The following is a 72,089-nucleotide window of genomic DNA, read 5'->3' as shown; positions in this document are numbered from 1 at the left end:
CCTAACATATCAATAGGTTGGTAGATAGCTCAACATGCCACCACTTTTCTGTCACACCTAATCATAGTATGACAAATGGTGGATGTTGACGTGTCCACTACCATGTGGCACTGCTGAAGTGTGCCACGTGTTACTGGCATGCAAAAAAAACCAAATCTGAAGGACATATGTCCTCCACCTAGCACTACCATGTCATCCTTAGTGAGAGTCATCATGACATCACTTTTCGATGCTTTTGATACTACAATGTCCAATGCCATTAGCTAACGCACCCATTTAATAGAGATTTCCCTCTCAAATAAATTTTGTCAACTGAAGCTGCACCATATTAGGACTTATCCAAAATGCATTCCTTTCATTCTCCTGATGTTTTGGTATTTTGGTAAGCCCCCTTCCGACTAGCTCTAGGTCACAGCGCTTGTGTCAGCCATGTGAATAGGGGTTAAGGCCAAAGCCTACAAACTCTAAATTTTCATAGAAGGTTATGTGAAGGACTCTATCCCAAATTAATCTTCAACCAAAAAATAAGAATCAAACCCACACTTTTCTCTCTCCTAGAACAAGGACCTCACAACTAATTTAAACCCTAAACTTGTGTGCATTACAGTTTTTTTTAACCTTTAGTTAGCCTCCAAACTAGAGTCATTTAGTGAACCCTTTAATGTTTTTCATCATATGTTCTAAGAATAATATTTCTTTTGATTCTCCCCTTTTGAAATCAAGGTTTATGTTCATGCTTCTGATATCGATATTATTAACAAGAGCATTTGATTACTAGTTGGCTTGGGGTTTCTCTAGTTTGTCTAGGAACAACCATGGACACTAGCCATGACTAGGACCAAAAGTCCTCCAATCCCATTCTTAAGGTGTTATTTACTTCCTGTCTATGATATGAAAGGTATGACACATTATTACATTAAAGATTGATTATGGGGCACATGAACATTACATATTCATTTCAACTTGATCTGTTACTTCACATCATAAATAGACATTATATAGACCATATTGCCCACTAATCAAACATGCACATAATCACAATAAATTTTAGCAATAATCCTTTATTTCTCATCAACATCGTTTACATTACAGAAATGAATTCCATAAGGGTACTTATCTAATTAATATCCTATGTTGCCTGTAACTAATGAAGGGTGGGCCACATTCCACCTCACCATAGGCTCAACTTCACTACCTCCTTTCTTATAGCTAGCCACCCCTACGTAGACTAAGAAGCCACGAGGGAAGTTATACTTAGCATTATAGGGTGGAGTCTGTTAGGTTCCTATACCAATAGGAGTCATAATTTTGAATGGCTAAGGTTAAGCCTTGTAATATGAACATACCTTTTCTTTCTACAAATGTTTTCCATATTGAAAAAATGAAAAATGAAAAGAGGGTATGTCCTAAAAGAAAAATCAAAGGACAAAAAGAATAAGAAAAGGTCCAAAAAAGTGAAAAATATGAACCCCAAAAACAAAAGACCATGAAAGTGTGCAAGTCAAAATGCCACTACTATTTACTATTATGCATAATAATGATTATGTGCAGCTTGTTATTCATGCCACAATCCATGGTAATCAAACTATTTAATCTTGATTATGCCTTGCTTTAAGTTTCATGTTGATAGTTAGAGAATAAAATCTGACCAAACTGTTTAATCTTAGCAGATCATTACATAGGTAGAGTAAATAAAAGGAGCTCATCAGTTTAATCTGAGCCCTTGGATGATATAAGGTTAGAATTAGATAGTTTCCTACTTTAAAAGAAAATGGATAAGGGTTTGCTAGCCTAAATGCACCCAAATAAAATGAAGAAAAAATGGTAGGATACTTAGATGGGTAAGTAGAAGAAATGTTGCAGAAGTATGATGATTGATTAGACAAAAGCACATTTATCATCTTTCAACATGTATTTCAAATGTGAATGGGCAATCAAGCATGCATAAGGTTTACAAAGTCAATTAATTAACTTCCCCCATTCATTTCACCCCTTTACTAATTTCCCATAAATAAATTCTAAGTGTTTAAATCCTTTAAGTCAAATAGGCTTAGAGCATTTCTCTGACTTCTGGAGGGACCGAACCCTTGGCTTAATGACTCAAGGACAACAAGTACTAGATTCCCCCCATAAAAAATTCATCTCCCTTCATTCCCCCTCATTTCCCTAATAAAACCCCTTTTCCTAAGGTTAAAACACTATTTGCCTAGGGAAAGTAATCACCCCCATGTAAAACCCCTTTTTCCCAAAAACCCACTAAAACACTTTAGCCTAAGTTATAATGCATATATGCGAAAAGCAAACAAATCACAGAAAATACATTATTCTTAGCGCAATTCATTTTCACCGTTTTCATATTAACTTCTAACTTTTATATATTAATTCCCATTAATACCCTTTCCCGTATGTATATATTAAATCCCTTACATTAATCTCCCTAGACCTAGTTTAACTATAAAACTACAAATTTCACCCAAACCTCAACAAAGTACATTAACTAATCGATTTGTGATTATGTTAAGTAAAACTCCGCAAATCACCCCCGCCGCCTAAGTTTGTCATTAACCCATGCTTAATCACCATACCGCCGCAATTAACCCATTCCCCCCCCCCAACTTTACCCTCTGCGCTCGTTCACAGTGCGATCACTGTCTGATCTAAAGGCCCACATCCAATGCTCATAAGCCATTTCGGGTGGGATCATTCGCTGAACAATACCCACCCGAAAAAGTGATTTTCTGCCTAGCCCCTGATGCTACATGTCATTTAATGAATGGAATCGGGCGACCCCTCCTGAATACCATGAAGCCCACAAAAGTAGTGCGAAATAAACTGCTTACCGCCCTCTCACTAAATGACAAAACCATCTACTGTTCACTTTGCGCCGAAATTCAAAAAAAATCAAACCTTTACCCATTTAAACACGAAAATCCTAGTTTTTCTCGTTTTCCTCTATTTGTGCAGTAAAACCCTGTGTAACCCTTATATGCCACCTAAAGCCTCTACTAACCAATTCAAGCATGGTTTACCACCCAAAAGCACTTTGGACTCACTCCATAGACTTATAAAGCTTGATAAAGCCATTAATGACCCTCCCTGTTGATCTGAATTGGATCCATAGAAAGACTATCAAGAACCATGACTGGATCAGGTCGAACAAATCTCTAATGAAATCAAAAACACCCTGAACCAGTGGCCATGGCAGCCGACGTGGAACGATGAAGACCTCGGTCAAAGCACGCTGACCGAGGCCCATGGAGATCACGCAAGAGGCCAAAGTAGCCCTTGGGAGCCCTGGAATGGGAAAAGGGCGAGATTTTTGATGTGCGATTAGCGCAATTGCACCTCACTAAGCGAACAGGGCCAAAATGGGAAAGCCCAAGCACCCAGTCACGTGGGGGAACCAAAGGACCGTAGGCAGGAAAAGGTAAAAGTGCTAAAGTACAAAGGCGGGACCCACACTCTAGAAACCGGTAGTTTTGATTGGGGCGCCCTTGAATGATAAGAGGTTTTGGACAGGAGCGGAGCGATTCCATACACCAATCGACATGTGGCAGGCGGAGGAGAGAGAAAACCGGCATTGATCGTGCTCTTTCAGTCGAGCAAGTCAACCGCGTGAAATGTGCGTATGGTGTCAGATCTGGAGGGTCCAGATCGGATGACTAAGATTACACCTAATGGAAAGAAGTAGAATCAATAGGGAATTAAGCTGCATTCTAAAGGGATTTGGAATCCGTTTGACCGCCATGGTGGAGGAAGAACGCATCCACGGTGTAACTGAAGAAACGAACGAACGAAGCATGCTGGAACCATTTAGAGGAGGACAAGTGGCCACTCCTTGAGCGTTCATGATGACATTGAACGCAGATAACTCCAAACGCAGTTGCAGAAGGTGAATCAACGTAGGTAGAAGAGGAACCGAATAGGCATAGGGATCGAATGGCTAAAGCCATGAATAGAGACAGTCGAACCAAGAAGAGTTGATTTGGAATCTGAATTGAGGAGAGTCCAAGTGACCAAGAGAGACAGTGATCAGTGAACCCTGAGAGGAGGACTGAACACAGAGAATAGTAAAGCCAAGCAGAAGAGACAGAGGTTCGAGCTGACCACAGGCATCGTCCAGCACCAGAGAGCTTGAAGATTCAAGCCCTCCCATAGAGGAATCTTTCCGGACTAAGCATCACATTTGGCTCTTTCCACTGTAGACCAAGGGTCACAGAGCTGGTAGGAAGAAGAAGAGTCTGTGTACTTTGAGTGGCTTGGGGAATCCAAGAACCACCCTGCCAAGCAAAATCTACTTCAGGATAACTCATATTGAGTCCCTGTATTGTAATTTCTCTGCTGAAAGACACAATAAAACAAGGCCACCACTGAAGCTGGACCAGAGATGTAGCCCTGGAGAATAGGGTGAACTCCTTATTAAAACTGTTTATGTCTTTGTGTTGCTTACTGTATTTATCTGTTGTCTTTCCATTTCATTTTTTGCATATTGGTAATATAATCGATTCGTTGTTTCAATAACACAGAACACACACACACCAGCACATGAGTCTGTAATACCTTTAGTTTAATAAATTCTTTAACTGATGACACTCATAGGGTGAATATCAGATCAAGTGGTATCAAAGCTTAAGGTTGTAAGGTTAGACAAGCTTGTGTTGGTATAGTTGTGAATGCTCACAAGATCAAAGCTAAAATTAGGAGAAAGAGAGTTGGTGGAAACTAATCCTGAAATTGGGAGAATCTATCCTCGAAGGACCATGTCAGAAGAAAATTCTATGGGGCCAGACCCTCAATTCATAGAGAGTTTCCTAGCTATGAAGTCCATGGTTGAAGAAATGGACCGGGACTTTAGAAAGCAAAAGGTGGAAGATGCAGCAGGCTCTAAGCAAGAGAAAGAAGAAGATGAGTCTCACTTCCATGACAAATCCAAAGAAAAAGGGAAAGAGGAAAACTTTCTCGCACCTCCTAATAGCCCCATACATAATAAGAAAGCATATTTGATTAAGTTAGAAGTTAAATTTTATTTGCCTATATATGATGGAGTGCTAAATGCTAAAAAATTGGACAATTGGATTAGACAAATTGATGTGTATTGAAGGGTACAGAACATAAACTCAGACAAGATTTCAGCTGGCAAAGCCTATGCCTAGGAGGCACTGCCTTGGTTTAGTGGGTTTGTAGAACCCAAGCTGATATGAAAATCCATGGTAAGACCATCTCTGTCTGGAGTGATTTCGTTTCTGCAATCAGGAAACAGTTCTATCCATTGGCCTACATGTAGCAGGCCATGATGAGTTGGCAAACTCTTCGGCAGTTGAAGGAGCAAAGTTTACAAGTGTATATTCAAGAGTTCAAAAAGAGAGCATTGATGTTAGGTATCTCACTAGACTCACCAGAGACTATTTTGAAGTACATTGGTGGTCTACACATCTACATGAGGCATACCATCCTCATGTTTAATCCCACTAGTATAAATGAGGTGTCTGTACAAGCTACTCATCTAGAGGCTAGAGGAAAGAATGGAAATCCAGGAGTTGGGGGACCATCCAAACCCACTGTAAGTAAGAGCAAGGAGAAAAGAAAACAGAAGTGGAAATCAAGGAAGGCTAACACTACACAAAAATCCAAAGCTTCATGCACTCACTGGAAAAAGGAGGGGCATGATGATGAGCATTGTTGGATTCTGCATCAGGAGCTGAGACCTAAGAAGTCCGAGGGCAAGAAGAAGAAGAAGACAGTTGTAGCTATTTAGAGAGATTTGGGGTCAGACTCGGGAGATGAAACAACCATAGCAGCCACAGGTATAAAAGGTAAGAATTCTGAAGCATCTACTAGTAATTCTGCTCAATCTATTATTGATGAAGAAAATGAGAGAAAAAGACATGAGCTTTTCCATATTCAAGTTATTTCCAAAAATCAAAAGATTGATACTTTGTTTGATAGTGGCTCTCAAGTAAATTTGATTTCTGAAGCAATTGTAAAGAAATTGGGATTAGCAACTACACCTCACAAGAAACCATACCCATTAGGATGGTTGAATGATAAAGCACAACTACAAGTGACTAGATAGTGCAAACTCAAGTTTCCTTTTGGGTCAGCGTTTGTAGACGAGGTTGAGTTAGACATAATTCCTTTAGATATATGTGGAATTGTTTTAGGAAGTCCTTACTTGTACGATAGAAAGGCTATTTTCTATAGAGCTAAGAACAAGTATCTACTGGTTAAAGATGGAATCGAATACTTTGTAAGAGCTCATAAGCTCAATAATAACTATACTCTCATAAACTCATGGCAGATGAAAAGAATGATTAATTCATGCAAACAATTCTTACTGATGGTTGTAAAGGAAAAGAAACCTAATAAAAGCAATGTATTTGAGGGTTGTAATGTTGAATAGCAAGCTGATATAGAAAAGGTTGTTTCAGAGTATGATGTCTTGTTTCAAGAACCTAAAGGTCTGCCACCCAAAAAGGGAATAGTACATAATATAATTTTGCAGCAAGATGTTCCATTGCCGAACATTGGGATGTACAGGTTGTTCGCTTTAGAGAATGCTGAAATCAAGAAGCAGGTGCAGGAGTTGCTCGAGAAGGGCTTCATCAGGCCTAGCACATCACCATGTGGGTCACCAATCATTTTGGTGAGAAAGAAAGATGCCTCGTGGAGAATGTTCATTGATTACCGAGCACTGAATAAGATAACAATCAAGAATCATTATCCCCTTCCTCGCATAGATGATCTCTTAGATCAATTAAAAGAAGTTGTTTATTTCACCAAGTTGGATCTACATAGTGGATACCATTAGGTCAGAGTTGCAGAGAAAGATGCATGGAAGACTGCTTTCAAAGCAAAGCAGGGATTGTATGAATGGCTAGTTATGCCTTTTGGCTTAACTAATGCTCCTGCTACTTTCATGAGATTAATGAATGATGTACTCAGACCTTTTATTGATGACTTTGTTATTGTGTATCTGGATGACATTCTAATTTTTAGTAAAATGTGGGAAGAACATTTAAAGCATGTTAAGTAGACATTAGATGTTTTCAAAAGAGAAAAACTTTATGTTAAACTCTCAAAATGTGAATTTGGAAAAAAATCTCTAAACTACTTGGGTCACATAGTAGGGGGAGGTGAATTGAAAATAGATCCCTCTAAAGTGGCAGTCATTGTAAACTGGTCTAAACCCAGGTCTACTACAGAAGTGAGAATCTTCTTAGGAGCAGCACAATATTGGAGGAAGTTCATCTCTAACTTCTCCACGATTGCAACTCCCTTACATGCTTTAACAAGATTGAATAAGGTGTTTCAGTGGGGAGGCAAACATCAGACAGCCTTCGACACCTTGAAAGACAAAATAATACAACACTTGTACTAGCACTACCAAATTTGCAAAGACTATTTGAGATCCAAACTGATGCCAGTGACTATGCCATGGGAGCAGTGTTGACACAGCATGACAAACCCATATGTTATCATTCTGAGACTTTTAATCCTGTAGTAGTTAACTATCCTACATATGATAAAGAATTGTATGCATTAGTTCAGAGTGTGAAAAAATGGAAACATTACTTAATGGGCAAAGAGACAATAATACATATTGATCATCAACCACTTCAATATCTACACTCCCAAACTAAGTTGCAACAATCAAGACATTACAGGTGGATGGGTTTTCTACAACAGTTTCACTTAGTCATCAGATATAAAAAGGGCATACATAACAAGGTTGTAGACATGTTATCTAGACCCATTATAAATGCATCTACCATACTTAAGCATAATTCTATACTACATGAAAGCTACATAGAAAAATATGCTCAGGATATGGATTTTAAAGATGTATATGTAACTTTGAGTCAAGGCAAAAGAGTAGAAGAATTGGATTATCATATAAAGGACCAACTCTTATACCATTGTGGGAAACTCTGCATTCCACAAATTGAGAGGATAAAGATAATTAGGGAAGCACACACTTCTCTGATATCAGGTCACTTTGGGGTAAGAAAAATAGTTGCACAGCTGCAAAGATTCTGCTATTGGTCGAAAATGAATGAGGCAGTTTCTAGATATGTAAGAGGGTGTGCTATGTGTGCTAAAAGCAAGCCCAGCAATAGAAAACTAGGCTTGTACACTCCATTGCTAGTTTCTTCTCACCCTTGGGAAAGCGTTTCCATGGATTTTGTAGGAGGATTGCTTAAATCTAGGAAAGGTCATGATTATCTATATGTTGTTGTGGATAGGTTCAACAAAATGTGCATTTTGATACCTTGTAGTAAATAGGTCACAACTAAACAAACTGTAAAATTGTTCTTTGAACATGTATGGGTTCATTTCAGATTACCCACTTCCATTGTATCTGATCGAGACACCCGATTTGTGGGGAAGTTTTGGTCTAGCCTTGTCGTGGCAGAAAAAGTCGTTTGTGCGGACACAACTGACCTCCCTAGGAGTCTAAACTCTCTAGCGACAAACAAGACAAAATGGAGTGATCTTTCTCTAAATATACCTTTTAAAACATGAAAACTACAAGTGTTTAGGCTTACCTTATTCCAAAACGCTGTTGTTGTAGTTCATCCTTGCCGATCCGGATGAGCTCCTCCTTCAAGTCAATTCCTGCAACCACAAACAATCAAACAATTACCAAGCACTTGCATTTCATATAACAAAACATATATTCAACATGCAGACCAAGGAACACATGAAATAACTCATTAACACAAGCTATTGAGAAAAATAAACCAGTTTGTATTAATAACGAAACAAAGAAACTCTTACAACCTGGCCTTGGTGTTGTGCAAGTTCCTCCCAGGGTCCATCAAGGGTTTTCCTCTACTTTGACAAAGCTCACCCACTTCCAAGTAGAATCAAGCAAAGACAATCTCTCCTCACAAGGTTCTAAATGGGAGTCCTAATTCCTGCAGCATTTACCCAAAGAAAATGTATAGCTCCAACCTCCTTTCCCTCTGGCTCAATGCCTTTAATTATAGTGCTGTAAAGAGGTTATTCAGGTCCACCATCAATGGGATAATCCCCCTCTTTGGGTGGGATAGCTCCCTTATTGATGGGATAAGTTCCTCCTTAATAGGGATACATGAACCAACTGGAGGCGCATCCATTTCATCAAACCGACCTCTAGAAAGTTCTAGAAGTAACCACAAGTAACTTTTTTAAGATGAAACTTGCGCATTTTTCCTTTTACAGAAGGACGCACCTGTCCCTTAACATACAGAGCGTCCAAGGACGCAGCCTTTGTGAACATTGTGAGCATCCCCGCAGGTAAGGCTTGAGAGAACCTGCGTCCCCAGAGATAAACACATTTTTTACAAGACTTTCTCTCTTCTTTGAGTTTGAGATGGATAACAGAGGCATAAGACTTGCCTAAGAGGGTAGCATGACTGTTGATTGAGCCATACTAACTGTAAATAGTCATGGTGACATTTTTTAGTGTAACAGATTGCCCCCTAAAGTGCGAAGCCTGGAATAGATTAGGGTTTTGTAATTCTAGGAAGGGTGAAGCGCTTTATCATTTCAAGGATTTTCTTGTGGATGACCTGGTTGGAACCTGCAATTTTCAACACAAAATACATGTATAAGATTATATCATCACTGAGGTAGGCATTCCCATACTCAGATTCAAAACTTTAACTAATGGACTAACTACTCTGATACAGGAATGATCTTGCAGTACATCATTTTTATAGACTTTTGTAAACACAGTATGGACGCAGCCATCTGTTTATGATTAGTCTACATAGATAATGAATACAAAACTCCTCGCAGCCTGGATGGTAGAAACTAGATCCAGGGTCTTCACTTGTACTTCCCGAATTGGTACGATTCTAGCCATGTGATTAAATGATTTGATGTCGAACATGTTAGAAACCACTTGATTACCAGTCGATGATGTAAACTGTTAACAAGCGTGAGAGAGACCACCAGTAATGTCAATGGTTCTCAAAGTACCAAGCACAACCCGTGAAATGTGAATAGATGTTTTGATGTCGAACACTTCACGGAATCCTTTGATCGAAAGTCAATGATGTAAACTGACGTCAAAGGCGAGAAACCTGCCATTGATGCATGCAGACTTCAAGGTACTGTCGATTCCTAAGTCATCTTTCTAGATAATGTGCTGATGTCGATAGAAAGCGACCCGTTGCAGGCAAGCCCGCAACACGAAATCATTGTTCAAGTTGAAGAAATGTCGCTGTAAGTACTGACTCAGGGATGGTCAAATGGATGACAAGTATTTTGCAGATGAAAGTTTTGCTTGCAGACCTCTTGAACACATAACGACACGACAGATGGCTTGGTGACGAATAACTCAAAGTTAATCCCCAGAACTCGGTTAAAGACTTTCAAAGTGGTTTGATCAACTGTGAGGTAAAAGATTTCCCAACTCAGGTGAATGAAAAGTGTCGTGTTCAAGAGTGGTAATAAAGTTTCTTTTGAGACAAAGGTAACAAACAGGTTCATTCTTCTCTCTTTTCCCCCACCATTTCTGGCAAGTACCTCTTTATTTTTAACAAGCTTGAGGAGGATAACATATGCTTGATTATAAGCTCATCCTTCGGACGAGTCCAACCTAGTTTAAATTCGAACCCTAGGAAGGAGTGGTTCGTTCCTGTTTGTAATTGAACAGGTCCTCTACTGTAAAAGTTTAACGAGCCCAGTATAAGAGAAACTCGGCGTTTTTCAATTTTAGAGAGTCTGAAAAACTTAAGAGGACTCCAAGTTGAACTTTTTCGTAGATTTGTGTCCCCCAAGCCCGAAAAAGTATAAAATAATACCTGGGAGAACCGCTTGATCTTGCGACCAAGGAGTACTTTCATGATTAGTGTCTCTGACCTGAAAAGTAAAAAGCGATCAAGGACACGTCGTTTTATTTCCGTATCGAGTTTGAAACGACAAAAACCCGGCAATCTTTTCCTGATTTTACGGTCAGAAAAGAGCTATAAGGGGACCGTCTTCTAATTCCGTTTTAACGAGCGTAAAAGAAACGCTCGGCAATCTTTTCATGTTTTAGGAGTCAGAAAAGGGCTTAAAAGATGACTCTGCGGTTTCACTTTTTCGTAAGTTTTAACGAGTTCGAAAAAGGGATAAAAATGTACTCATGGTTTTCACTTTTTCGTAAATTTTAATGAGTTCGAAAAAGGGATAAAAATGTACTCATATGGCCGACTTTCAATTTAATTTACGAGCAGGAAAAGACGGAAAGAACTCGGCATTTTCATTTGTTTTACGAGAATGAAAGATAGCAAAATAATCTCGGGATTTTCATGAGTTTAACGAGTCTTGAAAATAACTGAAACTGACTCGAGATAGGTTTCATTTTTACAAAAGCTTGAAACAGATAAAAACTATGCTTCAAAGTAGTTTCATTTTTACACAAGCTTGAAACAGAGAGAAAACTGTGCTTGATGCCCCCTAAGCGTAACTGCTAGAGCGCATGCCCCCCAACTTCATTTCATTCAACTAAGTACAAGCTGGATGGAATGAAGATTCATGAACGAGATCGTTTAAAAGACTTTGACCTAAAACTGTAAGAAAATTATGCAAAACACCGAAACAACTAACCTAAATATACAACTTAACATTTACGAGATCTAGTCAATCTCTCAACTCAAGTAGAGGAGGATTTGTTTCATTTTTTAACGAGCTTGACACAGGAAAAGAACTATGCTCGGATTCGGTTTCATGTTTACACAAGCTTGAAACGAAAAACTATGCTTGTTACAAGTTCACATGCCCCCGGCATAATGATGCAAATCAAGGTACATGCCCCCCAAGCTTCATTGCATTCAATGAGGTGGATGGAATGAAGCTTTACTTTCAAAATCTTGGAAAGACTCGTGGGAGTTGTTTCATTTTTTAGTGAGCTTGACACAAGACAAGGAACTATGCTCATAACTACTTGCTACAATCTACCTAACAAAAAACTATACTCTAAAAAACCTTGATTCATTTTTTAACGAGCTTGACACAAGACAAGGAACTGTGCTCTAAAAACCTTGATTCATTTTTTAATGAGCTTGACACAAGACAAGGAACTATGCTCTAAAATCCTTGTTTCATTTTTTAACGAGCTTGACACAAGACAAAGAACTATGCTCATGACTACTCTCTACAATCTACCTACTTAACCTACCCTTGTTTCATGTTTTAACGAGCTTGACACAAGACAAGGAACTATGCTCAAAAAGTTCGCATGCCCCCAGCATAATGATGCGAAATGAGGTACATGCCCCCCAGGCTTCATTGCATTCAATGAGGTGGATGGAATGAAGGTTTACTTTCAATATTTAACTTGAAAAGGGAGTTGTTTCATTTTTAAAGAGGTTGACACAAGAAAAGAACTATCCTCATACCTGATTCATTTTTTAACGAGGTTGACTCAGTAACAGGAACTATCCTCAAAACCCTACTTTCTACAATCTACCTACATATCCTAAAATCTAGCTGATTCATTTTTTAATGAGGTTGACTCAGTAAAAGAACTGTCCTCATGCTAGCCTATTTCATTTTTTAACGAGGTTGATACAGGAAAAAACTATCCTCGTAACTCCTTGTTTCATTTTTTAATGAGCTTGACACAAGACAAGGAACTATGCTCATGACGTCCAGTTTCATTTTTTAACGAGGTTGAGACTAGAAGAAACTATCCTCACCCACACTGATTCATTTTTTAACGAGGTCGACACAGTAAAAGGAACTTTCCTCGTACTATCCAATTTCATTTTTTAACGAGGTTGAGAGAGGAATAAACTATCCTCGTACTCACTGATTCATTTTTTAACGAGGTCGACACAGTAAAAGGAACTTTCCTCGTACCATCCAATTTCATTTTTTAACGAGGTTGAGAGAGGAACAAACTATCCTCGTAACTCCTTGATCATGGCTTCCAACTGGAAGAAAGACATGTCAATGGACATACCTTGATCATGGCTTCCATGAGATCTTCATCAGAAGGAAGAATAGTTCTCTGGAAGGAACGCATGTCAAGGGACTCAAAAGGGATAAGAACATCGTGTTCAAATAATCCCATAGAGTTTTCCATGTCAATTACCAGATCTAAATCAACAGTGAGAGGCTCACTTACATCGGTAACTGAAAACATGGGACCGGTTGCCACATAGTTAACCCGTGGCAGGGTAGATACCACTTTAGAATCAGGAACATTTGGGGGTGTCATATTATTGGTAGTCGAAACAAGACTAGGGAACGAAAGCTGGTCTACAGTCACAATACTGCCATTGTGAGGGAAAGACATCACGCGAAAGAGTGTCGATACGACAACTTTCATTGCATAAACATAGTCTCGCCCAAGGAGTAAATTGAAATCCAAAGGACCTCGAACTACCATAAGATCAACACAAACAGTTTTACCTTCCAAGGTAATAGAAAACTTAGGAAGGATCCCTAAAGGTTCACTAATTGTTCTGTTAAAAGCTTTCAGATTCTGCGTAATAGGCGCAAGCTGAGGGGAACCCAAAGCTTTCCAAACAGTTGAGGATAAAATACTAACAGAAGCACCTTCATCTACCTGAGTACGATGTATGTCCCTACCACCAGCCTTGACAATGATTTGGAAAGGGATGGAGGAAGGAAGACGAGGTTCTGTCAGTCTATTCCAATCAAAGGAAAAGACCTCAGTACTTGGAGGGGGTTCTGTAGAAACAGGTGAAATGCCCCCCGGCATAGAAGAATCCGATGTAACAAGAAGAACATCAGCGGTATGAAATTTACTCTCGAAAAGGAGAGTGTGATCGACCAAATGTGAAATTGAATCGACCACTTGATCAACTAATGGATCATCAACCTGAGTGACATGAGTTTCACTCTCCAATGGGAGAGTGTGATCGACTATACTTGAATTTAAATCAATCACTCCGTCAGTTGACGGTAGGTTGGGAGAAAGTTTACGGTAACCAGTTGGAAATTCTTGTTGTGGAACAGTAAGGTTTTCCAACAATGTTGAGGCTTCATCCATGTGAGGGCAAATGTGAGTTTGATGACTCCCTTTGCATAACTTACAAGGAAACCTAACTTTACCCTTTTTCCCAGGAACCTGACTATCACTGGTTGATGGATCAACGAAAAGTTGATGAGATTTTTCTGACCATACTTCCAAGACCTTTGGAATACTAGGACAATTGACAAGGAAGTGGTCACCCTTACAAAGCCTGCAAGGGTATTTGGGTTTACGATGCATGTCGGAATTTTCCTCAACACAACTAACACTTACAGCCATGGTTGGTTGGTTGACTTCTTTCTTATCTTGCTTCTTCTTCTTCTTCTTCTTCTTCCCTTTCTTCTTCTTCTTAACCTCCTGGTTACTAGCATCAAGGCTTTTACCAGGCGAAGAGGAAGAAATGGAGGAAGAAAAATTAGGCGAAGAAGGTAAAGGGTCAACAGAAGGTTGGTGATGTTGAGATGGTGAACTCTGTTGAGGTGAAGCATCCGGTTGAGATGGAACAATTGGAGTATTTTGGGCCAACGAAGTTGAAAATAACCATATCGGTAAACCTATTGTAAATCCAGGTAATGACAAAGTAGCCATATAAGGAGGACCAACATTTCCAAAGTAAGGAAAAGTACTAGGATTCTCATTAGGAGGGGTTCCTAGGTTGATAAATTCCAGAACATTTGCCATTATATTCAACTTCAGTGAATTTTATTAACAATTTAAAACTAAAATTAACAATTCACAATTCACACTTAACAACTAAAATTCACAATTCACACCTATGGTCTCTAAAAGTAAAAACAAACAAATTAACACGCGCTGTCAAATCTAGGAGTCAAACCACACACAAACAGTAAGCTCTCTGGACCGAAAACACTAGTTGGTGATGAAGCCCAACCTCGCAGAATTCAGTACAGAAATAGTGGGTGGAACAGTTACCCCGACAACCTGCTTAATGAATAGACTGGACCAAGTTCCTCCACTTTAACCGTCTCGAGTGAAGTGAACCCCCCAGAAAATCCAAGTGAGTATAGCCGACGTCTGCTCCAGGTACAGTGGGACCTTCCCTCCACCGTCACCTCGGTAGAACCCTAAAGATTATGGTCACTAAGGTCACCAACAGTAACAAATACACTTGGGGGAACAGTCTAAACTCCGACAGCACGCAAGGGCAGAGTAGCAAGCTCAATCCCCTTACCGGCTCCTTGACAACAATCCAAGGTTTACCGATAAGTGACCCCTGGCTCCTCGACAATGGTTAATCCGAGGTTTACCGTTTGTAATACGTACTGTCTGGCGTCGTTCCCAACGAGGGGGGAATGATCCCCTCACTGGTTCGGACACGAGCTCGTGCTTCTCCTTTAAGAGGAGCTTTCCCAGAGTGCAATTGAAACAATTGGATTTATTCTACTCAAGATAAACTATCTGTTTGGTTTTGTAGTCTTGGAGAGTTAAGTACTCACCTACTCCAAGACCCTAGCCTAAGCTATGTTGGTGTTTCAGAGCCCTAGAAATGTAAAAATTACTAGATGAATTTTAATTAAGCGCTGTGTTATTAAGGCTGTTATTACTTCAAATGGGTAAATGGAGATGAAACCAATGGTGTTATGACCCGACTCAACTGAATGCAATCGAATATGATAATGCAATCCTTTCAATTCGATGAATCCTAACTAGAGTAAGGAGAGAGTTTCCATTCACTTCCAACAATGCAAAAAATTGATCATTAAGAGAAAATTTAACAAATTCTCTAATGCACTAATTTCATCAAGAAAAACTAATGCAAATCAATTCCAAACCAATTTTTATTTTTATTTTTGTGTAAATTCAAATCAAAGAAAGCTGATCTAAATCTACGATTGATTTTTCAGAATGTAAACTATGCAATTGTAATCTATGCACAATTCACATGAAAAGTATGCAAATGTAATCTATGCACATTTTTCATTCATATTCTGAAACTGAGAACTCTAATTATGCAAATGTGATCTATGCAAGAGAATTCTCAAACACAAGATGATTCTAATGTAATCTAAGAACCAATCAAGTGCAAGTCGAGAAAATTGGGTGAGAGTTCCAAAGATCAAAACATAAAAACACTCAAAGGCGATTAACACTCATACACAATTTAGCCCCCCCCAGCGAATGAGGGGGAAAATTTTTTGCAAAAACAAAAGCAAAAAGATGCAAAATTGTGAAAAGACTGAGAGAAACCTCCAAGTAATGACCAAAGGAAATCAAATTAAGAATTTCTCAAAAAAGAGACTCAAAACACCCAATTGATGAAAGCTAAAAGCAGGAATGCTAATGAAACAAGTTCAGGTGAAAATTTTTGACAGGGTACTAAAGGATCTGGGCAGAAAACACTAAGAAAAACCAAAATCTAAAAGCAATTAAAGCAAAAATGGAGTTTTCCTAAATTTTTACAGGAAGACGCAGGCAACCCGTTAGAACAGGCGCGGGCCCGCTCTGTGCAAACGGCAACAGCGCGTCCAAAGACGCACTGTGCAGTACTCAGAGGGTGCGTCCTTCTGGAAAAGTTAAGAAAAACCAAATCTAACTAAATCTAAAGCTAAGCCACCCAAATACTAATTCTCACAGTCAAAAACCAGAAAATAAAAATGATTTTCTCAGAGCAAAGTTCACACAAAGGAAAAGACTTTCACATTAATGGATTCCCCAGTATGGTCGCCAATTTGTCGTGGCGGAAAAAGTCGTTTGTGCGGACACAACTGACCTCCCTAGGAGTCTAAACTCTCTAGCGACAAACAAGACAAAATGGAGTGATCTTTCTCTAAATATACCTTTTAAAACATGAAAACTACAAGTGTTTAGGCTTACCTTATTCCAAAACGTTGTTGTTGTAGTTCGTCCTTGCCGATCCGGATGAGCTCCTCCTTCAAGTCAATTCCTGCAACCACAAACAATCAAACAATTACCAAGCACTTGCATTTCATATAACAAAACATATATTCAACATGCAGACCAAGGAACACATGAAATAACTCATTAACACAAGCTATTGAGAAAAATAAACCAGTTTGTATTAATAACGAAACAAAGAAACTCTTACAACCTGGCCTTGGTGTTGTGCAAGTTCCTCCCAGGGTCCATCAAGGGTTTTCCTCTACTTTGACAAAGCTCACCCACTTCCAAGTAGAATCAAGCAAAGACAATCTCTCCTCACAAGGTTCTAAATGGGAGTCCTAATTCCTGCAGCATTTACCCAAAGAAAATGTATAGCTCCAACCTCCTTTCCCTCTGGCTCAATGCCTTTATTTATAGTGCTGTAAAGAGGTTATTCAGGTCCACCATCAATGGGATAATCCCCCTCTTTGGGTGGGATAGCTCCCTTATTGATGGGATAAGTTCCTCCTTAATAGGGATACATGAACCAACTGGAGGCGCATCCATTTCATCAAACCGACCTCTAGAAAGTTCTAGAAGTAACCACAAGTAACTTTTTTAAGATGAAACTTGCGCATTTTTCCTTTTACAGAAGGACGCACCTGTCCCTTAACATACAGAGCGTCCAAGGATGCAGCCTTTGTGAACATTGTGAGCGTCCCCGCAGGTAAGGCTTGAGAGAACCTGCGTCCCCAGAGATAAACACATTTTTTACAAGACTTTCTCTCTTCTTTGAGTTTGAGATGGATAACAGAGGCATAAGACTTGCCTAAGAGGGTAGCATGACTGTTGATTGAGCCATACTAACTGTAAATAGTCATGGTGACATTTTTTAGTGTAACAAGCCTGTGGGAACTGATGAACACCAAGTTAAAGAAAAGCACAGCTTTTCATCCACAAACAAATGGCCAGACAGAAGTAGTAAATAGGAATGTGATCCAGTTACTGAGAGGATATTGTAGTAAACATCCTAAGCTTTGGGATGAACACTTCTGTTATGTGCAGCATGCTTACAATAGAGCCAAACACTCTTCTACACAGAGATCTCTTTTTGAGACCTACTTTGGTTTCATACCAAGGTCTCGTTTGGATTTTGTCTTTGGTAAAGATACCATGGTTGATGGGCAAAGTGATGTGGATAAAGCAACCAGGTTCATTGAACAAATCCAGGAGATCCATCAAGCAGTACAAGAACAGCTGGAAAAGATCCAGGCAAAGTATAAGGCTAGGCATGACAAGCATCGGATGGAGCATAGTTTTCAAGTTGGAGACCAAGTTTGGTTGTATATCAGCAAGGACGAGATGCAAGGTGAAGGTAAAAAGCTAAAGCCTATCAGGTATGGACCTTTCAGGATACTTGAGAAGATTAGTGAGAATGTGCTTCACCTTGATCTACCAGCTTACATGCACATCTACTCAGTCATAAATGCAAATTGCTTGAGATTGTTTGAACCTTCAATGATTGAGGACCCCGAAGAGAAAATTCAATTGCCTTATATTGATGACCTGCTACCTGAATACCTTAATGAGTTGCAGGAAGAAACAATGCTGGACAGGAAGGTGAGGACAACGCACAGGGGAGAAGTTGAGTACCTCAGGATTGGGCTCAAAGGTTCAAAGCCGAGTAGCGCAAAGTGGATTGAGATTGGACAAGTGAAGAAACAGTATCCTCACTTAGTCGATGCTTGAAAACCAACTTTTGGTGGTCCAAAAGCTTTTTCAATAGGGAGGCCATGATCCGAATTGGATCCATATAAAGATTGTCAAGAACCACGACTGAATCAGGTCGAACAAATCTCTAATGAAATCCAAAACAGTATCAAAAACACCCTGAACCAATGGCCATGGCAGCCGATGTGGAACAACGAGGACCTCGGTCAAAATGCGCTGACTGAGGCCCATGGAGACCACGCAGGAGGCCGAAGTAGCCCCTGGGAGCCCTGGAATGGGAAAATGGCGAGGTTTTTGATGCGCGTGGGGGAATCGGAGGACCGCATGTGGGAAAAGGTAAAAGCGCTAAAGTACAAAGGTGGGACCTGCGCTCTGGAAACCAGCGATTTTGATCGAGGCGCCCTTGAATGGTAAGAGGTTTTGGATAGGAGTGGAGTGATTCCATACACCGATCAACAAGTGGCAGGCGGAGGAGAGAGAAAACCGCCGTTGATCGTGCGATATCAGTCAAGCAAGTCAACGGCGTGAAATGTGCGTATGGCGTCAGATCTGGAGGGCCCAGATCAGACAGTTGAGATTGTGCCCGATGGAAAGAAGCGGAATCAATAGGGAATTAAGCTGCATTCTAAAGGGATTTGGAATCTGTTTGACCACCACAGTGGAGGAAGAACGCATCCATGGTGTAACTGAAGAAATGAACCGACGAAGCATGCTGGCACCATTTAGAGGAGGACAAGTGGAAACTCCCTAAGCGTTCATGATGACACCAAACACAGGGAACTCTAAGCACAGCTAGTAGTGGCCACTTGGCATCACATTTGGCTCTTTCCACTATAGACCAAGGGTCACAGAGCTGGTAGGAAGAAGAAGAGTCTGTGTACTCCGAGTGGCTTGGGGAATCCAAGAACCACCCTACCAAGCAAAATCTGCTTCAGGAGAACTCATATTGAGTCCCTGTATTTTAATTTCCCTGCTGAAAGACACAATAAAACAAGGCCACCACTGAAGCTGGACCGGAGACGTAGCCTTGGAGAAAAGGGTGAACTCCTTATTAAAATTGTTTATGTCTTTATGTTGCTTACTGTATTTCTCGGTTGTCTTTCCATTTCATTTTCTGTGTATTGGAAATCTGATCGATCTGTTGTTTCAATAACACAAAACACACACACACACCAGCACATGAGTCTGTAATACCTTTAGTTTAATAAATCTTTAACTGATGGCACTCATAGGGTGAATATCAGATCACCTGTCAACGCAACGTCTTCCTAACAGTTTGTTTTATTTTACAGGCGATCAAAAGACCACAACCTTGGATAAACAGTCTTAATACTAGTCATAAGACCTGTTTACTCTAAGATTGTTATCAAATCTATTCAAACGGAGATGGAAAATAAAACATACAGTTAAAAGACAAGCATAGGAAACATGAAATTAAACTGTTGAAATAGACAGTGAAAACCTAAAATATACAGTGAAGGTAAAAGGACACAGTAAGGAATAGTCAAAGTATATCAGGGTTAAAGAGTATCAGATTGAAGACCAAGTCAAGTAACGTAGCTAGCATGAAGACAAACAGCAGGGAAGACAATTACACAGCATAGAGATTCAAGTCAAAGTGAAGATAAATGAAAAAATAGAGCAGTAAACAGTAAACAGTAAAAGTAAACATAGAGGCAGTATGGGTTAAATAGAGATGAAAACACTTTCACCAGAAACAATGAAGTTTATCCGAAGTAAAAGTGAAAAACAGTTAAAATAAATTTAAGGTTAAAAGATGAAATCAGAGCAGAAATGGTACATTCTTTAGAAATTTCCTATTTAAGTCATAGCTTTTCACAAACTAGTTCGACCAGTCCAAGATGAATTTTGAAACACTAGAGTAGTTTTGTGTTCCTAAAAGGCTAATCTACAAAATCCTATCTCACATTTTACACAGGTATTACCAAAAGTGAGATAAGTGCATGTCTTCACAGCTTATTTTTTGGACTGTGCAAAGTCCTGTTTTTGACATCTTTTTGCAAAGAATATTGTGAACATCTAGAGCTGAATTTTGGGAAACTGAGAGAGGTTTATCTCAAAAACATACTTATCTACAATAACCTCTTTCATTTTTTACATATCTATCTCGGATTGAGATATAAAAAGGTATCAATGGACCCTAATTTTGCAGAATTTTTGGGGTAGAATGCACAAAGAAAGGATGCAGTTAGTGACTTGGATGCCTCATCATCAATTAAGAGTTGCTATCAAATTCAAATTTCTCTTCTTTTATCACCATAAATCCATAAATATAGTGCCAAATAGATTCATTAGTTTTGAGTGTCCTTTATTTGAGTTTTATTAATGTAAAACAGTTTGAGATATTTGTAAAACCAATCTTGATATTTTTTCAAGATATTTCAGTTTAGAATTTGTATAAATACTTCTTCATTTGAAGTATTTTGGGTGGATTCCAAGACATTTCTATTGACTTTTTCTCTCAAATCAAAATTCTATTGTATCAATGACTAGATTGGCTTACTGGATCAAGGAATAAAGGTCAGATATTTTACATGATTCTTGTGTAAAGCGAAATACAAATAAGTATTCTCCCATGTTCAATGTTGTTTTCCTTATGTTTTGTTCATAATGTTTTGTGTAAATTTCTAAAATCTAAATGTATAGCCAGGAATGATATTTCAAAAATTGCTTAAATGCACTCTGTCTTGACTGATATACATGATTGTATGTTTTCTTCACAAATCTAAGTTAAGGAATTATTGATTGCTCCTTAGTTTAGATAACCCCTAGCCATCTATAGCAAAGGATTCTTAATTGCCCTTTGTTCATGATCATCCTTTGTTCTTCATTCTGATCCCAGTCCAAGGATTCTTAAGTTCCCTTTCACCCTGGTTAGAATTACTTCACCCATTAGGCCTAAAGATTTTCATTTTGCTTTGCTAGCCTACCTTGTGAACATTCCCTTTAATGATTTGGTCCAGTCATGCTATCCATTTGTTGACTCCATAGCCCAATGGCTTGAAGACCTAGCTCTATCCATCTGCTCCAAGAATTCCACCACCCAACCTTCAATTCAAAACCAAAAACCCAATGAACATTAAGAACTAGCCTAAAATCCCATAAAAACAAAGGTAAAATATATAGAAAGAGCTCTATCTGAGTCATTGGTTGACTAGAGCCTATACTTAAAAGATTGGCTTGTGGTTACCTCGGTTGCTTCCTTCTTCTGATAACTTCTAAGGAAAATTCTGAGTGATAACATAGTGGAAACCATACTAGGGATTCGATCCTCAGTCTCCTAAAACTTTAAGGAAATCATAAACTTTATCTTAAGCCCTTAAGGTCAATTTTTGTAGAAGTTTTCAAAATTTTCCATCAAAAACATTTAAAAAAGTTAGAATTATGATTACCAGGAAGATTAAAAATCTCTTCAGAAATAATTTACAGGTTTAGATCTGATCTATGTGGTGGATAGTGATCAGACACACAAAAGTTAAAATCATCCACCTGGCGACTCCATTGTTCAAAGATCCAGAGCTTCAAATTTCAGAGCAATTCCACAACCAAAGAATCCATATTCCAAAGCATTAATAGTGATATAAGATGATAGGGTTTGTGGAAAATCTTTCATTTCATGAAATTTTAAATGAATTCAGGGATGAGTTATCAGAATTTCGTCTTGATGAAGTTTTTTTAAGAGCTATGTTTATAATTGTCAAATCAATAAAATACTATCATGAAGCTAAAATGTGTGTTCTTGAGTTAGTTACTAAAAAATATGAAAATGAAATTAAACTTTTTCATTCTCAAATTCAGTCATATAATTTCCGAGATCCTAAAGAATTCTTACGAAATATTCCTTCTCCAAACCAAGAGGAAATTGTACTGCCTTTTGATTTGCAGATTGAGGATGATTATGCTTTCAAGAGCAAGATTGAAGAAGTAGTTTCAGGGTTTAATATTGAGGATATAGCTGATCAATTGTACTTTGAATGCCTAGAAGAAACTATCATACTTTATGCTTCTGTTGATCCTATAGCAGATTATATTGAGGTTCTTCTCAGCTCAAGTTCTTTAACATGTTTTCTCTATGAGGACCAAATACATCAATAGTGGCCTGTATATATCACAGTTTTGATTATGTGGGTACATGATCAAATTATGCTTCTGACTTTACTGACAATCAATCAAGAAATCCATTTGTTTCTGCAGTTGCTTGATTGGCTTCATTGGCATTTTTGTATTATTTAAGTTAGCCTAATTTTCAACAATATAGAGTAGGTAGCATTTCAATTTGATTTAATTCAGTTTTCAGCAGATTATGAAATAAATCATAAAATATTTGAATCCAAGCAAAAGGACCTAAGGTCTTGATGATTTACTAATTTGGTTTGAAGGTTGCAACACCTTTTAGTTTCAGATCAGATCTCAAGTTGTGCAGGAAAAGGTTAAAAATATTTTTGATAAAAGGACCAAGGCTAAAGATTCCTACCTAGGTGACAAGGTGCTCAAGTGGGATTTAAGGAGGGAAGGAAAAGGTAAACATGGGAAATTTGATTTCCTATGGAAAGGTCCCTATGTCATTTATTTTTACAGAGGAAATAATGCTTACTTCTTGAGAGGACTTGATGGTATTGAAGAAGCAAGTGGGCCAGTAAATAGTCGAATGATAAAACATTACTTTGAACCTAGTTACTAATGGTTACTTCCCATTTGTACATATTTTATTTTGAAAAGTCTAGTTTGGATTGGATGGTAAACCTTTGGAGTTGAAGCCCGGAGAGAAGGCCATAAGCTTTTAAGGATTTACTATCATAAGTATGAATAAAGCAGGATGAAGGGTGACAAAGCACAAGGTAACTAAAGTCAAATTTCAAAGGTTATTGATCTTAGAGTTCTTGACATTTCACAAGGAAATGCCATCCCCAAGTGGAGCCACTGTTAGGTTCCTATACCAATAGGAGTCATAATTTTGAATGGCTAAGGTTAAGCCTTGTAATATGTACATATCTTATGTCCTAAAAGAAAAATCAGAGGACAAAATGAATAAGAAAAAGCCCAAAAAAGTGAAAAATATGAACCCCAAAAACAAAATACCATTAAAGTGTGCAAGTCAAAATGCCACTGCTATTTACTATTATGCATAATAATGATTGTGTGCAGCTTGTTATTCATGCCACAATCCATGGTAATCAAACTATTTAATCTTGATTATGCCATGCTTTAAATTTCATATTGATAGTTAGAGAATAAAATCTAACCAAACAGTTTAATCTTGGCAGATCATTAGATAGGTAGAGTAAATAAAAGGAGTTCATCAGTTTAATCTTAGCCCTTGGATGATATAAGGTTAGAATTAGATAGTTTTCTACTTTAAAAGAAAATGGATAAGGGTTTTCTAGCCTAAATGCACCCAAATAAAATGAAGAAAAAATGGTAGGATGATTAGCTGGGTAAGTAGAAGAAAGGTTGCAGAAGTATGATGATTGATTAGACAAAAGCACATTTATCATCTTTTAACATGTATTTCAAATGTGAATGGGAAATTAAGCACGCATAAGGTTTACAAAGTCAATTAATTAACTTCCCCAATTCATTTCACCCTTTTACTTTACTAATTTCCCATAAATAAATTATAAGTACTTAAATCCTTTAAGTCAAATAGGCTCAGAGCATTTCTTTGACATCTGGAGGGACCGAACCCTCGGCTTAATGACTCAAGAACAACAAGTACTAGATTCCCCCCATCAAAAATTCATCTCCCTTCTTTCCCCCTCATTTCCCTAATAAAACCCCTTTTCCTAAGGTTAAAATACTATTTACCTAGGGAAAGTAATCACCTCCATGTAAAACCTCTTTTTCCCAAAAACCCACAAAAACACTTTAGCCTAAGTTATAATGCATATATGCGAAAAGCAAAGAAATCATAGAAAATACATTATGCTTAGCACAATTCATTTTTGCCATTTTCATATTAACTTCTAACTTTTATATATTAATTCCCATTAATACCCTTTCCTGTATGTATATATTAAATCCCTTACATTAATATCCTTAGACCTAGTTTTAACTATAAAACTACGAATTTCACCCAAACCCCGACAAAGTTCATTAACTGATTGATTCGCGATTACATTAAGTAAAACTCTGCAAATCACCCCTGCCACCTAAGTTCGTCATTAGCCCATGCTTAATCACCATACCGCCGCAATTAACCCATCGCCCCCCTTACCCTCTGCACTCATTCATAGTGCGATCACCGTCTGATCTAAAGGCCCACATCCAACGCTCATAAGCCATTTCGGGTGGGATCATCCACCGAACGATACCCACCCGAAAAAGTGGTTTTCCGCCCGGCCCCTGATGCTACGTGTCATTTAATGAATGGAATCGGGCAACCCCTCCCGAATACCACCAAGCCCACAAAAGCAGTGCGAAATAAACCACTTATCGCCCTCTCGCTAAATGACAAAACCATCTATTGTTCACTTTGCGCCAAAATTCAAAAAAATCAAACCTTTACCCGTTTAAACACAAAAATCCCAGATTTGCTCTTTTTCGCCTGTTTGTGCATTCAAACCCTGTGTAACCCTTATGCACCACCTGAAGCCTCTACTAACCAATTCAAGCATGGTTTACCTCCCGAAAGCACTTTGGACTCACTCCATAGACCTATAAAGCTTGATAAAGCCATTAATGACCCTCCCTGTCAACCCAACATTTTCCTAACAATTTGTTTTATTTTATAGGCGATTAGAAGACTGCAGCCTTGGATAAACAGTCTTAATACTAGTCATAAGACCTATTTACTCTGAGATTTTTATCAAATCTATTCAAACAGAGATGGAAAATAAAAAATACAGTTAAAATACAAGCAGAGGAAACATGAAATTAAATGATTTACTGTTGAAATAGACAGTAAAAACCTAAAATATACAGTGAAGGTAAAAGAACACAGTAAAGAATAGTCAAAGTATATCAGGGTTAAAGAGTATCATATTGAAGACCAACTCAAGTAAAGCAGCTAGCATGAAGACAAACAACAGCGAAGACAGTTACAAAGCATATAGATTCATGTCAAAGTGAAGATAGATGAAAAAACAGAGCAGTAAAAGTAAACAGTAAAAGTTCACATGGAGGAAGTAAGGGTTAAACAGAGATAAAAACACTTGCACCAGCAACAATGAAGTTTATCCAAAGTAAAAGTGAAAAATAGTTAAAAGATATTTAAGGTTAAAAGATGAAATCAAAGCAGAAATGGTACATTCTTCATAAATTTTCTGTTTAAGTCATAGTTTTTCAGAAACTAGTTCAGCCAAACCAAGATAAACTTTGAAAAAATGGATGAGTTTTGTGTTCCTAAAAGGCTAATATACAAAAACCTATCTCACTTTTTACACAGGTATTACCAAAAGTGAGATAAGTGCATGTCTTCACAGCCTATTTTTCGGACTATGCAAAGTCCTGTTTTTGACATCTTTTTGCAGAGAATATTGTGAACATCTAGAGCTAAATTTTGGGAAACTAAGAAAGGTTTATCTCAAAAACATACTTATCTACAATAACCTCTTTCATTGTTTACATATCTATCTCGGATTGAGATATAAAAAGGTATCAATGGACCCTAATTTTGCAGAATTTTTGGGGCAGAATGCACAAAGAAAGGATGCAGTTAGTGACTTGGATGCCTCATCATCAACTAAGAGTTGCTATCAAATTCAATTTTCTCTTCTTTTATCACCATAAATCCTTAAATATAGTGCCAAATAGATTCATTAGTTTTGAGTGTCATTTATTTGAGTTCTATTAATGTAAAATAGTTTGAGATATTTGTAAAACCAATCTTGATATTTTTCAAGATATTTCAGTTTAGAATTTGTATAAATACTTCTTCATTTGAAGTATTTTGGGTGGATTCCAAGACATTTCTATAGAATTTTCTCTCAAATCAAAATTCTATTGTATCAATGACTGGATTGGTTTGCTGGATCAAGGAATAAAGATAAGATATTTTACAGGATTCTTGTGTAAAGCGAAATACAAATAATTATTCTCCCATATTCAATGTTGTTTTTCCTTATGTTTTTTCCATAATATTTTGTGTAAATTTCTAAAATCTAAATGTATAGCCAGGAATGATGTTTCAGAAATTGCTTAAATGCACTTTGTCTTGACTGATATGCATGATTGCATGTTTTCTTCACAAATCTAAGTTAAGGAATTCTTGACTGCTCCTTAGTTTAGATAACCCCTAGTCATCTATAGTAAAAGGTTCTTAATTGCCCTTTTTTCATGATCATCCTCTGTTCTTCATTGTAATCCCGGTCCAAGGATTCTTAAGTGCCCTTTCACCTTGGTTAGAATTACTTCACCCATTAGACCTAAATATTTGCATTTTGCTTTGCTAGCTTGCCCTGTGAACATTCCCTTTAATGATCTTGTCCAGTTATGCTATCCATTTGTTGACTCCATAGCCCAATGGTTTGAAGACCTAGCTCTATCCATCTGCTCCAAGAATTCCATCACCCAACCTTCAATTCAAAACCAAAACCCCAACGAACATTAAGAACTAGCTTAAAATCCCATAAAAACAAAGCTCAAAAATATATAGAGAGCCCTCTCTGAGTCATAGGTTGGCTAGAGCCTATACTTAAAAGATTGGTTTGTAGTTACCTTGGTTGCTTCCTTCTTCTAATAACTTCTAAGGAAAATTCTGAGTGATAACAGAGGCATGAAGGCCATTCTCCTTCATCAAATTAAATCATCAATTCTTTTAATTCACAACAAGTCTAGAGTTCTACCTAGTTACTATCAGTGGTTTCTTAGTTTCTCTACATAGCAAGCACCCAGGGGAAACATATCCTTAGCTACTAGTAGTGAAATGGAGAAGGTCACTCTCCTTCATCCACTCAAAGGTTAGTATGGAGTCCATCAGTCTATAGAGCCATGACCTAATCTCATTTCCAATGTGGTCGAAGTGGAGCCTACGTAGCACAAGGAGAGCCCTTCACTCAACCAAGAATTCCTTGGTGCCTCTCATAGGTGCTTATATGCACGAATTCCAACATTTTTATTAACAGAGCCATTCTAGTCCCTTACAGTATGAAACGATCCCTTTTCTCATTCAAGAGTCCCTTGGTGCTTCCTTCTAGTGTCTTCGTGCATAACATATACAATCCTCAACATCCATTTGACCCTCTAGCTCAGGCTAAGACTCAACCCCAAACCTCACTCATTGACATCAAGTGAAAAAAATCATGCACAAGGTTCCCTTACTTTTCCCACGAGAGCCTCCTCTCATCTCTCTTCTCCTCTCTTGGAGAAAGAATACACCTTTCCTTCTATTGTACATGCACCCATGCTCTCTATTCACTTTGCACATGCATTCTTCATGGGTGCTTCCTACCAAGGGAAAGCTTCATTTTATCCCATGGCCCCTTCTCTGTGAGGTTCCTTTCTTCTTCTCTATCTTGTGGACATACTTCACTCATCTCTCTTGCTATTGCAAACCCACTCACTCTTCTTCTATGTCTTTCTTGTACTTCATATGTCATTTTCTTCAAGCTTCTTCCCTTGACAAGTTTCTTGTCACGTTTCCCATACCTTCGGAAAAGCAAAAAAATTCGATGAAGTTTTCTTGTGGTAAATTATCCATACCTCTTGAGCAGTCCTAATACTACTACCCCATTCCTCTCATAATGGTTAGAAGTTATTACCACACCTTCCCACCATATACTTTCTCAGCAAAGATTGGCAATCTTAATCCTTATGAACATTTGGCTTAACCAATAATCCATTGGAAACCATTAACCTCCAACTCCCCTTTGTTGGCTTTCCTTGTCTTCATGACTCCACATGGTGTATATTGTATCAAGGCTTCATCGCTTCATTAATGGGTTTTTAAATTATAATTGTAATTATTTTGGGTCTTTTCCCCATTTACATTTACATGTCCATACAAGGATAAATAACATAATTAATTACAATTACAATGCCAACAAAAGTTAAATGTTTGGGATTTTATAGTTTCATAGCTAAACTAGATAAAGTATTTATTGTAGCCAATTTAAGGTTTCCATTTAAGGAAAATCCCCAAGTCTTCTTCATCCCAATAGGGTATAACCCAATTGATCACTCACAAAGTGATCCCAGAGAAAATCTTATTAGTTATATTCATTTAAAAGGATTGTATAGGTATATTTGGGTCCTTAAACATAATATTAGAGGTTTCTTAAATTTTTCAGTGGACTCTTTAATCTTAATTTCATTTTTACCGCGAAGAGCCCTTCCAATAAGTCTTCACTCTAAAGTTTAGGTCTTTACTCAAGATTTTGCATGCATTCATTAATGGAACCATTTGTTTATAGGAAACATATTGAAGGCATCATTTTACTATGTAGAAATAACCCAAATCCCATACAAATTATCTCATTGTGCAACAATTAACATGCTCAAAGCAACTTTGCAGGCATCCATAACACACAAAATGCATAACAACCTATATATATATATATATATATATATATATATATATATATATATATATATATATATATATATATATATATATATATATATAAAAAAAATTGCACACAACGTTAAGTATAAATACTCACAATAAACATTCATATAAGGGAAGATAAATTATACACATATAATGGATACATAGAGTTTGAATACTTATCTCCTGTAATGAACTACCTACTCGATGTAGACCTTTGATGTTCCTGCCAACCATAAATCACACTACCAAAAATATGCCACCCTTGAGGTGAGACCATAACTCCACAAGGGTAAAGGATCTCTTTGAGCCAACTATGGACACACAGTCTAATACAATTTAGGCACAAGGCCTCACACTAGTATACTAGCTTAACCAATTCTCCCTCCAAGCTCTAGCTTTTCCCAAGGCAAGCAAGGATAATTTAGCCATACTATATATTGGGTAGCCCCAAAAATTCGCTCTCCAATCTCTAGCCTCACTTGAGACGAGCAAGGAGAATTAGCCTTAGAATTTACTAAGTACATTGGCCCAACCAATTCCCCACCAATCTCTAGTCTCACTCTAGATAAGAAAAGAGAATTGGTCATATAATTCAACCAAAAATATCTCTACAATGTACCAGGTCAGAGGGTTTAATGGTTTTCTTAGATCATAGGGTTAATGGTTGACTTAGGTTACATGGTTAATGGTTGACTTTGTTCACATAGACAATTTTTTGTCTAAGCTCACAATACAACTAATCTCGACATATTACCCAAGGAACCAACAACCCGACAAGATAAACCAACAGACACTTCTAGGCAATGGTGCATGAAGTTTTACAAGGATCCACAAGAAAAAAAATAGGGGTTGAATGGCAAGGGACTCCAAATAGTGATGATTCAATGGTGCCAACACTTACTCAACGTAATGGAAAACCTAACTTATATGTGTGTGTGCTATCTCTTCTAAGTGTCATATGAGGAACTCACTCACCCTTACTTTGGACTTAGGATATAAGATCCATTCATAAATATGAGCTTCATTGATAAAGTTTCTTTATGAAGGTTTTTTCATTTATCAAGCTTAGAAGCCATGCCATGGTTCTACCCTTTCACCTTTCCCTCTTGTGGAGTTTATCCCCCCATACTTTCTATTGAGTTGTATGCAATTATGATATATTTTATTATCATGTATGTAATTACCTACTATAACATTAGGCTCACTCACCTTCTACACAGAGGCTCTCCATCCTTAATCACGAAGGCACTATAGCCCTAAATAGGTGAGCATAGTTAAGTAGGCCCAAAAACATATATAAAAGCATGCAAGCCCAACACAATGTGACTCACTAACCTAATGACAAGATGTATGAATACATACAAGGGGTCATCCTGGGGATGTTACACCACCATCAATAGCTTGGTAAGAATAAAGCAAACTCCTATGTGGACACATGTGATGTGAAGCACCAATATCTAAAAATGTTCTTCATGTTATTGTGAAATATTACAAATAGATAAAACTTCATCAACCATACATGAACTTGTTTCAACCAGATTTGCTTCCTTTTTGGAATCATCATTGGATTCTTGCCTCTTCAAACGATATTTCTTGAGATTCCCTAATTTATTGTAGTACCAATAATTTAGCTTACCCTTTTTTCTTTTTGACTTAGATCTTGATGTACCTCTCAAATTCTCCACTTTTTTCTCTAAATCAACCCCTTGCCACCATTGCTTCTTGTGTTGAGGTTTTTACACTGAACTTCCTTTGCACCTCCTTAGATAATAAGGCTCTTACAACAGGATCATAATGAAGAGTGCGAGTTGTGCTAAAGCTAATAAAAGTGACTAATTGGTCCCAAGATTTAGGTAATGAGCACAAGAACACAATTCCCTTGTCTTCAACATTGATTTTTACACCATACTAGTTAGTTGGCATAAAAAAGTGTTAAAAACATTTAAATTCTTAACATTTTGCTACCTTCTATCATTTGTAAACTATATAGTTGCATTTTCAAATATATATGACTTGTCATGTAAAGGCTCTCCATTCTGCTCCATAAGCCTACTGTTGTTTTCTTTCCAACAATATTGAGAAGAGCATCATTTGTCAAACGTAATCGAATGATGCTAAGAGCTCTTGCATCCAAATCTTCCCATTTCTCATCAATGACACCGCAAGGTTTTATCTCTTACCTCTCAGTGACTTGTGTAGTCCTTATTGCACCAACAAATTGTGCATCTTAAGATTTTGCAATTAGAAGTTATTTTTCCATTTAACTTCTCCACCTCGAACTATGCATACAAAATCTTCACCATTAGAACAAACACCATAATTTGACACACACAATTTATTTATTGACTAGAAAATTGTTGCACAACTCCCAAATCCACACACAACCCCACCAAAGCAAACTTTATATATATATATATATATAAGATCCAAATCCAACTTTTTTATTTTAATATATATCTATCCAATCAAATTGGATTTTTTTTTTAATATATCTCCACCAAATAGACATCCTCCAAATCAAAACTTTGGAATACACACCCAATAAAACTTATAGAGTAGGTTTCGTGGCCTCCACTAAATTGGATGAATCTCTACTACCTTTACCAAATCAAGCCAGGTTTGCATTTAACCTCCCAACTCCAAAATATAATTTTTTGTGTAAGATAAATATGAAGAAATAATGAAAAGTAAAATAAGGTAATATAATAATATTCAAATAAAAATACAAATTTAAATAAATGCAAAGAAGTTTGCATTTAACCTTCCAACTCCAAAATATAAATTTTACAATTTTGGTGTAAGATAAATGTGAAGAAACAATAAAAAGTAAAATAAGGTAACATAATAACATTCAAACAAAAATACAAATTCAAATAGTAAAATCCTAAGACTATCAATCAGAAAAAGATCTACAAATTCTTGATAAAATAAAATATGGTATTCTTGTTATTTAAGAATAAAGACTAAATTTTTTCACCACAAATTTACAAAACTTTCCTAACCACTGGGGCGTTATACATAGATGGCCTATTACATGTTTTACATCCACTACCACTAATATATGAATCACCACCATTGCATAAACCATGAGAGTTCCATAAATCACTAAATATTTAATATAAATAAAAAATATTTTTCTAGTAATTTTTTCTTTTTTTTCATATAATTTATTAAAACTGTTTCTGTTTGGTTAAAAGTTTTTCCTTCTTAAACAAGTTAATGGCTCAATACCTAGAGGCATCTGACAGGAGTTAGGTATAGAGGTTTTCCTTGAATAATGATGAATTAGCCTGCATTGCAGATGACAAACAGAGATGACTGTCCTCACGACTAGTTTGACAACTAAATTATAATAAGTTTTCCACTATCAAATAAAAATAATCCCAAACAGAATGAGATACTAACTTGGCCAAATAAATAATTAAAGTAAAAGAATCGATCATCACATGCCCATTTTTCCAATCAGAATTGGATAGTGGCTTGGCCAAGCAATTAAAGTAACAGAATCATTAGATGCCCATTTTTATGGTGGCTGACATGCCAGTGGTTTACCAATATTCCAGTACAAGAATAGTCAATGGCACTAAAGCATGGACCAGGCACTGATTGAAAAGAACTCTATCAAAATAGACATGTACTGTTGCTTCTCCATCATCCTTCCCAGCCTATATATCCTACGGATAAAGTCACACTCATTAAATCTCCGTGGTCTGTTCTCTATGATTCCCAGTCCCATATTACTGGAAGTCATTGCTCTTTGACTGACTCAATTAATGCAATGGGAAGAACTGGAGGAGCATGCAGAGAGCATTACAATGCATTAATGAATATCTGCATTTATCTTCTCTTCATGTTGGTCGTCAATGGCGACCAGGACAACTTCAAATATGGCCTGACTGCTCAGGAAGCTGACAGAGTGTATAATCTTCCCGGTCAACCCGAGGCAAATTTCGCTCATTACGCAGGATATATAACAGTGGATGAACGGCATGGCAGAGCTCTTTTTTACTGGTTTTTTGAAGCAGAAGACCAGCCTTCTGAAAAACCTTTGGTTCTCTGGCTTAATGGAGGTCCAAATCATGCCCTTGCCTTACCGTTGCTTTGCTTGTTATATTGAATGAATATATTCCTCTGCAGTTCATTGACATCAAGTGAGTTGAACTCCTGTTGAATAACTCATATATGCATTCTTTTGGGCATTTGCAGGCCCTGGATGCTCATCCATCGGCTATGGAGCAGCACAAGAATTGGGTCCGTTTCTGGTAAAAACGAATGGGACAGGCCTTTCCCTGAACAGATATTCCTGGAACAGAGGTAAGCAGAGGATTGGAATCAGTTGCCATCTAATAAATTATTAGATTTTTGAGATTGCTCCTGATTTATACTCTGCAAACAGAAGCGAATTTGCTCTTTTTAGAATCTCCAGTGGGTGTGGGATTTTCATATACCAATACTACTTCTGATTTGCTGGCGCCGGATGATCAATTTACTGGTAAATCCCACATTTGAACAAAAATAAAACAAAGATTATTGTGTTATTTTTAAGCTATATTCGATTAATGGAAAAAGAATCTTTGGGGTTTAAGAATGAGGGTTTTGCAGCTGAGGATTCATACGAATTCCTTCTGAGATGGTTACAGAGATTCCCACAGTATAAAACCCATGATTTCTACATAGGAGGAGAAAGCTATGCAGGCAAGTTTCATGTAATAATAGCAGTTTCTATGTACTAGTTCCAATTTCTCAATACACTTTGAATGGGCCAACCATAGCCACCAAGCAGTGCAGCATTAATAGTAATGTATCCCGAAATATACCGCCCAGAGCAAGCTGCAGTGAATGCTCTGCAGCTCAGTACATGATGTTTACCATACACTCTGGGATATACACCTTGGCAGGTGGAATGCCTTAATGGGAGAATATATAAACCATGATATGTTACTATTAATGTTGCACTGCTCTTTGGTTATTGTTTTCCCTTATGTGTGGAAATATATGTATGCAAGAATTTGAGTCAGTTTGTTGAAACATTTCACTTGACTTTCAGGCCATTATGTACCTCAGCTTGCAGAGCTTATCCATGACCGAAGCCACAAGCACTCAAAATACACTTCCATCAATTTGAAAGGCTTCATTGTTAGTACTAGAACAGAATCTATCTTTCATTTTGAATTTGTGAAAATTTCTGCAAGCACTTGGCATTGAAGATTTGCTAAGGATGTGAAGGCATATGCAGGTGGGCAATCCTGAAACGGATGAGTTCCATGACTGGGAAGGAATAGTAGCTTATGCTTGGACCCATGCTATCATTTCTGATCAAAAGTATAATCTGATCAAGAGCATTTGCAATTTCAAAGTGTACAACTGGACAGATGAATGCGAAAATGCTGTGAATTCGGTGATGTACGACTATCAGGAGATTGACATATATAATATCTATGCACCTCGTTGTCTAGAGAACTCGAGTTCAGGAGTAAAGACGAGAGACAAGCTTACAGTTTCACAAAATAAGGTAATTCGCTTCAAAATTTTGGTATTGGATCCTCTCAGCAGCAAAAATATGGCGTAGCCTTGATTATAATGTAATTGATAGTACTTACAGGTCTCGAGGAGGGCATTGGGGTTCCTATACGGTGGATATGACCCCTGTTTTGAACTATACACAAATGAATATTTCAACAGGCCTGATGTTCAAGAAGCTCTTCACGCAAATGTTACAAAGATTCCTTTCAAATGGGCAGTCTGCAAGTGGGTATCTGTATTTTAATCACTAGTATAGGTCATGATATATCTGAAACTAGATCATGTTATCTCTCAATCTATTGGGGTAATAAAAGATGTTTGAGGGGAAAATTTGGGTATAGATGAACCTATGTAATTAGTTAGATTATGCTAAGATTTGTTCATGTAAATTTTGGTTTCCATCTTAATGTGATAGCATCTCCATTACTTAAATGTTATAGCTCAATTTCAAAGCAACAAATATCTTTCATTTCATTTTCTAAATCCTGACTCTGATTGCTTGATGCAGCAATTCTGTGTTCAATGCATATAATTACACAATATTCTCAGTTCTTCCAATCTACACAAAACTTATCAAAAGTGGTCTAAAGATTTGGGTTTACAGGTATGTCAAAGATTTTATATATGGATTGGCCATTTGATGTTTTGGATGATTAGTAGTTGTTAATTTAGACTTCAATGAACATTGTTATGGTCAATGTTAACAGTGGAGATATTGATGGGAGAGTACCTGTAACTGCCACGAAAGATAACATCAATGCATTACATTTGCCCATAAAGCAACAATGGCATCCGTGGTTCCATGACAGACAAGTAATCCTCGAAGCTCCCATCCTCTGTTCCAAAAGTTATTATAGCTATCAATACAAATTTTGAAAACATAGGTTAGGTTTTCATGTCATTCCTCAGAAGTAACGCCGAGTGACTAGGTTTTGCTTTCTTGTCAGTTTTTGTTTGGACTTTTGTGATCAGTTCATTCAATTCATGGTTGGTCACTGGGGTATCCTTCTGTGTATTTAGGTGGCAGGATGGTTTATACAATACCAAGGATTAACATATCTGACATTTAGAGGAGCAGGGCACGCAGTTCCCTTAGACAAACGTAGCGAAGCATTGTCGATGATACAAGCTTACTTGCAAAACAAAGATCTTCCAATAAGAAGGTGACTCTGTGATTTTGGTTATGGGCAAAATTGTCATCCCATACTAACAACCACAGGTCTGATAATTGATAATGAAAATATTATATGCAGCATGCTTTTATGCAGTAACCTTTGGCTTTTGGTGAAGGGCTTAGCATTTAATTCATGTAAATAACTTTAGTTAATTTTTATCTGTTTTAGTTTTGGTGTTTTTCATAGTTTTTTTTTTTTTTCGCTTTCACAATATATTGTATAAGTTTTGGAAGCTTGTTAATTGCAGTTATTTCAGGTGGTTAGGCCGAATAATTATTATATTTTTTGATTTAAATTTAAATCGATTGTTAGTTTAAATAAATTCAAATTTTTATTAAGTGTTATGAATTTGATTTTTCTCAGATTTATTTATAAAGATTTAACATTTATGGAATATTCATGAAATATTTTTAGTAGTAGTGAAACACAAAGGATTGTGATTTATGAAGTGGTTATGTGTTTCTGTTTATATATATATATGAAATGAGTTTTTTGGGGCATGTGGTGTTGAGAAATTCACGGTATTGTAATAATGCTTTAAAATGAGGCTGAATTATTAATTTTTTTTAGAATTAATACTAATAATAAATTTAAAACAAAGTTGTACTCTAATTAATAATTTTTATGATTTTTAAAGTCTGACAATATGAGGTGTATAAGTTAAGTGTTTTCTTGTAGTCCTTTTATTTAAATGGTTGCGCTAATTTTTTAATTCAATTAAAACCTTCATTGAGGTGATTAAGTGTATAAGTTCAGTGTTTTCTTGTAGCCTTTTTATTTAAATGGTTGTGCTAATTTTTAATTCAATTAAAACTCTCATTGAAGTGTTTTGTAGCCCAATACAAGAGAGATGTTGTTCCATTATATTTAAAAATAATAAAACAATACTTACATATCAACAAATTAAAAAATAATAATAACAAAAAAATCAATGTTAATCATAAATAAGATATTTTAATTTCCATCTTAATTTTACATCAACTTTATATAGAAAGATAAAATGATTGACACACAAATTTTAATTTACTTTTTAGTATAAGAAATAAACAATTCCATCACTGTTTAATATGGAGTTGACAAATGACATGTAAAAATAATATTATTGATATTATATAATGTGCAATTCATATTATGTTCAATCCATATGTAATATCTAAAACAAAAATATATTAATAAGTAAAAATTATGGTTAGTTATAAATAAAATATTTCAATGTCTATACACTTTCCATTGTGAGAAAGATGTGTAATATATTCCATTTTTAATATGGAGTTGATATATAATATTTAAAAAGTAAAAAGAACAATAGAATATTTTATGTGGTTAGATTTTAAAGATCTGCAATGTTATTTTATTAATGGGTTCTTTCTAATTCAAGATGTGTAATTTATTCAATTTTTAATATGGAGTTGATATATAATATTTAAAAAGTAAAACGAATAATAAAATATTTTATGTGATTAGAATTTAAATGTACAAGGTTATTTTATAATGGGTTCTTTCTAATTCAAAGAATGAGGGAGATTTATAATTATTATGCAATTGACCTATAATACACACACATATGCATACACACACAAAGATAGATAGATAGACAAACATGTAACATTCGAAAAAATATTAATAACGAAAATAAGAGAGAGCATGAATGTTTTCTACCTCGGAATATGAAGGGGCATGTATTAACAATTTAATGTGGAGAATATGAATCATAAGCAAAATATTTCAATGTCAATTATTCATATATTAAATAAACGAGTGAAAAAAAAAATATTTCTTATGATTAAAATATTTTATTAGTCTTTTGCTCAAAACCAATATAGATTCATCTTAACTCCAGATCTACCAAGCATCCAATGGAATTTAATTTAGTAGTAGTGAAACATAGAGGATTGTGACTTATGTGAGAGCTAGTTATGTCTTTTTGTATATATATATATATATATATATATATATTGACCAACTCATGGTATTGTAATAAAGTCTATTTATAACTTAACAATTTTCATGGTAAAATGAGGCTGAATCTGCATGGTTAAATTTTTTCATGTTTTTTTAAATGTATATGTTTAATTCATATTTAATTATTTTATTAACTAATAATAATAATAAATTTAAAATAAATTTATACTCTAATCAATTTTTATGATTTTTTAAGTTTGACAATATGAGGTGTATAAGTTAAGTGTTTTCTTGTAGGCTTTTTATTTAAATAGTTGTGCTAATTTTTAATTCAAGTAAAACCCTCACTGAGGTGCTTTGTAGCCCAATACAAGATAGATGTTGTTCCCTTATATTTAAACATAATAAAACAATACTTACATATCAACAAATTAAAAAATAATAATAACAAAAAAGTCAATGTTAACAATAAATAAAATATTTTAATTTCCAACTTAATTTTACATCAACTTTATAAACTTTATATAGAGAGATAAAATGATTGAAAACACAAAAAAATTAATTTACTTTTTAGTATGAGGGAGATATACAATTTCATCACTATTTAATATGGAGTTGACAAATGACATGTAAAAATAATATTATTAATATTATATAATGTGTAATTCATTTTATGTTCAATTTATATGTAATATCTAAAACAAAAAGATATTAATAAATACAAATTAATGTCAGTTATAAATAAAATATATCTATATTAAATAACATAAATTTATTTCAACTTTATGTAGACAAAATAAGGCACTATATATATATATATATTATGTTCAATTTATATGTAATATCTAAAACAAAAAGATATTAATAAATACAAATTAATGTCAGTTATAAATAAAATATATCTATATTAAATAACATAAATTTATTTCAACTTTATGTAGACAAAATAAGGCACTATATATATATATATATATATATATATATATATATATATATAGAGATGTGTGATTTATTCCATTTTTAATATGGAGTTGATATATAATATTTAAAATTAAAAATAATAATAAAATGTCTTATGTGGTTAGATTTTAAAAATCTACAAGGTTATTTTATTAATGGGTTTTTCCTAGTTCAAAGAATGAGGGAGATTTATAATTATTATGTGATTGGCTTATAATACACACACAAAGATAGATAGACAAACATATAACACTTTAAAAAATATTAATTACAAAAATAAGAGAAAGCAAGGATGTTCTCTACCTCGGAATATGAGGGGGCATGTATTAACAATTTAATGTGGAGAATATGAATCATAAAGAAATTATTTCAATATCAATTATGCATATATTATATAAACGTCTAGAAAAATATATATTTCTTATGATTACAATATTTAATTAGTGTTTTGCTCAAAACCAACATAGATTCATTTTAACTCCAGATCTACCAAGCATCTAGAAGAATTTAATTTAGTAGTAGTGAAACATAGAGGATTGTGATTTATTTCGGAGCTAGTTATGTCTTTTTGTTATATATATATATATATATATATATATATATAGTTGTATGTTTTTTTGGCATGTGGTATTGAGAAACTCATGGTATTGTAATAAAGCCTCTTTATAACTTAGCAATTTCCATGGTAAAATGAGGATAAATCTCCATGGTTAATTTTTTTTCATGTTTTTTAAATGTATATGTTTAATTCATATATTAATTCTTTTTATAATTAATAATAATAATAAATTTATACTCTAACTAATTTTCATGATTTTTTTTAAAGTCTAGATTTAGTGTTTTCTTGTAGCCTTTTTATTTAAATGGTTGTGCTAATTTTTAATTTACTTAAAACCCTCATTGAGGTGCTTTGTAGCCCAAGACAAGATAGAGGTTGTTCCATTATATTTAAAAATAATAAAACAATACTTATATATCAACAAATTAAAAAATAATAATAACAACAAAAAATCAATGTTAACCATAAATAAAAAAAATTAATTTCCAACTTAATTTTACATCAACTTTATATAGAGATGTAACGATTAAAAACACAAATTTTAATTTACTTTTTTGTATGAAGGAGATATACATTTCCATCGCGATCTAATATGGAGTTGACAGATGACATGTAAAAATAATATTATTGATATTATATAATGTGTAATTCATATTATGTTCGATCCATATATATATGTATGTGTGTGTGTCACTGATATTAAATGACATAATTTTATTTCAACTTTATGTAGGATATATATATATATATATATATATATATATATATATCCATTGTGAAAAAGGTGTGTAATTAATTCATTTTTTATATGGAGTTGATATATAATATTTAAAAAGTAAAAATAACAATAAAAAGTTTTATGTGGTTAGATTTTAAAAATCTATATGGTTATTTTATTAATAGGTTTTTTCTAATTCAAGGAAAGAGTGAGATTTATAATTATTATGCAATTGACTTGCAATACATACATATGCTTACACACACAAAGATAAATAGATAAACAAACATGTAACACTTTAAAAAAATTTAATAACAAAAATAAGAGAGAGCAAGAATGTTTTCTACCTTGGAATATGAGGGACATGTATTAACAATTCAATGTGGAGAATATGAATCATAAATAAACTATTTCAATCTCAATTATGCATATATTATATAAATGAGAGTATATATATATATATATATATATATATATATATATATATATATATATGATTAAAATATTTTATTAGTGTTTTGCTCAAAACCAACATAGATTCATCTTAATTCTAGATCTACCAAGATTTGATAGAAATTTAATCAATGGAAGTGCAAATTTTTTCTCAAATTTTACACTTAAAAAAATACTAAACATATTGAGAGATTTAATCCTCTTGAAATATGGTAAATTCGAAATTCTACTAAGAGAAATCTATGTTAGTTATGTATATAGCTACATACATAAGACACATGACATTTTTCTTTAATATATTTTATAATTTTTTTAATTTCATTTTTCAATATAATATACATCACATAAATTATATAGAGAGAAATTATTGAAATTTTTATTAATTAAAATGAGGTATGATAAATTATATAAAGAGAAATCATTGGAAGTTTTATTAATTAAAATGAGGTTTTGAAATATGATAGTGAAAAATAAAAACATTATAAATATTATTTTTTATATGATTAGTAATTAAGTTTAAATATAAAAAATATTATCATTTGAATTTATTCTATATATATATTTACATTTTCTTTTTAAATGTGTATAAATTTATTAAAAAATAAATAAATATAATTAAAATATAATAAATTAGATAAAATTAATTATTTTTAATATTAATATTAATCGAGAAAGCTTTAAGACACATTTTGTATTGTTAACTAGTGTATGTCATAACAAGTACATTATATTTAGATGTACTTATTTTTCTGATCGTCAGAAGTACCTTAAGTTTAGTTGTTTAACGTGATATGTGGTATTTTTAAGTTTGGCTTACAAATACATTAAAATAATGGTTTGATTTTGAAATTAAAAGTGTAATGGAAGTGTGTTGCGAATAGTATGTGAGGTAGGTTGTATTAATTTTTAAGAAAAAAAAATATAATATTGGGTTAAATTTAGGGTAGATATTAAAGATGTATTTTTCCAAAAATATTTAATCAAAACATATTAATTTAAAATATAATTATATAAAATTAAAAGAATTTTTTTTAATAAATTTGAAATTTTAGATTTTGGAAAAATTGTCTTATTTGTTAATTGGTAGATAAACTATTATTTTTAAAAAGTGTAAAAACGATATAAAATTAATGTTAGGAGAATAATAATAATAATAATAATGGTTAAATGTTTATGTATTGAAAATATCTTTTAAGTATTGAAAAATATCTTTAGAGAGCACAATAGTTATTCAATAAAAGAAATAATAGCTTTGTAGGTTGTTACACTCATTAAAGAATTTGTTTAATAAAAAGTAGTTGAATAATGCTTAAATAAAAAGATATCACAAAAGCGACGTTAAAGGATATTAAGTGTAAATCAAGTATTTAAGGAAAAAATAGGGAAATTTTATAAACCGAAGAACATTCCAAAAGAGCATCCATGCAAGATGTCTTGTGTAATGAGCATGGAATAATGATAAATGTTTAGTTCTAAGAACATTCCAAATGAGCATCTATGTAAGACAAGATGTTTTTCATAATGAACATGGAATAATTGTGAATGTTTAGTCCTTGTAGTAAAAGGATATCACACACTTCAGGTAGTATGAAGTATTAACTAACTAACAACCTAAAATAAGATAATCTTACTGAATTATGGGAAAAACAATAATTATTATTAGTTCAACCCATATAATCATAAATTATAAAGATGATTGATAACACAAAATATAATTGAGTACTTTAAATAGAGGAAATCAATACGATTAACATGCTTCATCACTTGGCGGTTTGGTGAGTATATGTGATCCATAAATAGTAGGCCTATGGCCTATCCATTTTACCAACATAGACACTTTATGGAATACAAATAAATAATGTATCAACAATTAAAAATGGGATAAGATCATGGCTCTTTACCTATTACTTCTTAATTAGTTACAATACTTAGTTCAAACTTTTAGCAAATAAAATTTGGGCTAATTGAATGCAAATCAATGGAAAACAAGTCTACTCTATTTCAAATTTGTTCACTGCTCAGTTTCTTACAATTAGAATTTTGCACAACATTCTACAACTCCATAAATGCCAAAATGAGGTAGGACTTTATGATCTTCTTTCAATGTGAAAACACAACACTTAATTAACAACATTTTTCCTAACAAAAAATACATTGCTCAAAAGAGAGGAGAATGACAAGGAAGAAAAAGACACCTAGCAATGACACAAATTCCCAACAGTCCATTTGACTCATTTAACCAATTTCAAAACCTCCTATATAAGTGCAATAGTTCTAATATGACAACCATTAATCCTCAATCATTGAGTATACAAGATAGAGGAGAGTAGATAGCTCTTAGCATTCATTAAATACTAATAGAAATTGGTTTGTAACTGAAATTAAGAGAATTGTAATATAAAACCCATCATCATAACCATGTGCACAACTAAAAATAATAATATACCTTAAAGGATACCAATAATGTCACCCAAAGCACACTACATAACATGAAAATGCACATATACAAAGATGTTCTTGGAAACTAAACTGGGGGGAAACTAAGTTGATTAGGGATTTTATTAACTACAGAATTGATTACAAAAGGGTGAGTTATATAAGAATTTAGTGTACTGATACTTTCCAGTAGGAAATTTTTGGATGCCAACATGGCTCAAAACAATCTTCACTCATCATGATATAAACTCAATGCCTTCTTCTCCTCTAAACATCCTGTAGACTAACACTTTGAGTTCTCATCTCTACTACTTCCCTTATTCATTTCCTACTCCTTTGATCCATTCAATGCTCTTCTTCATCACAACCTTCAATTTTAATGTGTTGCATTGGAAGGCCAACCATCACAATGATTTGTTTCAACTTGTAAGGGAATTTTTTTTTTCTCAACATTTCTAAAAATAATTAAATGCTTATTACAAAGTTTAAAAAACATTGTGATGAGGATCCAATTTGGAGCACATCTCCCCATTTGCAAGCTTTTGGTCCCCAAAAGCTTCAAATTCAACTTGCTTAAATCTTCTCTTTTTCTTTCATGTAACATACCCAATTCTTTTTATCAACAATTGAGGATATAGTGTGCCTCTTCAAAACATAGTTATCCATTGATATCTCTTGCTATGAAACCATAATTCTCTCTCTCCCATTATTAATGAATTAATGCATGCAATCATGACAATGTAAGCTCATGTAAACATGATTAATCACTCATAATTATAGAATATATGATACTTGCAACCTCACAAAATATTTCACATACACAACATTAGTTTAGCATAATTTCAATAAGCCATAAAAGCTTACGTTCATGGAAATGATTCACTAATTGGATGTGGATGAAGGATTTTCCACCCAACCATAGGCTTTTGGTTGCTCATACATTTTTGCAATATAGCCACTCCTAAGTTAAGGCTATGAGTCCACAAGGATCAATTTTTAGATAGCTAGTTATAATCCTCTCACATAGCCTAATTTTCCCTCTATTTCATAGGTTGTAAACTCTCATAGAAATTCCAATCAACCAACTCTCTTTTCACTTAAAATTGCATAACCCAAGGGATGGTATTCCATTATCTGCCAAATAGTCCCCCATGTTATCTAACTTTCATCTAGGTTGGATAGGAAATCTCTCTATTGAGTAACCCTTGAATTCTCAAATATAATGGAGTTTTCTCAATAGAAATAATTCCTCATACACATGGCATAATTCTTGCATAATATTCATAATGGACATAATCATACTATAACAATTCATAGAGTGTTATAAGATCTCCCCACAATCTCTGGAAAGAATGAATGGAAAAAACCCCCCACAATAACCAAAAGTCAAGGATTATATTTGTGCGATTCCAGCTTGCCTCGTGTCTTCCTAAGAAGTCCATATAATTCCCTCAATGGAAATTGATCTCAATATGATATAACTTAAGATAATTTAAAATAGGACTTAGGTTTAGGATTAAATTAGTATTATTTTACCTTGGCAACATTTTGAGCCCCTTGAGCCCCCTTTCATTCCTCTGTTGTGGAATAATAGCTCCCCATGCGTTTTCATCCTTCTCCAACTATAATCAATGATGTTTATTAATCTTCAATGTACAATATTTACATATTACATCACTTGGACGTCATCCATTCATTGAATACACAAATATGCATTGTTAATCTAAGTATCTAAATCGATGTGTCACATTCTCCTCCCCATAAAATTCAAACCATATTTGATGCACATCACCATGCATGTGCATAATACTACTTTTATGCTTTATTTTTAAGCATCAAATGTTTCTTTTCACATCAAAATTTCAAAATATATGTGGGTATGCTTCCCACATTGCATCTTCCAACCCCCATCTCACTTCCTTAGGGATATAGGAGGTCTGGTGTGTAATTCCCACTCCTTTAACCTAGCTATTATGAGATTTCTTGATGTGACAGACCATGTTAGTGTTATTAGTATACATACGGGGTAGTTGTATGCTAGCTACATACCCACAACTCACACAAATATGCTAGTATTTTGTATCTTATTATGTTAGATGATTAATTAATAATTAAACTTGATTAATGGTTAAGTTTGATTAGTGATTAATCAATTGATTAACCCTTAATCCTAATTTATAATTAGTTAATGAATTATGTTTATCATGATTTAGTTAATAATTTAGGATCCTTGTAAGTTTGTATGTTTGATTGACATTTAAATCGTATTATTATTTTATTCACTAATAAGGGGTAGTTGGGTGAATTGACCACCCAAGGTATTAATTAAGGGGCAAAGGGTAGGTGGAGAGATGAGGTAGGGTGTCGCTCGAGGGTGGCGGGGTGGGAATTGAATGATGATGGAGATAAGGGGGGTTGTTTTTTTGGGGTTTTAAGGAGAAGTGGGGAAAGGAGAGCCACGATAAAGGATAGGGAACTTAGACAATGGAAACTTTTTGGAGTTGGGAAGGTGTTGGATTGAGAACTTAAACACACTATAACTGCAAACTAGACTTGGGATAGGATGGCTTGGGAACTTGTGGAGGTTTCCTGGGCTAGGAAGTTAGATAGGATCTTCCTAGTTGGTAGGGTGGCATATTTAGTCAAGTGGTCCTAGGATGAGCACAACAACCGAGCCACTATAACTAGATATTTTTTCTTGTTATTTGTCAAATTATTGAAATTACATTATACATTTTAAATATGTTGTGCAAATGATAAATATCTTATGTAATGAATAAAGGAAGATTGATTATGTAGTTGTACTAGACATTTATAATCTATGTTGAGAAATTTTCTTTTAAGCTTGGGGACCCAAATAATGGGTCTTCACATGTGGCATCAGAGCTTATTGTCAAAATATGGATCCTAAAACCAACTACACACCAAAACCCTTGTTTCAACCTCATGTAAGCATAGAAAAACCTTACCTGCAAAGAAAAGTTTAAAATTTCCATATGATATAAATTTTCATTAGTAACTCATTTCAAAGTACATAGATGATACTGCATATTACAAAATTTCATGGATTATGGGCAATGGGAAACTCCACTAGCTTTCTATTGTCAAATCAGATCTAAAAAATAGGCAAAATGAGAGCTTCAGATTTTTTAATGTCTTTTATAGATACATAACCAAGTATGATTTGTGAGACTTGTGATTCAAACTCAAGTCAAATTAACTTGCAAGACTAACTTGGTGTGTCAATTTGATTCATGTTTTACATGCAAATCAAAATTGCAAGGATCAATCGAGGTTAAATTAGACTCAAAACGACTTGCTAGACTTGCCTTTTCCAAACTGTAGAGTCAAAGTTGATGGTGAACTCAGACTCAAAAGAACCCTATAACTATGGTCATGAGAAAGAATATCTGATTTATGCTATAGTACAACTACCACAAGGATGTATATATTCTCTCACTCACCTCAATATATTTCAATAAAGCTTTTATTGTTTGACTTTTCTGATTTCTAACTACTTAATTAATAATTATTAAGAATAGAGAATGTTTTCTATCTCAGAATATTAGGGGACATGTATTAACAATTTAATGTGGAGAATATGAATCATAAACAAAATATTTCAATGTCACTATGCATATATTATATAAACTACTAAAAATAAAATATTTCTTATATTTGTTAGTGTTTTGCTCAAAACTAGTATAGATCCATCTTAATTCTAGATCTACCAAAAGTCGAGAGGAATTATCTAAGTGAAAATCTTTCCTCAATTTTCGCACTAAAAGATGTTTGCAGCTTGAGAGATTTGGTCTCTCTCAAGCTTGGTATATCCAGAGTTAAGATAGATCTATGTTGATTATACATATAGCTACATAGATACTACACAAAGCATTTTTCTTTAACATGTTTTATAAACCCTCTATTTAATTTTTTAATATAATATGCATAACATAAATTATATCTAGAGAAAAATTATTACAATTTTATATATTTATTAATTAAAATTTAAGATAAGATAAAATTTTGAAATATCATATGCAACTCTACGCAACTTTCTAATTGATTCTTTGCTAATCTATAGATATCTATGTCGCTTCTCTCTAATTCTATAGTTCTACTCTTAATGCGCTTTCCCATCTCTGTTGAAGGGATTTTCAACCATCTAATCTGAGCAGAAATTTATGACAATGGCATTTCTCGAGCTCAGAGAAATGTGAGAGCGTACAAGAAAGAATTAATGTCGACAATCACCGTGTGCTCAAAGTGCACAACCCTGATTTCTGGAAATTAGTTTAGACGTTGTAAATGATCATGGATGATAGTAGCCAATTCCACTGTCCATTTTGGGATGTTCTTATCTCTTAAGATGCGGCCGTATCATTGATGATAGTAGCCAATTCCACTGTCCATTTTGGGATGTTCTTATCTCTTAAGATGCGGCCGTGGTGTGCAGATCTTAGTTATAGTTCTCTACTGGAATTGTCCTCCACATTCATTGCGCGAGACTGGAATTGAGTTTACAAGACTCATTGCAAGGTTCGAAGCAGTTAAAAATGGAGAAAATGAACTGAAATGTCTTGTATCACTGAACAAATTCTTCTGTGATTTTCTAGGTTTGCTGTCAGAACATATGCGTATTGAAGTAGTGGAGTTGGGGCTAGCTGGCCGACGTTCAAATCACCGTTTGTACGTGGCCCCATTGGGCACGACAGGATAGGAGAACAGAAGGCAGGACAGGAGAACGGAAGGAAGGACAATGTTGTCACCATGTTTTGGGCTCTGGAGCTTTGGTGGTGTTGTTGGGTCACTTCATGCTCAAAAACCTTAAAACTCAAAGTTAAACTATGTAAAAAGGAAAAAAATTAGAAAATTTGTGTAAGGTTCCCATTAATAGCAAAACAACACCACTATATGTCACTGTGTGAGATAACAAGTACCTACTTATTTCTTTTTGTCACTCTGAACTGAGATAACAAGTACATACTTATTTTTTTGATTGTCATATAAGTACATTAGGTTTAAATATTTAATGTGATATGTGGTACTTTTAAGTTTAACTCACAAACACATTAAAATAATGGCTTGATTTTGAAATTAAAAGTGTGATGGAAGTATATGTTGCAAATAACGTGTAATGTAGGGTGGTATTAATTTAAGAAAAAAAAAATGTAATATTAGTTAAATTTGCCGTGGATATTAAAAATTATAAAGATGTTTTTTAATGGAGTTGTTTTTAGTGTGATTTTTTGGACTTTTTAGTGTCGGTGGAAATTTTTGAGGTGAAATTTTGATTTGTGTTGTTTTTTTACTATATATATGGATTCAGCACCCTGAAAAACCCAAACCCCTAGGGAACTTCGATTGTGTAAGGGTTACCCATCAAGCTTGTGATTTCAATAAATTCCTGCCGGATTTTAGAGAAATTAGACCGGAAAAACCCACCGGAAAAGCTTCCAAAAAGTCTCACTAAAGACAACTCGTTTAATAAAATTATTTAATATTAATATATTAATTTAAAATATAGTTATATAAAATTAAAGTATGGATTTAAATATAGATAAATTTTAAAAGTGTAAAGAAGAAAGAAAAGTTAAAAATATTAATTTAAAATATAGTTATATAAAATTAAAGTATTGATTGCCTTTGTTATGAACCATGTTCTCTCTTTGAAACCCTAGTTGCTTGCAATCCATCTGCAATCTCACCATGGCCAGCCTAGAGGAAGCTCCTCGCCCTTCGCTTGATGATGCATAGGCATTCTAGGCATTGATTGCACCCCTCCTGGTGAAACATAGATCAAAGGGCAACCCCTCCAAGTTTGTTAAAAGAATGAAGGGAATCCCATCCATGGCAATGCCCTTGGTTTTCTACCACTCTAATTTGGCTTTCAAAAATCGTGCCTTGGTTGGAAAATTCACCAAGATGTGGCCTTTGCCCAAATCCATGGAATTGTGGACTAAGAAGAATTAGAAAAGCAAGATGAAAGGAAACATGGGCATTTATGTTGTCGGGAACGATTGATTTTCCTTCCTCTTCAAGTTCAAGCAGGACAAAGAGGTCATCTTCATAAATGGCCCCTACTTCTTTAGCAATAGGGGAATGCATCTAAACAGATGGTCTCTAGACTTAAATCTGGTGGAAGACATCCCTAATGACGTGCAAGTGTAGGTTAAGCTCCCTCAACTCCATCTGTCTTGTTGGAGTGACGATTGTGTTTGTGTTATTGGAAATGGCGTAGGCAAATATATTGATAGAGTTGAGCCTAAGGGAGGCAACTTTGCATTTGAAAAAATATGTGTCGAGGTAGATTTGGAGAAGGGACTTCCTATAGATATATTCCTCATGATGGGAGGTTGGAAACACTGCCAAATTTTGGATTATGAGCATCTCCCCTTCAAGTGTCAGGTCTGCCATGAATACAGACATTTCGCTCGGGATTGCAAGAATTCTCAAGCAAATAAAAGTAAGACTTCTGCTGAAAATCAAACAAAGCAGTGGCAAACCTAGAGAAAAGAAGGAAATAAGAGAGACTTGGTAAACAATAAGAATGCAAATCATAAATAGCATCCCATCCTCTTTGGGGTTTTGCAGTCCCTTGAAGAAAACTAGCTGGAAGAGATGGCGCAAGATACCTAACGAGTGCTTCCAGCATAGAAAATTGAGGATTTTATAGTTGAATAAGGGGAATCAATGAATCTCAAAAGGAGGACACACCCAAAGAGATTTAGTCATCGTAGATGTTGATCCCTCCTCAAGTCAAGGGTGGCCCTGTCATCTATCAGCTAGCTCAACTTGTGTCCCCCTAAAGGCGCTAGATATTCTCAGGAAGATCCAAGGAAAATAATGACAAGGAATATGATGCTAACTCTAGGAGGAAATAGGGAAGCAAGCAACCAGAAGACTGAGAGCATTGCTAAGAAAAAGGGAATGCATTCCAGGAAGGAGATAAGAGAAAACAAAGTCGAGAAAAATAAGAAGTTGGGCAACTAATTGCAGATATTAGACTTGTTAAAGTCTTCTGGAAGTAAAAGTTCAACATGGTTAACCGAGGGAAGTTCCAAAGCTCATTCGTCTACTAAATGATGATATTTCTCTCTTGGAATATAAGGGGATTGGGAGGTCCCTCTAAATCCCTCTCAGTTAAAGATGTAATTAAGTTAGTAAAACCCGATATTCTTTTTCTGTAGGAGATTAAGTTAGAAGAAGACAATTTAAAAAGTGGTTTTTTTTGGAAGGATAACGATGGAGTAAAATAGAGCTCTTGGCGAGCCTATGGAGGATTGGGTATTTTTCTGGAATAAAAGTAAATTTTCCTTGGTCGAATGCACAAGAAATATGAACTAGATCACCATTATTTTGGAAAGGAAGGACACAAAGGAAATGATCATAGTGATAAATGTCTATGCCCCTTCTACATACGAGGAAAAGTTATACTTTTGGGAAAAGCTCCTCACATTAAAGAATGACAATTATAATCAGAGCTCTAATGTCAAAGGGGAATTCAATACTACATTATTTTCATCTAAAAGAAAAGGCGAAATTATTGTGTGAGATCCATTTAGAGAATAAATGGAGGATCTCATTATAGATTGAGACATGATCGATGTCAAGATAAGGAGAGGAAATTTTACTTGTACAAATAGAAGAAGTGGTTATGGGCATATTTCAGCCTCACTAGACCGATTCTTAATCCATAGTTTGTGGATCCTCAATGGTTTGGATCCTTATTCTTCCATTTTATGTTTAGGTGAGTCAGACCATCACCTAATATTATTAGTCTTGGAAGAAAAAGAAGATCTTGGGCCTATCCCCTTCAGATTTAATCCTAGATGGTTGCAAGAAGAGGGGGTCTAGAATTTAATTTCACAAGCATGGATCACTAGTGTGGTGGGATCCCCAACCTTCATCTGGGAATCCAAAATAAAGATGGTGAAACAAGCACTGAGAACATGGGCAAAAAAATGTATGTCTTCTTGGGTAAGAAAAGAAAATACATGCTTTAGGAGCTAGAGTAGCATATAAATATAATGGAAAACAACTAAGTGGAGTAATGACATCTAGAAAGGGAGAAGATCTTAAATAACCAAATATTCTAGGAAAATAGGAAGGAAGAAGAGATCTAGAGACTAAAGTCCATAAGCATATGGATATAGGTAGGAAATCAGAACACATCATTCTTCCATAAGTAGGCCAAGGAAAGAGAGTTAAGGAATAGGTTGAGGGAGATCACTCTAGAAGGAAAGCCACCAATCCCAAAATTATTAGAGATAAAAGAAGAATCTTTCAAGTACTTTCAAGATTTATATTCTTCAAAGGGAATTTGAAATAATGGAAAGGCTAAAGAATTTTTGTCCTCATCCCTCTCAAATATTACTGAAGAAGAGAATCAATATTTAATGCAAGAGATAAGAAAAGAGGAAGTCATAAATGCAATCTGGGCTTTGGACCCCGATAAGGCACCATGACTCAATGGTATCCCAATAAGCTTCTATTGAGCTCTTTGGCCTCTAATTAAGAAATATCTAATTAGAATGCTCAACTAGAGTAAGTCAAAGGGTAAGGTAGTTGGAAGAACGAATTCAAATTTTTAGCCCCGATTCCTAAGAAGTCTAATGTTTCAACCTTCAACATGTTTCGTCTCATTTCACTATGTAATGCTTCCTATAATATTTTGACAAAAATAATTCCAAGTTGTCCAAAGAAATTGATGTTGAGATTGATCTCTGAAAAGTAGGGAGGATTTCTCAACCACAAGTATATACTAGACAATATTATTATGGTACATGAGGCTATAACACACCCCCTCCTAACCCTTACCACAACACTGGTCAAAGGAGGTGAGTACTATGTTGGCCCGAAATCCAAGGTGATGTTATGGAAATAGGGTCTAAAAATTTCAATCTCATCAAATTACTTAAAACCTTAGTTTAACATTACCATTGCATTCATCTCATTAAGACGATTCTGGTGGTATCAAATTTCTCTTCAATCTGACCTCCGCATCAAAATATGTGATCATTTTAATTTTTAATGCATTAGAAAATAGTACTGACCATACAATGGGTCGCTATCTACTGCCAATCCTCCCATCACCTGGGCTCTATTAGTATGCCCCCTTGCAATTACCTGCTTAATATTTACTTTGGGGTTGACCCTCTGAGTTGACCCATCTATTAGCCCACCTAAATCCAATGAATGGATTTCCGAGCTTGCATGTTTCCCACCGAAGCCTAAGCGTACGTCATCCCACTCCCTCCTGAGCATGCTTCACCTTTGAACTTCTGGGAATAGGGATCTTCGGGCTTCTGTGTGTTGTGGTCCCATGCCTCTCCACACATCCATTGCTCACGATTGGTCCTTTCTCCTTCCATGACAACGAGCCCTACGTCCTCTTGGGCATCTCCACCAATGCTTATTTGGATTTTCCTCTAGGGACCTCCCGCTCTGAAACTCTTCCAATCCCTGCATCTTCCGCTGCCAACTACTCCTAGGCTTGCATTATCCTAGGTGTTATCCATTGTGTGTGACTTTATATGGCTTATGGGATGCAACCCTCCAAGTTTACATCATCCCATATTTCTTATGAGTCGTCAATATTCTCATGCTCAATCTTAGCCATTCGTTCATGCAACACCCACTCTTGGTCATTGGTTATGGTTATATGTTGATCATTGGGACTAAGTTAAGGGAGCATATTAATGATAGGCATCCATATAAGGTTCCATCCTACACACTTTCTCACAATGTAATGAGATGAGTTTGGGCTATGATACGGTAAGGGAACCTTACTGCGCTGACGCATAAGTATACCTGGTTGAGGCTCTGGTGGTACTATCCAAAGCCTAGATCGAAAAGGTCGCTTAGAGACAATTTTTAAAAGCTAAACCATGGCTTGGCCACAATGTTTCTATAAGAGATTGGACCTATGCTAGAGTCTAATTCTCACCCTTGGGATCCTATGAGGCACACACACTAGTGCTATCCCTCCTGAGCTTTCTGTTAGGATATTCCGACACATAGGAAATAGTTAAGTATAACTTGGTTTAGTGTAGAGTTAGGTAAAGTGTTTTTCTTTACTATGTACTTTTGTAACTTACAATCCGACGGTCACAATATGTAGTGATCTGACGGTTCATTCTCTCCTCAGTATTACCAACACTTGATCCGTGGCTTAACACCCGATTGGTCCATGATCTCTATTTAAAGAGCATGGAGGGTCATTTGTAGGGTAACCGTTCATGAGAGAAGATTATGTAAATTTTCATTATTTTATTAATAAATTTCCTGAAGTGGCCATGTTGACTTAGGCCGTGGATTGTTTCCCTCTTTGAGGGTTTTAACCACGTCAATAATACTGGTGTATTGATCTGTGATCTGTTTGTGAGCGGTGTCCTTTGGTGTTCTGTCTGAGGAACTTACCCTGTAAATTCCTACATGGTACCAGAGCTAATTGAGGGCCGCATTTGTTGGTGATCCAAATCTGAAGCCGACAGAACTGCATCTGATTGTCGTTTCCTAGATCTATTGTTTGTGACTGCTTTCGGGCCGAGAGAACTGCTCTATTGTGTTAGGAGCATCTGTTCCAGTGAGGAACCCCTTTCTTCTGATGCGAAAAGGTTTCCGGTAGCCCTAGCTACGTCATTTTTAAGATGGATGTATACATTGTTTATTTGTAGTTTTTAGTTATTTTCTCTCTGTTTATTTCGGTTTATTTTGCTCTTTGTTTTTGTATTACCGGATCTATACATTTCATTTCTACGTATGCTCTTTGCCTCGCAACTCTATGTGATATGGGCAAATCAGAAACAAAAAGAAAGCATTTTTCTCATGCATATGCTCTTTTTTGCCGCGGCTTAATGTGATCTCGGAAAATCAGAAACATTGAGGAAAATATTTAGTTTCCGGGTAAAGCTAACTTCAAGCCATAAGTTTTTTTTTTTTTTTTTTTTTTTTAAGTTCATGTTGGGTTTAGTGTTTTTTGTTTTGTAGGAAAAAAAGATTTTTCTCAAGTAAGCATGCAAAAACAAAAACAAAAACAAACCCTTCATTTTTTCTAAAAATTATTAACCTTTTAAACTAGCTCACTTGGTCCAAAGTTACTTTATGAGAATAGAGGTCTTGGGTTCTAGTCTTTCTTTTTGTTGAGTTACTTTTTCAAAAAGTACATGTAGCTTATGTTTTAAAGTTACTTTATGTAAAAGTGTTCTCACCCATTATAAAAAGTGAGTCACTTATAATTCTAAAATCTCTTTATCTTTTATTCAAGTTACAATTTAGTGGGTAGCTCATAAAGTACCATTGTAAAAGTGACTTTCACTTATTTATAAAAGTGAGTCACATAATTTTTTTTTAAAAGTGAGCTAATTAGATTTATGTTTTGAAATTGGGGAGTTTTTTTTTTAAATATAACATTATCATTCATTTCCACACATTCACACACTTTGTCGGCATCTTCAACAACTTTTATTCAAAAATCCATAACTTCTTCATTCGGAAGTCGTTTTCAGAGCCGTTTTTTCTAATCAGCCTATTTTTTCGAGATTTTTCCATCGGAACACTTATTTTCATCATATACAACTTTAGTTTCTGTTAGAATAGAAATTCCATGCCAAGTTACTCTTGACAACACCAACTACTTCCAATAGTGGTCTTACATTGTGGATTTACTTAGAAGTAAAGGTCTTTACAGAATAGCCTCAGGCCAAGAAACAAAACCTAAAGATGAAGATAAGGCAACCAAATGGGAAAATAGGAAAGATCAAGCACGTGGGTTGATAGGGATGTCTATTTCTCTAGACCTTAGATTCCATATCGCAGAACTTGATACCCCCAATGAAGCAATGAAACAACTCACTAAAGTTTTTGGAATAAAAATTAAATTAGAGCCCATCAACTTGAAAATGAGTTGCTTATGTTGGACCCCAATAATTTTTCTTCCATTGAAGATTTTTTTTCCAAGTTCAAGACCCTTAGACTTCTCTTAGAAGGTGTTAAGGTCAAGAAAGAAGATGGTACCCTTATCTATTCCATTCTTACTAAGTTGGGACTAGCTTACTCCGTGTTTGTTTCCACCTTCCTTTCTACAAGAGAAGTTTTCATTTCTCAAGGACAAGACTACAAGTCTCCCTCCTTTGATTCCTTTTGTGATTTTTTAATAAGAGAACAAGGAAAACTCTTACATCTTGGTCTTCTTAATCTTGGAAACTCTTCTAAGAAAGCCTTAGCCGCTCAACAGCAACCAAATTCAAAGAATCCTAAGAAGTCGTATCCTAAAAAGAATGGTCATAAACCAAACAAGGGTCCTATGCAATTTCAGTCTCAAAATGAAAAATTATTTCAACAAAATGATAAGGCAAATAAAAACAAAGGGAAGAAGACTGATAGACATTTCCACTTTTGTAATCGAGATGGCCACTTAGAATCCAAATGCTTTAAGAATATGGAAGCCTTGGAAGCGGCAATGAAGAATCATAACATCCATTTGGAGCGCTCTTCAACTTCAACTTCATCTTCAGGAATAATACTTTTTGCATGTGGTTGTTAAGCATCTCAGTCTGGATATGCACTAAATGTGTCTTCTTCTTCTTATTCTCATGAGTGGCTCATTGATTCTGGAGCTTCTTATCACATGGCCAAAAACAAAGACATGTTTTCTTCTTTAAATGATTATAACAAAAAATATATATATGTTGGTGATGATAGATCTCTTAGTGTTGTAGGGACTGGAACTGTTCATATAGACAATGGTAAATTTAATGATGTATTATGTGTTCCAACCTTATCCTGCAACCTTCTATCTGTATATCGGATAACTCATTCAGGTGAAGGTAAAATCGTTAAATTTTCAACTCACAATGTTGTAATTAAGGACATAAGTGATACTAGACAGATTTTAGCTACTGGCATTGCTGATGATTCTACAAGGTTGTATAAGTTTAAAAACTTTGGGTCATCAAATCTTCCCTCGGTATTTGTTGTTCATAATGATGAAGTGAGCAAACTATGGCATGAGCAATTTGGTCACTTAAACTATCGCTCCCTTTAGAATCTATGTAAAGAAAATATGGTGACAAGTCTTCCAATGGTATCTTGCAGAGATGGTGTTTGTTCCAGATGTGTACTTGGAAAACATCATCAGGATAGTTTTGAAAAACGTGCCTCTTGGCACACCTCAACCCCTTTACAGCTTGTGCATAGTGATTTATGTGGTCCACTTCCAGTTGTTTCATTCTCTTGCTACAAGTATTTCTTAAATTTAATTGATGATTTCTCCAGACGCATTTGAGTATACTTCTTAAAACTCAAGAGTGAAGTATTTAACATGTTCTTGGACTTTAAGGCCTTTGTTGAAAAAAAATCTGGACATCAAATTCTTAAGCTAAGATATGATAATGGCGGAGAATATGTTAACAACAAATTCATCAACTTTTGCACTGAGAATGGAATTCAAATGCAACATATTGTTCCATATACTCCATAGCAAAATGGTGTAGCTAAAAGGAAGAATCACAACTTAAAGGAAATGGCTAATTGTATGCTTCAATCTAAAGGACTTATTCTTAATTTTTGGGCAGAAGCAATTAACTGTGCAAATTACATAGTAAATTGCACTCCTACTAAGGTTTTAAAGAATATCACTCCAGAAGAAGCATGGAGCTCAATTAAACCGGATGTAAGTCACTTTCGTGTTTTTGGAAGTGAAGCATGGGCCCATATTCCAGATGAGAAACATAAAGCTTTAGAACCTAAGAGTGAAAAATGTATTTTTGTTGGATGTTCTGAAGATGTCAAAGGATATAGACTTATTCCATTTAAGTCCAAAAATGTTATCATTAGAAGAGATGTAAATTTTGCTGAAAATATATCGGCCTACGAGCCTAGTTTAGGGGATGTGCCACCTCTCTCTATCCCTTCTACTTCTGAAACTATTTCTTCTTTAGATGATGACAACAAGGATGAAAATCCTCCCCCACCTTCTCAGGATCCTCATCCTTCTCCTCAGCTTCCCAAATGGGTTCGTGCTACTTGGGATGCAACAGGTGCTCTTGCCAGTGATCCTACAGATCAGCGACATACACGTTCTCAGTTCGATAGAGCCTCTTCTTTACTGGCTCAAGCTTTAGCGAATTATGATCCTGACACCTTTGCAGAAGCTTCAGGCCATCCAGATTGGGACGCAGCTATGAATGAAGAATATCGTTCATTATTGGAAAATGATATATGGGATATTGTTCCTCTTCCAAAGGGACGAAAACTTGTTAGATGCAAATGGGTTTACAGAACCAAGTATGGACCAGATGGAAAAGTTGATAAAAATAAAGCTCGTCTTGTTGCTAAGGGTTTTTCACAAGTTGAAGGCATTGACTATACTGAAAAATTCTCCCCTATTTCCAAAATGAACTCTATCCACCTTTTTCTTTCTCTTGCTGCCTCTTTAAAATGGGAAGTCCATTAGATGGATGTTAAATCTACCTTCTTGCATGAAGAAATCTATATGGAACAACCTACTAGCTTTATAAAAATAGATTCTATCCTTGTATGTCAACTTAAGAAATCCCTTTATGGTCTCAAGCAAGCCCCTCAGCCTTGTTATGCCAAAATGGATAGCTTTCTTTTAGAAACTGGCTTTTCTAGGTGTCATTCTGACAATACTGTCTACACCAAGAAAGTGGGCAAGTCTCTTATCATTCTTGTTCTTCATGTTGATGATCTTATCCTTACTGGTAGTGATCCCAACCTTATAAACCATGTGAAGTCCAGACTTAAAAAGAAGTTTGAAATGATAGACTTAGGACACTTGCATTATTTTCTTGGCCTTCAAGTCTTGCAATCCAAAGAAGTTATATCCCTTTCCCAGTCCAAGTATGACTGTGATCTTCTACGCCATTTTCACATGGAAAACTGTAAGCCAACCCCTTCTTCCTTTTAGTCTGGAGCCAAAATTTCAGTCACTTGTACTTCCCCTGAAGTTGATGCTACCTTATATCATCAATTTGTAAGAAAACTTTTGTATCTGACCCATACTCATCCTAACCTTTCCTTTGTTGTTGGCCTTATTGCTCAGTTTATGCAAAATCCACATGAAAGTCATTGGAAAGAAGCTAAAAGAATACTTCATTATGTTTGAGGTACAATTCAGTTTGGGATTCATTACACCGCAGAATCATCTCCTCTATTGGTTGGTTTCACTGATTCTGATTGGGCTGGTGACCCTGATGATCGAAAGTCTACTGCAGGTTATGTGTTCACTCTTGGTTCAGGACCTATTACATGGGCTTATAAGAAACAAAGTGCCATTTCTCTTTCTTCAGCAGAAATAGACTATCGTGGTGACGTAGAAGCTAGTAAGGAAGCCATGTGGCTTCGTCAGATCCTGTCAGAGTTTGGCTTTCAGTAGCAGCATTCGACTAAACTTTGGTGTGATAATCAAAGTGCCATTCAACTATGCAAAGATCCAATCCAACATCAGCGCAACAAACACATTGAAATGCACATGCACTTCATCAGAAAGCTCATTCATGACCATGTTCCTGAAGTGCAATATTGTTCAACAGATGATCAAGTTGCAGACATCTTTACAAAGGCTCTCACAGAGGCGAAGTTTACTAAACTTCGATTTATGGTTGGAGTTCAGGAAGTTGTCACTAAGGGGGGATAGGCTCGAATTCCTCCTTCCTTCTCCTATTGTGTCATATTTTTACATCCTTCAACCCTATCCCAAGTTGTTCTTAAGGGGCGCTGTTAGGATATTCTGACACATAGGAAATAGTTAAGTATAACTTGGTCTAGTGTAGAGTTAGGTAAAGTGTGTTTCTTTACTATGTACTTTTGTAACTTACAATCCGACGGTCACGATATGTAGTGATCCAATGGTTCATTCTCTCCTTGGTATTACTGACACTTGATCCATAGCTTAACACCCGATTAGTCCATGATCTCCATTTATAGAGCATAGAGGGTCATTTGTAGGGTAACTGTTCATGAGAGAAGCTTATGTAAATTTTCATTCTTTTATTAATAAATTGTCTGAAGTGGCCGTGTTGGCTCAGGCCGTGGACTGTTTCCCTCTTTGAGGGTTTTAACCATGTCAAGAATACTGGTGTATTGATCTGTGATTTATTTATGAGCAATGTCCTTTGGTGTTCTGTCTGAGGAACTTACCCTGTAAATTCCTATACTTTACACAAGAATACCATCTTAGGGTTCTTGATGATATGAATACAATGCTTGGGTCAAGGACTTGTCCATTCAGGCCAAGGACTTGTCCATTCATCCTATTCGTGCCTTTCATCCCCTCGAGTCCTCAATATCATACTGAGAACATATTGAACTTGACTATGAGATCTACAGTTTCTATCTGAGAAACAAATAAACATAGCTAGCTTATATAAGCTGGAAGAAAGCATGCAGAGTCAAGAAGGCCACCAAGAAATCAATATTCCACGAAATCATAGGGAATCTCTCTTTACAGTTCTACTACAGGTATAAACCATGTATACATGCACATAAATCGACATTTTCACAAGCCTACAAGAATTTCATTTTCAGACTAGAACCACATAGTTGCATGGTAAATGCTCATAAAAATAATTCATAAAACATTCAAGTAATTAAATACACAATGACCATGCAACAACATCATGCAATATTTACAGAGAAACATTCTTTAAATTCCCAACTCTCAATTTAGAGCATTCTAATTACAATTCAGAAACAAAAGACAATTGAAGATGGGACTTTAGTTTTCCACTTGCTAGGTCCTTCGTTTTTTTGAAGAAATATGGAAAACAACAACTGTTAAGGAAACATGGATAAATACATTAGAAGTAGGTCACCAGAAATATGAATGCGGTAGAAGATTAAACATTGGGACCTAGGCAGCCGAAAAACAGGGAAGTGTGTCGTGGAAACATGAAATAGGGTTAATTTTGAAAGAATCAATAGGAAAAAGGGAAAAGGCACTAGGATTTTTTCAAAGAGGACCAAATCAATGGTGGGATCAATCAACCTCCGTGAGGACCAAATCAATTGAGTGAGCCTATAAAATAAGACATAGAGGGACAAATTGGGTAGTCTTTCATACATAGAACCTTGATCTACATTGTCTCTATTGTTGCTAGTTACTTGTAGGACTCTGCATTTGCATAGAAGTTTTAAACCATGTATTGTAAAATGTGGTGTAATGTCTAATTTGAGAGGATCCAACAAGTTTGTTGTTTGATTCAATGGATGTGTATCCCTATTTAAAAATTTCTTGTTTCCTTTAAATAAATGATTTATTTGCTTATTCTTTTATGAATGCATGCATGTCTTGGCTGTAATGTGTTTGCATGGGTCATAAAATGGTTAGTGGCACAAATGATATATTGACAATTGTGGAATAGTCAATACTGATTTAGATCCCTTATTTTTTCTAATGGTTCTAGCTCACCTCGGGAGAGACGATCCTTTGCACGAAGGGAGTGAAAATGTCAGTGAAAATTTAGACTACGATGAACTCCTTTGTTGGAAACTTAGGCCAAACCCTAGGTCTCCACTGCTTTAAATTTTTCACCAACAAATAGTTTCATTGTCGGGTCCCTAAGCCTTAAAAGGGATCTAGATCATGGTATCTATAATGTTTAGTAGAGGCATTCAAAATTGGTGGCATGAGAAAGTTGATCATTTTATTTTGCAACAAGCCCAACTAAGGAAAAAGAACTTGGAATGGGTTAAAACATAAATTTTGTATGTTGAACCTTCTTGTGACCAATATGAAATCTTATGGTGTGAATTCCCTGAGAAGTTACATGATTGGTTAAAACAATTGCGATTCAAGGTAGGGGTTATGAGTCGGCCTGGGATTCATAAATATTGGTCGACAACTAATTTGGATGAAATCCACCGATTAGATACAGATATGACAAGGGCTATTGATTTTTGGGTAAATGCGACATTAGAAGGCTATATTATTGAGTTTGTAGCCGAAGATCACTAGTAATTTTCTATAATGGAAGCATTTTTCAATTTTGAGTTGCGGGGAAGATTGCTGAAAGAGATTCCCTCTAGATCAAAGTTTTGATGGTTGAAGAAAATCTACTTATCTTCCAAGAAGGTCAAATGGCCATTTAAAACCCTTAGTGTTGGGGGTCAAATCTAGGCGGAGGAATGTTGTCTATTTGAGGAAAATGAGGGGTTGTTGTGATGGATGAAGAAGATTTGCATAAGGTACAAGATTTTAGAGCATTTCGAAGGGTGAGAACAATTGATGAGTGGAGAGAAAGGAAGTTTAAGGAAATTAGGCATAGAAGAAGATAGGAGAAGCGATGATAAGTTCAACGTCGCAGAAACACAACATGGATAATCCTGAGTTGCAGGGAAAAAGAGAGTATAGGGGATCTTCTTTTAGTGAAATAGGAGACGTCAGTGTTAGTTTTGCAGGAATTTTAGCTGGTATTAATAGACCCCACTCAGAGTTAGGAGGATTTCACATGCATGAGCCATCTGTACAACCAATTATGATGTTTGTGGAGCATAATCAAGTAGATGATGACCTGCACTTTGCGACGAGAAGATTTTTCTTTGAAGATGAGTCAATCCCCATCCGCTATAGCCCCTAGCATACCAATACAACACCTCCTCTCCCTAACCTTCCCTTGATAGTGTATCAAAATCCTAATCAATTATTTTCTAAGCTAACTAAGACTATAAAGTTCTATAAGAATTTACAGGGTAAGTTCCCCAGATAGAACACCAAAGGACATCGCTCACAAACAGATCACAGATCAATACGCCAGTATTCTTGATGTGGTTAAAACCCTCAAAGAGGGAAGTAGTCCACGGCCTGAGCCAACGCGACCACTTCAGGAAATTTATTAATGAAAGAAAGGAAATTTACATAAGATTCTCTCATGAAAGGTCACCCTACAAATGACCCTCCATGCCCTTTAAATATAGATCATGGACCAATCGGGTGTTAAGCCATGGATAAAGTGTTGGTAATACCGAGGAGAGAATGAACCATAAGACCACTTCATGTCTAGAACATATCGTGACCGTCGGATTGTAAGTTACAAAATTACATAGTAAAAAAACACACTTTACCTAACTCTACACTAGACCAAGTTATACTTAACTATTTCCTATGTGTCAGAATATCCTAACATCCCCCCATAAGAACAACTTGGGATAGGATTGAATGATATAAAAATATGACACAATAGGAGAAGGAAGGAGGAATTAGATCCTATCCCCCCTTAGTGAAAACTTCATGAACTCCAACCATAAATCGAAGTTTAGTAAACTTTGCCTCTGTGAGAGCCTTTGTAAAGATGTCTGCAAATTGATCATCGGTTGAAAAATATTGCACTTCAAGAACATGGTCATGAATGAGATTTCTGATGAAGTGCATGTGTAGTTCAATGTGTTTGTTGCGATGATGTTGGAATTATCACACCAAAGTGTAGTCGGATGATGCTGCTGAAAGCCAAACTTTGACAGGGTCTGACGAAGCCACATGGATTCCTTACTATCTTATATGGCACCATGATACTCTGCTTCTGTTGAAGAAAGAGAATGGAACTTTGTTTCTTGCAAGCCCATGTAATAGGTCCATAACCAAGAGTGAAGACATAACCTGCAATAGACTTCCGATCATCAGGGTCACCAGCCCAAGAAGAATCAGTGAAACCAACCAATAGAGGAGATGCTTCTGCACTGTAATGAATCCAAAACTGAATTGTACCTTGAACATAATGAAGTATTCTTTTAGATGCCTCCAATGACCTTCATGTGGGTTTTGCATAAAGCGAGCAATAAGGCCAACAACAAAGGAAAGGTAAGGACGGGTATGGGTTAGATATAAAAGTTTTCCTACAAGTTGATGGTATAAGGTAGCATCAACTTCAAGGGAAGTACAAGTGACTGAAAGTTTGGCTCTAGGTTGAAAGGGAGAAGGGCCTAGTTTACAATCTTCCATGTGAAAGTGGCATAGAAGATCATAGGCATACTTGGATTGGGAAAGGGAAATACCTTCTTTGGATTGCAAGACTTGAAGACCAAAAAAATAATGCAAGTTTCCTAAGTCTATCATTAACTGCTTTTTAAGGCTAGACTTCACATGGTTCATAAGGTTGGGATCACTACCAGTAGGGATAAGATCATCAACATAAAGAACAAGAATGATAAGAGACTTATGCACTTTCTTGGTGTAGACAATATTGTTAGAATGACACCTAGAAAAGCCAGTATCTAAAATAAAGTTATCCATTTTGGCATACCAAGCCCGAGGGGCTTTCTTGAGACCATAAATGGATTTCTTAAGCTGACATACAAGGTTGGAGTCTGTTTGCATAAATCCAGGAGGTTGTTCCATATAGATTTCTTCATGCAAGTCCCCATGCAAGAAGGCGGACTTAACATCCATCTGATGGACTTCCCATTTGAAAGAGGCAGCAAGGGAAAGAACAAGGCAGATAGAGTTCATTTTGGCAACAAGGGAGAAGGTTTTAGTATATCCAATGCCTTTAACTTGTGAAAATACCTTAGCAACAAGACGAGCTTTATGTTTATAAACTTTTCCATCTAGTTCAAACTTGGTTCTATAAACCCATTTACATATAACAAGCCTTCTTCCCCATGGAAGAGAACAAGATCCCATGTATCATTTGCTAATAATGAACGATATTCTTCATTCATAGCTGCATCCCAATCTGGAAGGCCTGAAAGTTCTGCAAAGGTGTTAGGATCATAATTCACTGAAGCTTGAGTCAGTAAAGAAGAGACTCTATCAAACTGATAATGTGTATGTCACTGATCTGTAGGATCACCTACAAGAGAACCTACTACATCCCGAGTAGCACAGACCCATTTTGGAAGCTGAGGAGCTAAAGGAGGATCCTGAGAAGGTGGGGGAGGATTATCATCCTTGCTCTCATCATCTAAAGAAGAAATATTTTCAGAAGTAGAAGGGATAGAGAGAGGTGGCACATCCTTTGACATCTTCAAAATATCCAACAAAAATACATTTTTCACTCTTAGGTTCTAAGGCTTTATGTTTCTCATCGTGAATATGGGCTCGTGCTTCACTTCCAAAAACACAAAAGTGACTTACATTTGGTTTAATTGAGCTCCATGCTTCTTCTTAAGTGTTATTCTTTAAAACCTTAGTAGGAGTGTGATTTACTATGTAATTTTCATAGTTAATTGCCTCTGCCCAAAAATTAAGGCTAATTCCTTTAGATTGAAGCATGCAATTAGTCATTTCCTTTAAGGTGTGAGTCTTCCTTTCAGCTACACCATTTTGTTGTGGAGTATATGGAACAATATGTTGCATTTGAATTCCATGCTCAGTGCAAAAGTTGATGAATTTTTTGTTAACATATTCTCCGCCATTATCAGATCTTAGCTTAAGAATTTGATGTCCAGATTGTTTATCAACAAAAGGCCTTAAAGGCCAAGAACATGCTAAAGACTTCACTCTTGAGTTTTAAGAAGTATACCCAAGTGTGTCTGGAGAAATCATCAATGAAATTTAAGAAATACTTGTAGCAAGAGAATGAAACAACTGAAAGTGAACCACATAAATCACTATGCACCAGCTGTAAAGGGGTTGCGGTGTGCCAAGAGGCACGTTTTTTAAAACTATCCCGGTGATGTTTTCTGAGTATACATCCAGAACAAACACCATATTTACAAGATACCATAGGAAGACCTGTCACCATATTTTCTTTACGTAGATTTTGAAGGGAGCAATAGTTTAAGTGACCAAATCACTTATGCCAAAGTTTGCTCACTTCATCATTATGGGCAAAAAATAATGAAGGAAGAGTTGATGACCCAAAGCTGTTAAACTTATACATCCTTGTAGAATAATCAACAATGCCAGTAGCTAAAATCTGTCTAAGATCTCTTAGGTCCTTAATTACAACATCATGAGGTGAAAATTCAATGATTTTACCTTCACCTGAATGAGTTATCTGATATACAGATAGAAGGTTGCAGGATAAGGTTGGAACACATAATACATCATTAAATTGATCATTGTCTAGATGAATAGTTCCAGTCCCTACAACACTAAGAGATCTATCATCACCAACATATATATTTTTGGTGTTACAATCATTTAAAGAAGAAAACATGGCTTTGTTTTTGGCCATGTGATAAGAAGCTCCAGAATCAATGAGCCACTCATGAGAATGAGAAGAATAAGATACATTTAGTGCATTGCCAGACTGAGATGCTTGACAACCACATGTAGAAAGTGCTATTCCTGAAGATGAAGTTGAAGTTGAAGAGTGATCCAAATGGATGTTAAGCTTCGTCATTGCTGCTTCCAAGGCTTCCATATTCTTAAAGCATTCAGATTCTAAGTGACCATCTCGATTACAAAAGTTGCAATGTCTATGAGTCTTCTTCCCTTTGTTTTTATTTTCCTTATCATTTTTTTGAATTATTTCATTTTTAGACTGAAAGTGCTTAGGACCCTTGGTTGGTTTATGACCATTCTTTTTAGGATGTTGCGTCTTAGGATTCTTTGAACTTGGTTGTTGCTGGGAAACTAAGGCTTTCTTAGAGGAGTTTCCAAAGTTAAGAAGACCAAGATGTAATTTTTTTATTGTTCTCTTATTAAAGAAATACAAAAGGCATCAAAAGAGGGGGACTTGTAGTCTTGTCCTTGAGAAATAAAGGTTTCTCTAGTAGAATGGAAGGTGGAAACAAACATAGAGTAGGTTGGTCCCAACTTAGTAAGAATGGAATAGATAAGGCTACCATCTTATTTCTTAACCTTAACACCTTCCAAGAGAAGTCTAAGGGTCTTGAACTTGGACAAAAAATCTTCAATGGAAGAAAAATTATTTGGGTCCAACGTAAGCAACTCATTTTCGAGTTGATGGGCTCTAATTTCATTTTTAATTCCAAAAACTTTATTGAGTTGTTTCATTGCTTCATTAGGGGTATCAAGTTCTGTGATATGGAATCTAAGGTCTGGAGAAATAGACATCCCTATCAACCCACGTGCTTGATCTTTCCTATTTTCCCATTTGGCTTGCTTATCTTCATCTTTAGGTTTAGACTCTTGGTCTGAGGCTATTCTATAAAGACCTTTACTTCTAAGTAAATCCTCCATGTAGGAGACCCATTGAAAGTAGTTGGTGCTGTCAAGAATAACTTGGTGTGGAATTTCCATTTTAACAGAAAATGATGCTGTAGGTTCTGAAACTAAGTGTTCCAATAGAAATATCTTGAAAAATTAGGCCAATTAAAAAAAATGGCTTTGAAAACGGCTTCCGGATGAAGAAGTTATGACTTTTTGAAGAAAAGTTGTTGAAGATGTTGACAAAGTGCGTGAATGTGCATAAGTGAATGCTAATGTTATATTTAAAAAAAAATCTCCCCCCCTCCAAACTTAATCTGATTAGCTCACTTTAAAAAAAATATTATATGTGATCCACTTTTATAAATAAGTGAAAGTCACTTTTACAATGATACTTTATGAGTTACCCACTAAATTGTAACTTAAATAAAAGATAAGGAGACTTTAGAATTATAAGTGACTCACTTTTTATAATGGGTGAGAACACTTTTACATAAAGTAACTTTAAAACATAAGCTACATGTGTTTTTCGAAAAAGTAACTCAACAAAAAGAAAGACTTGAACCCAAGACCTCTATTCTCATAAAGTAACTTTGGACCAAGTGAGCTAGTTTAAAAGGTTAGTAATTTTTGGAAAAGAAGAAGGGTTTTTGTTTTGTTTTTTTTTTTTTTTTGAGTCACTGAATCTTTGGGATGCATGCTTACTTGGAAAATCCATGTTTGCCTACAAAACAAAAAACCACACAACCCAACACGGATATGCAAAAAAATCCAAACCTTATGGCTTGAAGTTAGCTTTCACCGGAAACTAAATATTTTCTTCAATGTTTCTGATTTTCTGAAATCACATTAAGGCGCGACAAAAAAGAGCATATGCATGAGAAAAATCCTTCCTTTCTGTTTCTAATTTGCCCATATTACACATAGTCATGGGGAAAATAGCATACATAGAAATGAAAGGTATAGATCCGATAATAAAATATAGAGAGATAAAGAAATCGAAGTAAACAGAGAGATAAATAAATAAAACTGCAAAAAAAGACTGTATACCTCTAGATCTTAAAAATGGCGTAGCTATGGTTATTGAAAACCTTTTCGCGTGAAACGAAAGGGGTTCCTTACTGGAATAGATGCTCCTAATGCAATAGAGCAATCCTCTCGGCCCGAAAGCTGTAAGAAACAGTAGATCTAGGAAATGATAGTCAGATGCAGTTCTAGCGACTTCGGATTTGGATCACCAACAGATGCTGCCCTCAACTTGGCTCTGATGCCATGTATGAATTTACAGGGTAATTTCCTTAAATAGAACACCAAAGGACACCACTCACAAACAAATCACAGATCAATACACCAATATTCTTGACGTGGTTAAAACCCTCAAAGAGGGAAACAATCCACGGCCTGAGCCAATGCGGCCACTTCAGACAATTTATTAATAAAAGAAAGAAAATTTACATAAGCTTCTCTCATGAATGGTCACCCTACAAATGACCCTCCATGCTCTTTAAATAGAGATCATGGACCAATCAGGTGTTAAGCCACAGATCAAGTGTCGGTAATACCGAGGAGAGAATGAACCGTCAGATCACTTCATGTCTAGAACATATCACGACCATCAGATTGTAAGTTACAAAATTACATAGTAAAGAAACACACTTTACCTAACTCTACAGTAGACCAAGTTATACTTAACTATTTCCTATGTGTCGGAATATCCTTATAAGTTCCAACAATTATATTCTAGATATAGTGTCGATGGTTCTAGTGGAGGAAGTAGTTCGAACAATGGTGTTCAGTATAGCTCAACTAATCACTTTCATCTAGGTTCCAAGGGATTTATAATTTTTCAGCTTGGGAACATAATCGTGGCTGAAATTATGGCCGAATCACTTACCCGATATCCAGAATTTTCAGGACAAGGTAGCGAAGATGTTGAACAACATTGGTATTTGTGTGAAGTTGTTTGGAGTGCTCGATAGACTCCTGATGCCACTGAAATTATTGAGTTCCAAACTACTCTAAAATGTAGGGCACTTCGGTGGTTTATTAAGAGGATTGATGCAAATCCCAATGCCTCTATGGATGTTTTTAAATGATAATTTATTCGAGAATTTAATTTACCTCGGTCTAATAAGAAAGTCTTGGAAAAATTGTTGGATATTAATCAAACAGAAGGAGAATCTTCTTGGCAGTGCATGCAGAGATTCAAATATGTTATCAATAAAATATCATACCTCATTGATCCTCTTCATTAGAGGGATTTCTTTATTAAGGCTTTGCTACCGATGACTAGGATTTCGTCGTCGCAATAGAATATTGATAGACTACATGATGCTTTAGAACAGGAAATGTAGATTGAATCAATGGTGGGATATCCTCAGGATTATAAACTAGGTGCTCCTTCTGTTGATCTTGCTATGGGACTTCAGAATCTGATTTCCATTCTTATTGAGAGGTTAAAGGATCTTTCTCCTATGTGACCCATGCGACCTCAGTTCTGGTGAACACACAGCCAATCGAAGGGAATCATGTCATGGAATGGGGCATCATGTCATGGAATGCCCACATGTAACACCCTCTTCCCACATTTACCCAAGTTAACCGGTCCACTAGGGTAAACATGTGACAAGAGGATACTATGATGTGATTCGACTCCCCATGTACAGTTAAGGAAATGAAACCAACAAAATGAAAACCATTCTGACCTTCCACACATGCTAGAGAACCTTTAGAAGCCAACCAACCCTTCCAGGTGACCAACCCCTGATACAAATTGACATTTCATTGATCTATACCCTCATTCGATCCCATGATAAGCCATGCATGCAAATGAGTCCTTCCAGTCACTTCCATAGTAAGGCATGGTAACAACTGTGGATTTTTTCAACTAGTTTTGAGCCGACAACCCTAGATTCTATGCCACTTTTTCAGGGACAAGATTCAGGGAATTGCCCAGAACTTCATGAAACCCTAAGAAATGATAAATAGCAATTGAATAAGGCTACTAATGCAATCATTGGTATAAGAACTTGACCTGACCCATACTAGGCATGACAAGAATTTCACCAAACATGTCACCAACATGTAATTTACAGGTCATAACAACATATCTGGTCATAGGCATTTCATACTTATTTGAGATTTGTGAAGAAGAATTGTTGCTCTATCACAATTGCTGCATTTTCATATATTAGGTCATATATTCATTGTACATTCATTTGCAAATCAAAACATGATGAGAGACATACATCAAGTCTATCATAAAACATACTCATAACCAATAGAAATAATAAGGATATAACAACCATAAGAAACACATATGAACTAGTATATTTACACATGAAATACCAAGGAGAAAGAGAATTTATTAATGAATGAAAAAGCCAACCAGGTTTGGGACCTCCACGAACCATGCAACCATAGATTGGTTGAATCAAATCTTTATTTCAGTAAATCATCCCTGTGCCATATCCCAAGCATGAATGTGGGACTCAAAACCAAACAAAACTAGGTTTCTTGAGGCTTTATTTTAATCCCCATTGGATCATTAGGCCCTAAACAATCATTAATGTCATTGGATTTCTCCACCTACATAGTGAGGAATTTAGTTGTCTCCTAGTCTCTAGGATTTTTTCGTATATCCCACCATACAACGGTCGAGGATTCTTATGCCTAATAAAGATTCCACCCTCCAGGATTTACTATATATCTCACCATTCACCAGTCAAGGATTCCTAGGCTTGATCAAGGGCACACACCTCTAGGCTTTATCAAATATCTCACCATTCACTGGTCGAAGATTTATAGGCCCATCGAGGCACACAAAATATGGCTTTTTTGCAATCCCACCTTCTCCGCTCTAGGGATTCCTAGGTCTTGTGTTCTTTCTTCAGGGACCATCTCACTCAGTTTCGAAATCATCTGAAAATCCAACTCAACCAAATACAAGAGAACCCATCACACCATGTCTATCCATAAATGGAAAGGCAAGGCTAAAAATCACTGTCACACCTGTAAAAACCCATGCCAGTGACAACAATAGAACCAAATACCAAATACTCACATGCATTTACCATGCATGCCAAATATAGCAATGAAATCATATATGCAACTTGATACCTGCATGTAATCCCACTAGCCTCTTGATCCTACTCTTCCATGCTTGATCTTTGCTTCCTCTTGCTTTCTTGTCCCTCCTTTTCCTTCTTTCCTCCAATGCTAGTGTGTTAAAAGAATGCCTTAAGTGTCTAAGAGTGAGTGAGTGAGAGAGAGAGAGAGAGAATAGATAGAGCTCCAAAATTGAACTGACCAAAAGTTTACCGAATGATCCTCAGAAGCCCTTTTATTAATGAGGTGTCTAATTTCTTCAATTTTCCATTATTTTCATTCATTTTCCTCCGCACATGCAACCTATGACCTTCACCTTCATTTTCTCTTAGTTTCCTTTATTTTCATAAATAAAATGCCAATTAATGCCTCATACCTTTCAAAAGCCTTTGTCATTTCCTTTTCTAATTTCCTTAGCCATAATAACGAAATGAACACCCAAACTAGGATGTTTTGCCCAACATTCAACTTGGATTACATATCCCATGACCTTGATCTTATAGTTTTTTTACATGAATTTTTTACTAAGTTTGTTACATAACCCTCCCCATTAGGGGAACACCGTCCTTGGTGTTCAATGCCACCTATATCCAGCAAAACAGCTGTAAAATGAACATTCTTCCCATGGGGATTTATAATACAGCTCGCTAAATTAATTATAATGACCACTGTTGAAAACAAAAGAACATACCGCATACTAGAGCTTTATAACACAACTCATTACAGTATAAAAACCACATATACTTATATGCACATTTACTCAACCATCAAATAAAAGGATATGATGCTTGCATCTGCAACAAGGGAACACAAAGTCTCACACCTCCGCCCTCAAAAGTAATACTAGGATTCACCTCCTTCCCAACAAGTCCATAATCCACTGTCAAAGTCAAAGTTCCATCCAATGTCTAGTGCTACTTGTTCCCTCAATGAACAATTATCAGCTCATTGTTCCAGAGCACACTCCTAATGTGCGTCTGATCCCATTTGGAATGATAATGACCAAATAAATCCATTTCTTGTCATTCCCTTATCTTCTACACAGTCCCTCAGGCAAACCGATCACCCCCTTATGTGTAGTCACACACCTTCTAAGTTCCTCGACATTCCCCTTCCCAGGTGATCCATCCCTTGGCAAGGCTTCCTCACATTGAAAGTTCAAATAACCAAGGGATATAACTGCCTCAAAACCATCATACCAGTCATAGCATTCTCATGTAAATCAATGGAAACTATTGGGTACTAGTGTCCCACAATGGCCCTGCTCCTGAAATGCTTTACCAACATATGGTTGCATGTTCCAATTCCTTTTTGTTTCTTATACTAATTCTTGTAGTTAGTTTCAAACACCTAACCATGCATTTTCATGCTCTACTGTACCAAGCACATCATTTCCATTAGACTCAAATGAATTGAAATAAATCCAAATCATACCTCATTGGTAGCTCATCAACAAGGTACACTTGCAATTTTGTTTTCTTCTTGTCACAAAAAGATAGACTAACTCTTTGATCAAAGAATTATGTATAGACATACCACATCTGGTTAGCTCAAAACACAACCATCATAGATCAAAATTGTGAATCACATGAAATCATCATAAACCATAATCATAGATCACATGTAACCATCATAAATCAAAATCATAGATCACATGCATAATAAAACTGAAATAAAATACTGATACTTATCCTTTAATCAGCCCTTCACTTCTACGTTTAGCCTTTGTCCTTTTTGTAAGCACACCAGATCGGTTTCCACACCCGACAAACACCCATTGCCTTCTCTTCAACCACGTACACATACACATAGTATGTGTCACACACATACAACCACACACGACATACAAGTCCACACAATACATGCATCTACACCCGGCATACAACACATACTCCTACACGAGGTGTACAACACAACACATACACCTATACCCAATGTAAAACACCACATAATACATAAACCTACACCTGGTGTACAACACAACACAATACATACACCTACACCCAGTGTATAACACAATACAAATACATACATAGAGTACAACATAATCAATTCACATGCCACAATGCCACGACTACACAATTCACATGCACAGTACCACACATACACAAAACAACATGCACAA

The 72,089-nt window shown here is 35.6% G+C and overlaps 1 protein-coding gene across 1 annotated transcript; it reads left to right on the top strand.

Moving 5' to 3' along the window:
• Window positions 1-32,693: 32,693 nt before the first annotated feature.
• LOC149169133 (serine carboxypeptidase-like 26) lies at window positions 32,694-35,935 on the top strand. Its single transcript, XM_089427026.1, has 10 exons — window positions 32,694-33,124; window positions 33,261-33,368; window positions 33,451-33,546; window positions 33,657-33,749; window positions 34,102-34,190; window positions 34,291-34,566; window positions 34,657-34,802; window positions 35,086-35,181; window positions 35,285-35,390; window positions 35,598-35,935. The coding sequence occupies exons 1-10, from the start codon at window positions 32,833-32,835 to the stop codon at window positions 35,742-35,744; spliced, it is 1,449 nt and encodes a 482-aa protein (XP_089283152.1). The 5' UTR covers window positions 32,694-32,832; the 3' UTR covers window positions 35,745-35,935.
• The last annotated feature ends 36,154 nt before the right edge of the window (window positions 35,936-72,089 follow it).

This window comes from Pinus tabuliformis, chromosome 4_2 (assembly GCF_031772625.1).
Source record: "Pinus tabuliformis cultivar Carrire ecotype Pingquan chromosome 4_2, CPIR1, whole genome shotgun sequence".
Lineage (NCBI taxonomy): Eukaryota > Viridiplantae > Streptophyta > Pinopsida > Pinales > Pinaceae > Pinus > Pinus tabuliformis.
The sequence above is the reverse complement of the archived record's forward strand: the minus strand, read 5'-3'. Positions and strand labels throughout refer to the sequence as shown.

Excerpts from the sequence above, each read along its gene's own strand:
- LOC149169133 (XM_089427026.1), top strand. The coding sequence starts at position 32,833 with ATGGGAAGAACTGGAGGAGCATGCAGAGAGCATTACAATGCATTAATG. Across the intron at positions 33,125-33,260 it reads GGTTCTCTGGCTTAATGGAG|GCCCTGGATGCTCATCCATC; the intron begins GTCCAAATCATG and ends GGGCATTTGCAG. Across the intron at positions 34,803-35,085 it reads TTCAAATGGGCAGTCTGCAA|CAATTCTGTGTTCAATGCAT; the intron begins GTGGGTATCTGT and ends TGCTTGATGCAG.